This window comes from Gymnoscopelus braueri, assembly GCF_963280865.1.
Source record: "Gymnoscopelus braueri genome assembly, chromosome: 8".
Classification (NCBI taxonomy): domain Eukaryota; kingdom Metazoa; phylum Chordata; class Actinopteri; order Myctophiformes; family Myctophidae; genus Gymnoscopelus; species Gymnoscopelus braueri.
Window position 1 is genome coordinate 5,730,656 of NC_137609.1, and position 72,089 is coordinate 5,802,744.

The 72,089-nt window shown below is 40.8% G+C and overlaps 2 protein-coding genes across 4 annotated transcripts in view; one reads left to right on the plus strand and one right to left on the minus strand.

The window, feature by feature from the left end:
- Positions 1-39,728: 39,728 nt before the first annotated feature.
- On the minus strand, positions 39,729-59,548 carry LOC308090442 (uncharacterized protein). 3 transcript variants are annotated; one of them, XM_080435631.1, is made up of 7 exons: positions 59,416-59,548; positions 56,021-56,180; positions 55,399-55,497; positions 54,034-54,132; positions 44,978-45,079; positions 44,355-44,633; positions 39,729-40,826 (listed from the first exon to the last, which is right to left on the minus strand). In XM_080435631.1, the coding sequence occupies exons 2-7, from the start codon at positions 56,082-56,084 to the stop codon at positions 40,384-40,386; spliced, it is 1,086 nt and encodes a 361-aa protein (XP_080291757.1). In that variant the 5' UTR covers positions 56,085-56,180; positions 59,416-59,548; the 3' UTR covers positions 39,729-40,383. The 3 variants fall into 3 exon arrangements, with proteins under 3 accessions (XP_080291757.1, XP_080291755.1, XP_080291756.1); XM_080435629.1 differs by lacking the exons at positions 39,729-40,826; positions 44,355-44,633; positions 44,978-45,079 and adding exons at positions 49,610-51,949; positions 52,628-52,909; positions 53,493-53,585; XM_080435630.1 differs by lacking the exons at positions 39,729-40,826; positions 44,355-44,633; positions 44,978-45,079; positions 54,034-54,132 and adding exons at positions 49,610-51,949; positions 52,628-52,909.
- A 10,523-nt stretch (positions 59,549-70,071) lies between these two features.
- Positions 70,072-72,089, plus strand: part of LOC308090123 (uncharacterized protein) — a gene marked incomplete at its 5' end in the record, with an annotated part of 20,234 nt that continues 18,216 nt past the window's right edge. The window contains 2 exons of the mRNA XM_080435158.1: positions 70,072-70,241; positions 70,442-70,651. Coding sequence (XP_080291284.1) covers positions 70,072-70,241; positions 70,442-70,651 — 380 coding nt within the window. The remainder of the gene's footprint in view (positions 70,242-70,441; positions 70,652-72,089) is intronic.

The following is a 72,089-nucleotide window of genomic DNA, read 5'->3' on the forward strand; positions in this document are numbered from 1 at the left end:
AACAACATGCTACAAAACAATGTCAGGCATGCAAACAGCCCCGAGGTGAAAAAGTCGACAACATGTTGTTTTCTTTCGGGTCAGGTGTCACACAATTGCCCTATTTGGGTTCAAAAAGGTGACTGTAGCTGAAAAGTGACACTTTTACATGTCTGCAATGTATATCAATGTATTGCTGCTGCTGCTGTGGAGCTATAGCCTTATATAAAGACTCTCGTAGATGTATTTTATCGATTGACATTTTTTATCTCTAGAGATAAAAAATCTCGAGTCTTACCCCCCCCCCCAGATTAACCTGGAATTTAAGCTCCCAAGCCTGTATTTCTCCAAACATGTACAAATGCCAATTATAAAAGGTGTTTACCCGGTTTACCCAAATGTTAACTCGGTGTTCGGCCTGTTTGTGCAATGTATTAGTCCATATTCTTTAACAAATAAGTGTTTTAATCACATATGTGGCCGAACGCCAATTTTTCCCCTCGTTTACTTCCTGTTTACATTGAGCGTAATCCGGCTTTCACCGGATGCGCCCCCTCACTAACGCCCATTGATAACTTCCGACAGAATCGACAACAAACGGGATTAAAACACTTATTTGCTAAAGAATATGGACTAATACATTGCAAAAACACACCGGACACCGAGTTAACATTAGGGGCAAGCGGGTAATCACCTTATATTTTGCATTTGTACATGTTTGGAGAAGTACGGGCTTCACTGGTGACATTTCAGGGCAATCTGGGGGGAGGGGGGTCGGTAAGGCATATACTGATGACTCTGTTTGTGTTTATGATCACTTCTTAACAACCTAACAGCTAAGACTAATTACATTTATATTCCAACTTAAATGAGTTAATAAAGACAAAGATTAAACAAGACACGATCCGTTCATCTTAAATGTTATAAATAGATGAAACCCAACATGAATGAGTTGATCTTTACCTGCTGTTTCAGTGGTTGAGCTGCTAACAAACGTCCTCCTGCTGCTTAACGACGACACTGTTTAGAAACGACACGTTTTACTTTTCTTTGTATTTTACTTTTATATAAATCTATGGTATTTTAAAGCGTCAACAACAGTCAGTCAACACACCATGTTGTTTTCACTACTGCATTGTGGGTATGTTCTTCTTCTGACGACCACTTTGTCTAGACGCCAGTTGGCGTATTGCTGCCCCCTACTGTTGGTCTCGGGTACTGTCCATTGTTTATATACAGTAACGGTACTATGTGACCTTCCAGACCTGTAGACAAGAGAACATCCATCTAGGAGTAAAGCAGTTCATCCAACTAATACATTTAATTTAATTATCAATAATGTAATCCCTGTTTATCTCTATTATAGTCATGTCATTGTACACATTAGGGGCGGCCATAGCTGAATGGTTAGAGAGCCTGGCTAGGAAGCCCAGAGGTCTGATTTCAGGCTTCAGCAATGTGTTCCTTTAAGGTTATATATATATATATATATATATATATATATATATATATATATATATATATATATATATATATATATATATATCATAGCCATAACATTAATTGTAAAAAAAAAAGAAATACTGGCATAATTCATAAAAATATTTTCTCCCCTAAGTTAACCAATATTTAATAAGTAAAATAACTGAAATTGTGACTCCCATTGGGTGTAATGAAACACAGCAAGAAAAAAACTGTTGTACCATATACTGTATATAGTTTATAGCCATTTATAGTATAAGTGAATAACAACAATTATGTGCAATTCATAGGACTGCCAGTCTGACATGAAGGTTTTTTTTTCCTACAAGAACTTCTTTAATCTACTAATCTTTAATCTTAATCTCCAAATTCCTCCTGGCCCTGTCTAGGGGGTACCGTTGCCAGTGGTACAGCACATACATTTCTCTCACAATATATTTCTCAAATCCATTGCCTGTTGGTCATGTGTAAAACACTACAGAACATATTATCTTTATTATATCTCATTTATTATATCTAATTAATTAATTATATTTAATCGTAGATTAAAATAAGGTTCCAGGTTTCAACAATTTTAAACAGTCATTTGAAGCATGAACAGGTAAATGCAAGTCACTCTGACTCATAACCATAAACAAACCTACATACAGTATAGGCAGGGCCACGACCATGTCACTATGACTCAGCGATAACCATAAACAAACCCAAAAAGCCCATAGGCATGTCACTATAACTCAGACTTAACCATAAATAAACCCGATACGCCCATAGGCATATATGAGGATCCGGTTGTCCAGATGCTATGCCCATATATGGTGATACGCTTACATGGGACAATGTAGCGGCAAATAGGTAATAGCAAAATATACGGCAAACACGGACGACTTTCTGTACGGGGCGAGGGGGGCTGGAATGAGTGCAGGACTGATATAAACTTCCTTTAGGACGCACAAATGTTTGGGACACACAGGCAGATGGAGTGACTCATTACCCCGCACCAATCACAAGCACCTGTCAATTGTGTTCCCCATTCGTTTGTGCTTCCCTGTGTCAATTTGTTATGACGTTTGTGATGACAAGAGGATTTGGGTAAATTCGGTCCATCACTCAAGTCGCGTCCCCCCTAGCCCGTACAGAAAGTCGTCCGTGTGCAGCTCGTGAAAAAGTGGAGATATTTGACTAAACACACGTTTTCTGGCAGAACTTTCAAATGGATATGAAACTAGAGGACAAAATATGACTCCAAGTCTTAGGAATTAATTATTGGGTGAGTACAGACGGAGTTTAGAGCACTTTTATGGCCGCGCAGATCGTCACTACACAGTGCGTCGACGAGGGTGCTCTATGACTGTGTATTTGAAATACATGAAATGTATGTAAGATCACAGACATTCTAGGGCTACTCATGTACAAGCGACGTTTGCACCTCATTGTTTATATGGAGATTAACCATTACATTGATAATAGTTAAATCAACAACATATGTAGCAAAACATGTATGTATACCTGCTTAAAGGAGAATTCCGGACATTTTAAGTGTTATCTTTGATGTGTCGTTACTCACCTACCGACGTAAACAGTGGCATTGTTTATTTCCAGATATTCCCCTGTCGTCATATTTTCAACCTCCTCCGTTGTCATAATGGGAGCGCGTGTCATAGGGAAATTCGTCTATTATAACCGATGCAAAGTTATTTTTTTCTCTACTACTACTCATTGTGGAGTCTGATGATAGTCAAACATGCAGTGAAAGTTCCTGAGAGGCTACCGCTAATGACGAACGAGCTAACGCTAGTTGCTTGTTTCTCTCCCAGAACCTGGCAACTTGGTGTTGCCATGTTGAGAAACAAGCAACTAGCGTTAGCTCGTTCGTCATTAGCGGTAGCCTCTCAGGAACTTTCACTGCATGTTTGACTATCATCAGACTCCACAATGAGTAGTAGTAGAGAAAAAAATAACTTTGCATCGGTTATAATAGACGAATTTCCCTATGACACGCGCTCCCATTATGACAACGGAGGAGGTTGAAAATATGACGACAGGGGAATATCTGGAAATAAACAATGCCACTGTTTACGTCGGTAGGTGAGTAACGACACATCAAAGATAACACTTAAAATGTCCGGAATTCTCCTTTAAAGCTTTGAGAACTTGTTATGTGTTTATGATCACATGAATTATAATCTGGCAAGTAACAGCAATTACATTTATTCCATATTGAGTCAATAAATACAAATGAAACCCAACATGAATGAGTTGATCTTTACCTGCTGTGTTTGGGCACCAGAGACTTCGACCCAGGACGATTCGACCCGGACCATTCAACCCGCTCTCGACCCGCTTGGACCTGACATTTCGACCCGGACCGCGAGAGAGAGAGAGAGAGAGAGAGAGAGAGAGAGAGAGAGAGAGAGAGAGAGAGAGAGAGAGAGAGAGAGAGAGAGACATAATAATAATAATAATATGTACATTGATTTACCAAACAATTATTGTGTTGGTGTTTTTGTTGCACTTGTTACAAAGCTAATGGAGGCTAATGGAAGCTACAATATTATTTTTTCCGCCGATAAGGTATAGTTTTGGACCATGACGTAATGGAAGCTACAATATTATTTTTTCCGCCGATAAGGTATAGTTTTGGACCATGACGGAGGCGCTCCGAATCAGCAGACCTTGAGGCCAAGGAGTCGCGCCCGAGCGCCTCCAGGCGCGAGTGCCCGCGACGACCGGCCGATGGTCTGCTATTCGACTAAGCGCCGTCCGAGTTATGTACCGATAGGCACAGAATCGTAAATAATATTGGTGGGGACTGCGTTACACAAACGCAGCACACTCCCAAAGCTGGCAATATTTACTCTTAAATATACTCAGGACCTCACCCTCACCTTGTACCTTCAGGACCTCACCACCGTCACCTTGTACTCTACTACCCTCTAGGGGTTACACAGATAATTCGACCCGGTAGATTTGGGTCGAGCTGACTCAAATTCGCGGCTGGGCGAATTGTCCTGGGTCGAAATCTCTGGTTTGATTGATTGATTGAAATTTTTATTAGGCAAAAGAATGTAAAACAACACAGTTACATTTATAATGCTTTTGTCTAAAAGGTCCGGCCAAAAAAGTCCTTGCGAACTTGTTTCCGTTGGGGTCCTTGAATTAATTTCATAGACATATATAGTAGCAACCAAACAGTTCAAAAATCAATATGAAAATACAGATAATACAGAAAAAATACAACTATGTACCAAAAAAAGGAGCATGAAAAAAATTAAAATAAATGTACAAAAAAAGGGGGGGGGGGGTGAAGCATGGAAAAATAACGATTATATACAAAAAATGCATGAGGAAATACAAAATATGTACAAAAAAGAGGAGGGGGGGGGGGGTCGTCTGTCTACAGGGAAACTGGTACTATCTCCTCTTTCGGCCTCCAGAAAGATGAGTTTTTAGGGCTGTTTTGAATGAGCCCAGCGAACTGCATTTTTTGAGGGATGGGGTTAGACTATTCCATTCCTTGGTGGCTGTGCTATAGAAGGAGAATTTGCCCATGTTTGTTTTATGGGTGGGTGGTACCAGATTGTTGTTTACGCTCCCTCTAGTTTCGTGGCTGTGGGTGTCACTAACTTTTTCGAGGTATTTATACAGATATGCGGGTATAGGGGGCATTTCGGGCAAATCTGCATTTACAATTTTGAAGACCAGACCCATTTTTAGTTGTTTAACCCTGTCTTCCACCCTGAGCCAGCCTAGGCTGGCAAAGTGAGTGGGAGAGAGGTGGGTCATGGGCCCCAGTCCGAGAAGTAGTGGAGTTTGTTTTGGGAGGTTTGAAGCTTAGTCTGCAGTGACACTGAGGTGTTAGAGTACCAAGAGGAGCTAGCATAGTCAAAAAGGGGCTGAATCAGGGCCCCCGAGAGGGTCCTGAGGGCCTGAGGGTTGACAAAAGAGGAAACTCTGCCCATAAATCTGGTTCTCTGGTTTACTCCTTTGACCACCTTTGTTGCCATGCTTTCACATGACAGGTATTTGTCAAGAATACATCCCAAATAGGTAATCTCTTCTTTGCTAGTGATGATTGTGTCATCGACTATGACCTTGAAGTCATCTACCTTCATTTTACTGAGGGAATGTTTGGTCCCAAATAGGATGGATTCAGTTTTCCCAAGGTGTAGTGACAGTTTGTTATCGGTAAGCCAGGTACGGATTTTTGAGAGTTCAGAGCTGAGAGCTTCCTCAACTTGCAACTTGTCCTCACCCGAGATCAGGAGTGCCGAGTCATCAGCGAACAGGAACAGTTTGCAGTTACAGGCAGCATTCATGTCGTTAATGTATAGAAGGAACAGTAACGGCCCTAGAATGCTGCCTTGAGGAACCCCGCAGCTCACCGGGAGGGATGAGGACATGGTTCCGTTGATGTCAACCACTTGTTCTCTACCCTCCAAGTAAGATCTCATCCAATTTAGTGATGTGCAATCAAAACCAATCGCCCTCAGCTTATCAAGTAGAATTGCGTGGTTTACAGTGTCAAACGCCTTTTGGAGGTCCAGCATGACCATGCCACAGTATTTGCCCGAGTCTACCTCACGTTTGATGTAGTCGGTCAAATATAGTAGGCATGTGTCAGTGGAGTGGGATGTTCTGAAGCCCGATTGGAATTCAAACAACAGTTTGCGCTCACTGAGGTAGCTGTTGATTTGTTCTTGGATTGATCGCTCTATAACCTTTGAGATGGAACAAAGGATGGAAACAGGCCTATAGTTGCCAGGATCTAGTTTGCTTCCTTTTTTAAATAGAGGGATTACTCTTGCCAACTTGAATTCTTGTGGGACGTGACACTGACTGATGGATAAGTTTGTAATGTGGGCTACTATGGGAGCAATGGAGACCGCTGCGCCTCTGAGGAATCTGGTGGGGATGTTGTCAAGGCCGGTGGCCTTGTTTGGCTTTAGGGCGAGGAGTTTGTTTTGCACATCAACAGTCAATACAGGTTTGAAAGAGAAGGAATCTTTTTTAGCCCCTAGTTTCTCATAGTGAGCTTGAATTGGTGAATTGGTGACCCTGTGTTTCAGTGGTTGAGCTGCTAACAAACGTCCTCCTGCTGCTTAACGACGACACTGTTTAGAAACGACACGTTTGACTTTTCTTTGTATTTCACTTTTATATAAAGCTATGGTATTTTAAAGTGTCAACAACAGTCAGTCAACACACCATGTTGTTTTCACTACTGCATTGTGGGTATATGTTCTTCTTCTGACGAACACTTTGTCTAGACGCCAGTCTGTGTATTGCTGCCCCCTACTGTTGGTCTCAGGTACTGTCCATTGTTTATATACAGTAACAGTGCTATGTGACCTTCCTGACCTGGCTGTAGACAAGAGAACATCCACCTAGGAGTAAAACAGTTCATCCAACTAATCAAATTAAATGATTATTGAAAAATTATTGTAAATCATTAATTTGATAAATTAACCGATTAATAATCAATCCCTATTTTGGATATGCCATTATAGGCTAAATCTTCCCACAAATTTAAAATCCAAAAATATTGAAAATAGGAGATCTACAAGCTCACAAAACGTCACAGTGCGATGCCTTTTGAGCTTGTAGATCAGCTATTTTCACATGTCTTACAGACACTGTTGTGCAACATAGTATAACATAGGGCTGATGTTGTCAATCAATGTGTTGAGAAGTAAAAACATATTAAGAAAAAAACAGCTTCTCAATTATTTGATTAATCAGAAAAGTAATCTATAGATGAGTTGCTTAGAAAGTAATGGATAGTAGTTGCAGCCCTCACAGCTTTCATCAGTGCACATTGATGCTGCACAGGTCTGATCACGTCTCATAGAAATGCAGGATACAACATAAACATATACCATGTTACAGGATGCAACATACTTGTATTAAACATATCCATATAATTTTCAAACTATGTAACTATATCAATATGTCTATGATAAATCCAGACTGTATGGTATATTCAGACTGTGACACAGTAAGATTATCACAAGTTATTTCAAAGCAATGTATGTTCCAAATAGTTATGAGTTTCCCATTATGGTTATTGTACCATAATGTTCTGGGAAGATAGATTGATTGTAATGGATGAATTGGACTGTGTCAGGCTGACCTAAAATGGTGTAACTAATCATGAGATTTCATATTATTGTGTGCCAAGATCTAGGGCCACACAAAGGTATAAAAACACACCCACAATCCTATTTCATCAGTCCTGTCTGCAGGTATGGCTCTGTTATATTAACAAATGTTATATAGGTTCACAAAACATCTACTGATGCACAAACTTGGACACATCATCAGTGTCGTTTCCTGAGTCACTGGGTGTTTCGGGTCCTGAAACAAGCACCCTCCTCCAGATGTCCCAACCAAGGCTGATCAGACACCGGCCTTGTCCAAGTGGCATGCTACTGCCCCCACTGTCTCTTGGGGGCTTAGGGTAGCAGGTGAGCTGTTGGCAGCAGGTGTTGGCGACACTAGGAGGCTCTGGGCACTGTGGGTTGCCTCCGGGCCTGGCTCCTCCTGCGTCTGACCAGAAGTGACTTCCATGCGTTGTGTCGTCGTTACCGCTTTCAAACATCTCATTCTGCCTTGATGGATTTTTAAACCCTCTTGAATGTTGCAGGTTTTACCTCAATATGTAGCTTGCTTTGGGTTCTTCCCCTCAGAACAAGTGGTTAGGGCTGCCAACCATCTCCACCCAAGGTTGCCGTCTCTCCGACCGACCTCTGTCTGTCTCTCCAGAGTATTTCAGTTTACAAAACATCTACTGATGATGCGCAAACTTGGACATATCATCAGTGTTGTTTCCTGTAGTCACTGGTCAACAGTATACTTCTAGAGACGCATACAGTTGTTCCTTCCTGTTTAGTCTTTTTTTTTGTTTTACTTGTTTCTTTCTTCTATATTTTTTCTCTATTTTAACTCCTCCTGTAACTGTAGATGTTGAGAGCTTGTACAAAAATAATCTCACACACTCTTTTCCATCTGTAATCATGTGATGTGACACTAAAGTTGATTCTGAATTGTGCCTGCAGACTAAATTCTTCCACACATCCCAAATAGTAATGTTAAGGAGATCATAGCTTATATTTCACTTTCCTGATAATAATCCATAATAGGCTTATAGCGTAGTAATAAAATATCTTACACATGTGTGTGTGTGTGTGTGTGTGTGTGTGTGCGCGCACGCTATAGGGCTTTACACAGGCTTTAATTTGCTATCACATCACACTCTTAATCATGTAATATGACTTAATAGTGATCATTCCAGTAGGTGTAATTATTAGTCATAAATCATAAAAAATACATCCCTCAGTTAACCAGCATATAATTAAAATAATTGAAATGGTTTGTTTGATTGATTGATTGACATACTTGACAGACCTTAATGTCCACTCCATAGTATATCATGTACAGTATACATCTGGTGCTGCTCACACACCTTTATATCTTACCCCAGGTACTATGTGTAAATATGTAGATCATTTGTTTGTCTTTGATTGATCTCTGCCCCCCCCCCCCCTGCCTCCCTTCTTCTTCTTCCCTTTCATATTTTCTATGGAAATAAAAACCACTTTTTTATTTCTGTAGTGTAAACCTGTTATGTGACAATAAAGCTGATTCGGATTCAGATTCACATCACAATTTAATAATGTAATACAACATAATAATGATCATAGCTATTTCATTAATTGTAACAATTACTGTCATAATTAATAAACTGCATAATTGCAGCCTCCTGAAGGTGTTCCTTTAAGGTACCCCACAAATGCTCCTGGTGAATAATGACCATAAAATATTTGTTTCTGTGTCAATTATTTTTTTAAAACCATAAAAAGGGGGTATTTATTCAATATAGTATGTAATATAATTAGATATGTTTTTCACCAATAGTGTATTAATTACTGGCAAAATTAATCAAAAATGCATGCAAAGTAGTTTTCCCTCAGCTAACTGATTTAATACCTAAAATGATTCAAATAATACCCCATTAATTGGGCATGTAATAGAATACAGCAAAATTACATTAAATCGATTGATTAAAACTAAGATTCTAGAAAAACAGTTCTACCTTCTACAATTGATATGGTTAACATAGTAATGTATATAGCTTTATATAGCTTGAGGAACCATTCAATGGAGTTCAATGGACAGGTGGTGCCATCTTGGGGAGGTTTTCAGCAATTTTTCTAAGAAGAAAATAAAGAGCTCGTAAATGTCTCCAAAAGGCAATTCAGGCATTTAGCAGATGCTCTTAATCCAGAGCGATTTACAGTAAGAAAGACGAGTACTAATGGAGGCCTCTGTTGACAAGAGCAGTATAAATCACTATATGTTTGTTTGTCTATCCACCTCCCTTATGCTTGTTTGTCTATCCAACTCCCTGCCAACATACAGCTGTTTAATTTGATCATTGAGCTAATTTATAGAGGGCCGTAAAAAAAATCATCCTTGGTGTGAATGCACTCATTTCAGAGCACTTAACTGACTGAAACTCCTTTCACATTGTGAAAGGAGTTTATCCAGTGTGGATACTCTGGTGTCTCTTCAGGTCTCCTGACTGACTGTAACTCTGTTCACAATGTTTTCAGTAATAATAATAATAATAAACTTTTCATGACATGAAATGCAGCTCAAAGTGGTTTCCAGAGCAAGAATTTAGCGTGGCTAAGCTGGTGCTTCTTCAGGTGACCTGACTGACTGAAACTCTTGTCACACTGTTTACAGTGGAAAGGTTTTTCTCCAGTGTGGACACGCTGGTGCTTCTTAAGGTAATCTGACCGACAGAAACTCTTTTTACAATGTTTACAGTGGAAAGGTTTTTCTCCATCTGGTTGATCTCTGTCGTTCAGGAAGTCTATGTAAGCCTTTAGTTCTTCTGGTTGAGTTAAAGCCTTGGTAAATTGTTGATGACTATAGGATCTTGGTTGATCAGCATCTCCTTGTTTCTGGCTGGTTGTAGAGCTGTTGATTTGAGTCTGCGAAGACTGGGACCTCACTTCTGAGAGAGTGAGAGAGAGAGAGAGAGAGAGAGAGAGAGGTTAGAAATGGTGAGTACAAATACATATAGCTTCCATCATCAAACAAGTCAACTGTTTAGGAGCACTACGGCTTCCTCGTTAATATTTCTGATTTAATCGTTTTTTAATCTTTTATTCCCCAATTTAGTCGTCATACCAACTCCCAGTTTTCCCACACATGTAGTTCCTGTCCCTGTGTTTAACACTGACTGACCTCCACTGGTCTCCTCCCAATCATCACTGTCTTCAGTGACTTCAGTGTCAGAATCAAGCTCAACTTCAACATCAGAGCAGTGTGAAGAGATGTCTATATCAACTTCACTTTTCACTGCTAGTAATGTCAACATTGACCCATCAGGCTCCTCTGGTCTTTGAAGTATCTCCTCCTGTTCCTCTTTAATCTGTGGAGGCTCTGGTTCCTCCTGGAGCAGACTGGGGCTTCTCTCTTGTTCAGGAGAATCCTCCTCTTTACACACAACCATGTGCAGGGTGTCTAGGAGCAGAACATAACATGATAGTATAGCGATATTAAAACATAATACTTCACATGTGAGCTCTGATTTGGGAGTAAATTAGGCTGTAGGCCAAGCCGTCTGTCCAGTAGTCTGTCCAATCACAGCTCATGCCGCTTAGTGCATGACGTTATGAAACAGATCCACCTCCAGACAAGCTTGATATTTCTGGTGAAAAGTTTGTGCATAGTTCAAAAATCTATGTAAACAGATTTTTATGATGTGGCTCTGTATGTCTGGACATTTTTGCTACAGTTACCATTGTTATTGTACAGTGTAAACTTGATATTGTGACAGCCATACAAAACCGAACATATTAAAGAAAGAAAGAGCACATGAAACTTACTGAGTTGTGGGTGTTCTTCAGGTTCCTCCTGTTTAATATAAATGTCCCTGGCTGAGTCTGGAGAGTTCATCTTCACCTGCAGTCTGGACTCCACACACTGGTCTGAAATTAAGTAATCGAAAAGGGACTTTAATAACTGGAGACATAGTGGTCTCAAGAATAACAATAATATTTGCAGAGGGTAAAGGAAATTGGCCTAAACCCAACTGGGTGCACAGATTATGGGATGTATATGTTAGGGAAGATTACATAAGGACAAATGTGTCGATGGACTCTTTTGATGCAAATAATGGTCTCAAGTGAAATAAGGTGAAAGTAGCCCTTCTGTTTTGAAAGTTTCTGCAACCAAGCATTAATATATGCTGGTTACTTTATGGTGCATACTGCACTGGAGCATGATGCATGACACATGAGTTTCTAGTTATAGCAACATTAGTGAGACTCCATGGAGTTTCTAAAGGATGTAAAGGATCATCAAATTTACCCATTGTGGATTAAATTCTTTACTTTGACCTGGATGTTAATGGGATGAGCAAGTAAAACATGGTTCTTGCAGTATTATCCTTCAGAACTTCTGAAGGAGTCCGGTTTAAGAAAACAGACAAAATATACAGTATATAGTTAATGCCACAGTTTTCTTGTGCAAGATATCATCTTTTTTTTTTTTTAACCCATTCCTTCTGTTGTAAACGTATGATGTGACAATGAACTTGGAAGTATACACACTATATCATTTGAGAAGATAAGGATACACTTTGTTAATAATAATACTAATACATAATGATAACAGAATAAATGTGTTAAGAGGCCAAACTGACCATTTGCAGCCCATGAACAAGACAGGGAAACAATTTTCAATGCCATGCATTACCTGATGGGTTATTATATCTCTAAAACTCAAATTAATTATTTGTCTATAAGCAGAGCCGAGCAACTGGCAGAGCGTTAGAGAGAACTCACTAATGCTCTGGACTAGGGCTACATTAATAGTGACATAATCAATAGGCTGCTGCTGCTAGTTGTAATGAGTTTATGACAGTGGTGTAAAGTAACTAAGTACATTTACTCAACTACTGTACTTTTACATTTTGAGGTATTTTTTTTTACTTTACTGGAGTATCTTCAATACTTTAATTCTACTCCATTACATCTCAGAGGCAAATATTGTACTTTTACTCTAAAATTATGTGAAAACTTGAGTTACTAGTTACTTTGCAGATATAAATTATTATATTATAAAACATACATTAACCACTTTAGCCCTATTTTATACCTAGGCTATTTGAAAATAGCCGATCTACAAGCTCACAAGGCGTCGCATCGCCTATTTTCAAAAAATGTTGTACTTCTACTTTTGGTACTTTAAGTATTATTATATATTTTGATGCCAATACCATTGTACTTTTGCTCATAACATTTTGAACACAGGCCTTTTACTTGTACAGAGTATTTACACTGTATTTACACTGTGATATAGTTAATCTGAGTACTTCATTCTTCCACCACTGGTTTATGACCACATTTTATAGCGAGTAAGAGCAATTCGATTCATGTTACATCTAATGATGATTCATAAAGATGAGGTTCAGGTTACCCTCTTGCTATGGTTGTGTAACGTGTTTATGATCACATTATCTAGCCAGTTAGAGCAATTAGATTCATGATCCATCTCAAATGGGTCAATAAGATATAACAAATGGGTGATACACAATATTGATTTTTTTCATTTAAAAATGATAAATAGATGAAACACAACATGAATGAGTTGATCTTTACCTGCTGTGTTTCAGTGGTTGAGCTGCTAACAAACGTCCTCCTGCTGCTTAACGACGACACTGTTTAGAAACGACACGTTTTACTTTTCTTTGTATTTTACTTTTATATAAATCTATGGTATTTTAAAGTGTCAACAACAGTCAGTCAACACACCATGTTGTTTTCACTACTGCATTGTGGGTATGTTCTTCAGTTCTTCTTCTTCGTCTTCTCTTATTTAATGGCGTTTTCGCAACCAAAATAAAAGGTGCATATCGCCACCTACTGTACAAAAATGTTTCAGTGTCTCTATGCAAACTATATAATGAAAAAATAATATCCCACCCAAAAAGTCCCCATCATCCAATTAACCGTTCTATGACTCAGACACTATTTGTCTGAGTTGAGGGAAAAACCCTCTTTCAGAGTGTTATCCAGGTCCTCTCCACTAATATCCACGACATCCAAAAACCTTGTGGCTGCAAGTATCATCTTTATTCTTTCGGTCTTGCTCTGTATTTCCGCTGCACAATTTATAACCATGGCTATGAAAGCCAGGAATCGCCTTTTATCAATGCAGATACTTTGGACAGTATTGTTCACTTTTTCCTCTGTTTTATTTTGCACTGTCATGTTTTCCTTGCCCTCCAATCTCTTCACAGCTTCCGCATACGAGATTCTCTCGTCTTTCCTGATCTTTTTCACATTGTCCTCCATGCATTTTTTAGGACATTGTGCTGCTCCTGCATAGTGATTTCCTGCACAGTTACTACATTTGACCGGCACTTGCTGTTCTTCACACTGCCTTCTCCTACACTCTTTCTTTCCACATCTTCCACATCTTCCACACTTGCGATCTCCTCTGCACACTGCAGCAACATGGCCGTACTCCTGGCAGCAGTAGCACCTGAGTGGTGCTTCCTCATATGGCCTGACTCTGTAGCTCACATAATCAATGAACACTCGTTCTGGTAGATCCTCTTCAAATGTTAAACACACTGACTTGCTAGGTTCCTTCTTCCCTTCTCTGAACCGCGTCATTCTTCTGGCGTCATATACTTTACCTACATTATCCATAATCATGTCCATGTCAATCGACAGTGGCACTCCACTGATCACTCCCTTCCTCCTGGGCTTTCCTTTAAGTGGGTACCAAATGATTTCGCTCCCGTCCTCATACTCTTCAATCTTCACCATCTCACTCCTCTGCCGCCTTGATCTACATTCTACTATTACAGTCCCACTCCTTGTTATTCTTATTGCTCTTATTTCCCCCACTTGTCCTGAAATAAATCTTCCTACCGCATGTGCATCGCTGAATATCCCATTCTTTTTGGTCACTGCTCTCATTCCAGCCATATATCCTTCCCTTTCTGAGGTAACCGGGGAATCATATTTCCTTTTTCTTTTGTTTTCATAGCCTCTCTTATCCTCCTCTTTTTGAACTTCGCGTCCTGACTCCTCCGACTCCGATTCCATCGCTCTCCTGATCAATCTCCTGTTCTTCAGTTCTTCTTCTGACGACCACTTTGTCTAGACGCCAGCCTGTGTATTGCTGCCCCCTGCTTGTAACTGCCAGAGTGATCATTTTATTTCCTTATATTTGCTCCTTATTTAATATAATAATTTATGCCCATGCTCATTGGTTTAAGCCACTTAAAAGTATTTCTTTGTACCGGAAACTGAGTTAAATGCCCGGAACTCCTTATAAGGGAGCTGGGACACGGACACGTTAGTGGTTGCACTTCCTCCCTTGAGGTGAGACAGGTATGTTTGTGTCCTGGATCTTTAATGCCTAAAGAATCGCATATTGAACATTATATGGGTTTGAACGTTTGGTTAATGAAATGATTTGTATTGCAGTTGTGTTGCTGTTGTGAGTCTGTCGTGGGCACAAGGACTCATTCCCTTTACCAGTCTATATGCAGCCAGCAAGGTGTGTTTGTTTGTATTTGCTTTAGTTTGTTATGTGCTTGTTTATTTGTACCATGTTTACGTTATGTTTCTGTTATTAATGCAAGTGTTTGTTTGTTTATGCTTTATTTATGTAGTTCGATGTTGGTGTATTAGAGCCGCAAGAGTGCTTTAATAAACTGTCAGTATGCAGAACCACTGTGTCGTTTATGACTACTGGAGGGAGTGACAGTCGAACTTGATGCAAATCTACGACACGGGAGTCGAACTTGATGCAACTCCGCGGCACGGCAGTCGGAACATCAAATAAATCAACGGATCTGCGTGGCGTCTACCCGACCGCAGCCAGAGCACGGACCTGCGTTGAAGCCGAGTCCGTTTTCCAACACAGGATTCGGCTCGCAGTTGACGGAGCTGCGTGGTGGACGTTCGTTTCGTTAACCCCTTCGTGCCCGACGACAGCTCACCAAGACTGCAACACACACAGCCACTCACACGTGCAAGGACACACAGGTTCATCAAGCAAAGGCTTCATTCTGAAGACAATTTAAAGGTCAGTCACTAAAAGTGAATATTTGAAAGGTGACAAGGAGTGAAGGCTATAAGGAACTATTGTGTCAACAAGAAGAGAACACTTGATTATGCTACCACAAGGGTGCATTTTATTAAGTTATTTATTTCATGCATGCAAAGTTAAAAATGCTTGTTGTCGAGTATAGGACATTTTTTCTCATTGTGTGGTTCAATATTTGTGTTTAGAGGGTTGCTTTAAGGTCCAATTAAAAGTAAGCCTAATCTGACATCCTATTCTGAGTGTTGGGAAAATGGTTTTAAATGTTTTAATTGGACTGGTTGTGTAAACTAAGTTGTGTGGGTTGATCAACTTATTCAAAATGTTGCAACCACCTAAAGAGTCCAATATGCAACTAAATCAAGACCCAGCACCACCAAGTAAACTTAAAGATGCTGGAACCGCCATAGATGAACAAGTGTTTGAGCCTCAAAGAGAGTACACAGTAACTGAGAAGTTGTTGTATCGTTTTGATTGTGTTTATGTACACTGGAAAGTACAAGAAAAGAAAACAAAATCAGGTGTCATTAACAAGGCTCCACCAAGTGATTTACAAGAATACATTAATGCTGTGGAAAAGGATCTGGATGAATTAAAAGGCATTTATATTGCATATGAAAAATTCAAAATTCCAACCAGTCACCTGCGTCGCAGATTAAACAAGTGTATTCAAATCTCTCAAAATGTTGTCCAGGATGCTTATGTCCAGATTCAAGAAACAGAGGAAGCAATCTGCAACAGAACAGTTGTATGTGTAGAAGAAGCCCTGCCCTGTAGCATCACTAGTTATGGTGGGAGCACAGGCAAGCAGCACAAGGAAAGAAGTAGGAAAGATGTTAAGAAAAGGCAACAAGAAGCTCAGGTGAGCAAGCAAGTCAAAGACTCTGGTTTTCAGGGTACTGGTTGCTCAGTTACTTTCAGCCTCAACAAGGAGGTGGCAAGGAAAGTAACTGGACCCAGACTGCAAGCTGTCAGGCAAGCTGCTGTTAAAAAGAGCCCCAAGAATACAGCAGCTTGTAGTAAGGACAAGCCTGCGACTGCTAGGAAAGCGGCAACCAAAGGTGCCACAAGGGTACACAGGAAAGTTCACTTTCCAAGAGGTGAGAAAGAGAAGAAGCAATATGATCTAGCCAAGAAGGTGTACAAGGAGAGTGGTGGAGGAGCCGCCACACCTTCCAAAAGGGACACAAAGATAAAAGCAGGCAAGAAAGGGAACATCAAGAGAAAGAGGAGACGGTCATGTTCCTCAAATGAAGATGAAAGGAGAAAGAAAAGGGCTAAGTTCAAAAGGCAAAGAAAAAGCTTACCCCTAGGACATGTCAAGGTGGGAGAGGGCAAAACTGGTAGACCGCCTGACAGAGGTCTTGGACTGAGGTCTTAGATGTTGTGCTCAACAAGGTTCTCAAACCTACAGTAAAGTGTCAAAAGTGTTGAGACGCAAAAGTGAAGCCACATGGTTGGCAAGGTTCATTTTGTTTTTGCATTTAAGGTTAACTGTTTTTGTTTGTTTGCACTTAAAGTTCTATTGGTAAAAAGAAACCCGTTTGTCTGCTTAAGGCAGAAGAAGTAGGCTATCCAAGGTCAAGGTTCTTTTTATGAAATGTATTGTTTATTTATATACACATGATTTTGAAGGTTGTACAAATTAGGTTTGTTTGTTGTACAGATTAATTGGAAAGGAAAGGTTACTGTTTGAAGCAGAGTGTTATTGATTTTCAAAAGGAAATGTTAAATATTTGCTTCAAAGAGTTTAAGGTAAAGAAATCTAAAAATTTTAGATTTTGGTGGGAGTGTAACTGCCAGAGTGATCATTTTATTTCCTTATATTTGCTCCTTATTTAATATAATAATTTATGCCCATGCTCATTGGTTTAAGCCACTTAAAAGTATTTATTTGTACCGGAAACTGAGTTAAATGCCCGGAACTCCTTATAAGGGAGCTGGGACACGGACACGTTAGTGGTTGCACTTCCTCCCTTGAGGTGAGACAGGGACAGGGAGAGTGTGAGACAGGTATGTTTGTGTCCTGGATCTTTAATGCCTAAAGAATCGCATATTGAACATTATATGGGTTTGAACGTTTGGTTAATGAAATGATTTGTATTGCAGTTGTGTTGCTGTTGTGAGTCTGTCGTGGGCACAAGGACTCATTCCCTTTACCAGTCTATATGCAGCCAGCAAGGTGTGTTTGTTTGTATTTGCTTTAGTTTGTTATGTGCTTGTTTATTTGTACCATGTTTACGTTATGTTTCTGTTATTAATGCAAGTGTTTGTTTGTTTATGCTTTATTTATGTAGTTCGACGTTGGTGTATTAGAGCCGCAAGAGTGCTTTAATAAACTGTCAGTATGCAGAACCACTGTGTCGTTTATGACTACTGGAGGGAGTGACACTGCTGTTGGTCTCGGGTACTGTCCATTGTTTATGTACAGCAACAGTACTATGTGACCTTCCAGACCTGTAGACAAGACAATAGAACATCCATCTAGGAGTAAAGCAGTTCATCCAACTAATCAATTTAATTGATCATAAAAATACAATTAACTAATTAATGATCAATCCCTATTTTGGTTATGTCATTATTTGCATAAGAGCAAAACTTCCAAAGTTTAAATAATGGTGAAAATGGCCTATCTACAAGCTCACGTGTCAAGATGTGATGCATTTTGAGCTTGTAGATCAGCTACTTTCACTAGTCTTGCATGACACGTTTGTGCGTCAAAGTATAAATAGGGCTAAAGTCATTGATTAGTTGATATATAGCCTATTTAAAACAATATATATATATAAAATATATTTTTGAGTTTTGGATTCATCAGGAAAGTAATCTGAAGAATAATCGTGAATAAAATCATGGATAGTTAAAGCCCTATATCTATCACAGCTTTCATCAGTGCACATTGATGCTGCACAGGTCTGATCACGTCTCATAGAAATGCAGGATACAACATATACAAACATACCATGTTACATGATAAATATTTGTAAAAAATAGCATGTAAATATATCACTATTTATGATGATGCTGCATTCAAACTGTATGGTATATTCAGACTGTGACACAGTAAGAACATCACAAGTAATTTTTTTGCAGAAGTATTGTTTATATGAATCATTGCATGGAGAAGAGAATGATGGAACGCATGTTCCAGACAGTTCAGAGTTTGGTTATTATACCAGAATGTTCTGGGAAACAGGAAAGCAGTTCTGTAAGATTTATTGAATGAAATGGATGAATTGCATTGGGTCAGGCTGACCTAAAATGGTATATTAATACATGTATATACTTCTGAAGATGCATATCTTCTGAAGATGCTCCTTCCTGTTTAGTTACGGGGCCAGAGCTCAGCTCTGGATCTGAAGATTCCCTTTATTTTAGTTCTTCTGCCACTTTTGGCAGTTCTGGCTGAACCGTGCTGTCGCTTTTTACGAAACTCGGCCATATGGTAGATGGTCATGAAAAACTATCAAAAAATAAATCTCACAATCTTTCGTTCAAAGGTGGCGCTATAGCACTCAATTGAAAATGGCAACTTTGAACAGGTACAACTCATGCCCTGTTTGACCTAGCGCCATGAAACTTGGATACACATGCGTCTCCTCATGCTGAACAACTTTCACCCTCTGACTTTTGACCTCTGACCTTTAGATCTCCCACCATTTTGAATTATATGTCATTGGCTCCTAACTTCTGCATTTTTTCACTTAGAAAAAATCCACTCCCATCGTTATGTCGGCAGAGGTCCAAAGTTCATGTGTAAAGAGTTTCGTGCAGATTACTCAAAAATCCCAGGAGGAGTATAGATTTGAACTATTGCAGTTTTATGAAAATTATTCATCTGCCCCTAACACACACATGCAGACTAACATTTCTTTGAAACTTTGCAGAAAGGTTGAGGGTCATTCCAAATATCACTGAAACCAATCTTACTCCAATTGGCCAAAGGGGGGCGCTATAGCAATTTTTTGAAAATGCAAACTTTAAATAGGCATAAGTCATGCCTCGTTTGGCCGAAAGTCGTAAAACTTGCTTACACTTGTGCCTTGACTCATGAGGAACACATGTATCACTTTGACCAGTAAGCTCCGCCCTTAGATTTTCCGCAATTTTGAGCAGTTTGAAAAACACTTAAACCCAGGATTTCAGCCATTCGTGTGAAACTGTATCATCTGTTTGATCTCTTTTTTCACAGGTCTTGTCTGTTGGTCCAATGGCTTCTCCCTTCAGCGAGTGCCTCACGTCCGCAAGGTTGCCGGTTCAAGCCTCACTTGATGCAGACTCATTTAAGTTGAATTGCAAAAAACATGATTGTATCAATGAATACATGTGCAAATGTTAAAGATAATCTGAAATGCTTATTTGAGAGTACGTTTTTTCAATGTATGACGTACTTCATTGTAAAAGTAGCTGATCTACAATCTCACAACTTTTCAGATACCAACGTTTTGTGAGTTTGTAGATCGGCCACTTTCACTGGTTTCGGTTTCGAAGAGACATACAATTTCTCTATTGGTAAATGGTTTGTGAACGAGTGATCTTAGTGTTAGTGAAACAGGGGCTTGGTTCATGACAGAAGGCAAGAGTTTATCATCTTCAACAGACAACATCAGCCTGCACAAAGCTATAGCACTATAGATAGCGTTGCAGCCTGTCAGTCCGAAGGTTGAGAGTTCGAGTCCTATTAAGGGCAATAGGATGAGATGTCTCTCTCTCTTCAATCTAGTCCGTTTCCATCTCTCTCTCTCTCCATTCTTAGACTTACACGTCTCCTCGGAGCAGAAACCAGTGAAAATAGCCGATCTACAATCTCACAACCTTTCAGATTGTAGATCGGCTATTTTCAATGGTTTCTGTTCCGAGGAGACATACAATTTCTCTATGGGTAGATGGTTAGTGAACCAATGATCTAGAGTAGTTAGCGAAACAAAGGCCTGGTCCGTCAGGGACGGAAAGACTTATATATATCAACAGACACTACCAGGACTATCATATCTCTAGCTCAATTACAAGAAAGGCAGCCTATGAGTCCGAAGGTCACCGGTTCGATCCCTGTCCCCGACGATGTGTTGAGGCGATCATGATGATCTGTCTCTCTCTCTCTCTCTCTCTTCAGTTTCCATGTCTCTCTCTCTCTCTCTCTCTCTCTCTCTCTCTCTCCAGTTTCCATGTCTGTCTCTCTCTCTCTCTCTTCAATCTATTCAGTTTCCATCTCTCTCTCTCTAGTTTTTAGATTTTTGATTATGGTGATGTGCTATACATGCATGCCTCAATCTCTACACTTAAGCCTCTTGAAGCAGTCTACCACAGTGCCCTACGTTTTATCACTGGTGATGACTATCACACCCATCACTGTATTTTATATGATAAAGTGGGTTGGTCATCTCTCGCAGTACGCAGAGAGCAACATTGTATTCTTTTTATTTATAAGGCCTTGTGTGGCAAGCTTCCTCTATACCTATCTTCGCTCTTAGAACCAAAGGTTTCTGGACACTCAACCGTTCACAAAAACACATTAGATATACCAGTCCACGTAAGAAAAGTGAACAAGGAAAGACTGCCTTCATGTATTATGCTCCAAACAAATGGAACAAACTTCAGGACTCTCTGAAACTGGAGCGATTGGTCTCAATAGAGACATTTAGGGTACTTCTCGAGGACACATTTCATAGTAACTGCACCTGTTTCATGTAACACTGTTTATTTGCTTCTGTGATGATTGTAATATGATTCAAATGTTTGTTATTGTTTTTCATTATGTATGTATTTTATATGTGTTATATGCTGTTATCAGGGCGTCCCTGAAAAAGAGAGCTTGCTCTCAGTGGGCTCCCCTGAATAAATAAAGGAAAGAAAGAAAGAAAGAAAGTTTCCATGTCTCTCTCTCTCTCTCTCTCTCTCTCCATCTCCAGTTTCCTTGTCTCTCTCTCTCTTCAATCTATTCAGTCTCCATCTCTCTCTCTCTCTCTCTCTCTCTCTCTCTCTCTCTCTCTCTCTCTCTCTCTCTCTCTCTTTCACTGGCCCTGTGTTATCGCTGCTTGCAGCTATATTTTAGTTTGTACTTGCTCTGTGTTCCTTTCTTCTATATTCTTTCTCTATTTGAAATCTTCCTGTAACTCCAGATGTTGTATAATTGTAATTGTCCTTAACGTCTGTAATCATGTGATGTGAACACGTGACACTAAAGTTGATTCTGAATTGTGCCTGCAGAATACATTCTTCCAAACATCCTAAATATAGTAATGTTAAGACATCATAGATGATGTTTCACCTTCCTGATAACCATATTTTATATTATAGGATAATTAACAAAAATCTTGCACGCGTGTGTGTGTGTGTGTGTGTGTGTGTGTGTGTGTGTGTGTGTGTGTGTGTGTGTGTTAGTGCTTTAATTTAATATCACATAACACTCTAATAATGTAATACAACTTAAGAGTGATCATAGCCATTCCATTCATTGTAAAAAATACTGTCATAATTCATTGGGTGGCAGTGACTCAGGGGTAAAGTGGCCGGGTAGAGGGAACTGGAAACCGCAAGGTTCCCAGTTCCATCCCGGGCTGGGCTCCCCCAGAGAAGTTGAAGCGTCCTTGAGCAAGACGCTGAACCCCTAATTGCTCCCGATGAGCAGGTTGGTGCCTTGCATGGTTTCCTCCACCATCGGTGTACGAATGGGTGAATGAGTGAATGTAATGCACAATCTATGTAAAGCGCTTTGGATAAAAGCTACACAAATGCACCATTTTATTTACCATTAAAATACGTGAATTTTCTCCCCTCAGTTAACCAATATTTAATAAGTAAAATAACTGAAATTGTGCCTCCCATTGGGTGTTAAGAAACACAGCAAGATTACATTCAATCATATCAAAACAGTGGAATTCTAGAAAAAAACTGTTGTACCATATACTGTATATAGTTTATAGCCATTTATAGAATAAGTGAATAACACAACAATAAGTTGCAATACATAGGACTGTGAGTCTGACATTAAGGTTTTTCTTTTCCCTACAAGTACTTCTTTAATCTACTTGTCCCATCCAAATTCCTCCTGGCCCTGTCTAGGGGGTACCGTTGCCAGTGGTGCAGCGCATACATTTCTCTCACAATATACTTCTCAAATCCATTGCCTGTTGGTCATGTGTAAAACACTACAGAACATATATATTATCTATATTGCATCAAGAATTCATTCATTATATTTAATTGTAGATTAAAATAAGGTTCCAGGTTTCAACAATTTTAAACAGTCATTTGAAGCATGGACAGGTAAATATGGCAGAAACTGAACCAATCAAATCAATCCATAGTAATTTCAGATCAGACAGGACTCCATACTAACTTTTTCCACTGGTAGCACTGGTGCAGTACTGTCCCTTTAAGACAGAGGGTCCTAACTTGCACAGCACCATGTACCTTATGACAATCTCATTAGGCATTTGTAAAATGTATTTTCAAAAACATTTAAAAATAGTGAAAAGTAATCCTGGTCTCTCTACTGCCTCCCCCTGGTCAGCCAGGGCGCCTGATGGAGGGGAAAGGAACTGGTTGGAATAACGTGTTCCTTCCACGCGCTACGTCTAACCAGGGAAACTCCCCCCTGTCAGGTGAAAAGAAGCGGCTTGCTAGCTCTCATGCATTGAAGGAGGCATGAGCTTGGCTCTAGGCTCTCCCTAGGCTGGCAGAGGGAGTGTAGCGCCCAGGATTACTTACACAATTGGCACTGGGTGAAAAGATGGGTTACAAAAATCGTGGGATAAAAATTAGTTTAAAAAAAATAGGAAAAAAAAGTGAAAATAACCGATCTACAAGGTCTCTTGTAGATCTATTTTTAAATGTTTTTGAAAATCTTATGTTATAAGTGTCTAAAGGAGGGTGGGTGGGCGTGATGACGCTCTGACTCAACCATAAACAAACCTGATACGCGCATACAGTAGGCAGGACCACGACCATGTCACTATAACTCAGAGAACCACAAACAAACCCGAAAAAAATATACATTTATACAGGCATACATACAGGCATGTCACTATGACTCAGACTTAACCATAAATAAACCCGATACGCCCATAGGCATATAGGATCCGGTTGTCCAGATGCTATGCCCATATATGGTGAAATGCATAAATGGAACCCACGACTCTAGTAATAAAAAATGCCTATTAAGATTAGGCAAAATAGGGCCCTTAGAGTCTGCAGTGCATGCAAATGAGATCATCTACATCATAATATAAAAACTATAACATTCTAGTAAAACTGTTCTACCTTATACAATTGATATGGTTTACATGGTCATTTATAGTAGTAACACCAAAATAATTTACAATACCTCTAGGTAAAAGTTACTGTTATAATACACTGATGACTCCAAAAGCTGAGTCCTAATGAAAACTTCTGTTGACAGGAGCAGTATAAATATTCATATTTTTGCCCCTCTATCCAACTCCCTGACAATATACAGCTGTTAAATTTGATCCTCCCAGTGAGGTAATTTATATTTTTTTCTTTTTTTCCCCTTTTGGTGTGAATGCACTGATGTATTTTCAGAGCACTTAACTGACTGAAACTCTTCTCAAACTGTTAACAATGTGTCAAGAGTTTTCTTCTGTGTGGATAAGCTGCTGGTGTGTTTTCAGGCCAGATGACTTAATGAAACTCTTGTCACAATCTTTACAGTGGAAAGGTTTTTCTCCAGTGTGGAGACGCTGGTGCCTCTTCAGCACATCTGACCGACTGAAACTCTTGTCACAATCTTTACAGTGGAAAGGTTTTTCTCCAGTGTGGATAAGCTGGTGTGTCTTCAGGTGAAGTGACCAACTGAAACTCTTGTCACAATGTTTACAGTGGAAAGGTTTTTCTCCAGTGTGGACTCGCTGGTGTCTATTCAGGAAAAATGACCGATGGTAACTCTTGTCACAATGTTCACAGTGGAAAGGTTTTTCTCCAGTGTGCATACACTGGTGCGTCTTTAGGTCAGATGATTGAATGAAACTCTTGTTGCAAAGTTCACATTGGAAAGGTTTTTCTCCAGTGTGGACATGCTGGTGTATCTTGAGATGATATAAACGGCTGAAACTCTTGATACACAGTTTACACTGGAAAGGTTTTTCACCAGTGTGGACACTGGCTCCACTTGCCTCCTCCCAATCATCACTGTCTTCAGTGACTTCAGCGTCAGATTCAAGTTCAACTTCAACTTCAGAACAGTGTGAAGAGTTGTCTTCATCATCAACTTCACTTTTCACTGCTACTAATGTCAACATTGACCCATCAGGCTCCTCTGGCCTTTGAAGTAGCTCCTCCTGTTCCTCTTTAATGTGAGGAGGCTCTGGTTCTTCCTGGAGCAGACTGGGGCTGCTCTCCTGTTCAGGAGAAACCTCCTCTTTACACACAACCATGTGCAGGATGTCTAGGAGCAGAAAAATAACATGATAGTTATGATATGATAGATAGATATTTTTCTATCGTCCATGTTCCCTGTACAAAGTGAGCTATCAGCTACTTTGATTGACCAAACATTTACTAACTACAGGTTACTGAAAACGGAAATTCAGAAAAATCATGTTTTAGCAAGGTTTAGCTAAATAAATAATTTGAAATGTAATTTCAATTTAAATATTAGTTATTTTACCAAACAAGTGAATGTTCACTTGAATCATTACATTATAAAACGATATTAAACCATGAAACTTCACACATCAGCTCTGATTTGGAACAGGGTTCACCTGTACGTACAGTATGTATTTCCCCTCAAAGGTAGACCAATCACAGCTCATGTCTTTACCTGCATGACATCATGAAACAGAAACTTCTCCACCCATGAAGTTGGGTCATAGTTTAAAATCTAGAAATGGTTCTGTGAGTCTTTGAATGTGTTTGTCTGTGTGTTCGGGGCGAACTTGACAAACCGCTGTACCGATCAGCGCCAAATGTCTGTACAATGACAGTAGGCCAAAGAAGTATTTTTCACATGTGATAGAATGACTTAAACCCTCTATACTTAGTGAGCTAACCCTCTATTGTTCCACCCAGAAAAGAGATGCTAGAGTTCAAATGGTTGAACCTTAAATCAAGAAGCAGAGAAAAAGCCTGTCAAAGCTCTAAAGTTATATGATGCCTTTTTTCTCTCTTTTCTTTTTTACATTGATTCACACATAAGAGGATGTGCTTTTGGATGTTGAAGATATTATAACAAATTTTAGAGGTATCGTAATGATGGCTATACATATTGGGAAATTATCATTGTCATTGTCAACAGAACAGAAATAAAAGAAGAAGAAAAAAGAACACGAAAGAAAGAGAGAGCACATGAAACTTACTGAGGTGTGGATGGTCTTCAGGTGCCTCCTGTTTAATAGAAATGTCCCTGGCTGAGTCTGGAGAGTTCATCTTCACCTGCAGTCTGGACTCCACACACTGGTCTGAAATGAAGTAGTCTCCAGTTATTGAAGTCAAACAACATATGAACGTTGGGTGCAAGGATAATGGTTTATACAGTTTATATACAGTATTGTAGAAGACATCACACTTAACTTAATATTACACAAGGGAAATGTATCAAAAGAGTGATTCCTTAACTTTGTTACAAGTACAAGGGGAATTGTATTTGATCACATAAGCAGCCTTTATTTGACCTCGATGAAGGCAGTGATCAAAGTTGGGCTGCTCAATTATTCACATTCTATTGTCAATTACAATGTTGGCTTCCAACAATTATGAAAACAAGGTAAAACAATGATCGTGCTGCATTCCATTTCGCACAATCGTTTTGTCTTGTTTTTTCATAAATCTTAATCATAAATCCAGTGCAACCCTTTAATTTACATCGGTGCACTTTGGCCCCTCCCTAAAAGCTCAAACTCAATTCAATTCAATTCAATTCAATTCAAACAACTTTATTTTCCTTTTTGGAATTTCGTTTGTGCAGTGGTTAAAAAAGACAAACATACATATAGTCAATACGTGGGTGGGTGACGTGACATGCTGTCCCTGGCTGTCCTCAGTGTCAAACATGTATAAATAAAAAATATATTTGTCAAAAACCTTCTGAATATTGTGCAGGACATTATGCTTCATGTGAACATACTCGAGATTAAAACATTTACTTCCTCATTTCTTCAGAATTTTCAACCAAACATAGTAAAACTCATATGGTGTGACCGTCCCGGCCTTGTTTCTCAAAGTAGGAACTTGAATGAAACTAAGAAAAAAAATTGCTAAAATTATTTTAAAAATTCCATAAATATAATATAGATGTCTATTTGTGAGCCTAGTCTTTTCAGAATCCAAGCATAATGTTTTCAGTAAGTTCTGATCAAAAAGATTTTGTCCCTCAAACCAAAATCATATTGTGTGACACCATTTTGGGGCATTTCAACAAGAAATTGTTTGGACACCCTTTGGGATAGAGAGGTCCTTCTTCTGTAAGGCTGTACAGCACTTCCAACACAACAGCATGACAGGTGTCTGAGGTGAGTTATCATTTTAACTTTTTCATGAAATACCATGTTGTTGGAACTCTGACAAATGCGACTCTTCCGTGTGTCTGTTGGTGTGACACCTTTTTCATTAAAAAAGCTGAAGTTATTTGATTTTTGGGTCATAATTTCATGTAAATCTAGGTTGCATTGTTATAGCTAGCATGTTGTTAGCATGCTAATGTGTAGCTAGTAGCTTCAAGGTTAGCCTAAATGCAGAAAATGTAATATGGTGTGACACTTCATCATAATGGTGTGACATATCTGCCTGTCACGCCATATGACTTGATTGTCACACCATATGATATGAACTGTATTTTCGTACAGATATAACGATAAATAACAAAGTCCCATGTTTATTTTGTCCATTTAAACATTTGTTTTAAACATGTTTACATAAAATCTATATCCACAATAAATTGTGTTTAATTTAGTTTTATTCTGGGATATTTCAAATTCATCAGACAGACCGGGAACCCCTTCACAAAAACTTTCAAATACTGTTTCAATCTAAACATTTTATTCTCTTTGTCTTAAACTATACATTCCATGTTCTTCTGTCAGCTTGAAGATAATCTCTCAAGAACAGATTCTGCTCTGCGTTGGAATCTGTCGTAAAGGTTCGTCATAACGTGTACGCACTGTGTGGGCGTGGGCGTGCCTTCAGATCAGGAAGCAGGCCGCGCTTTACCCAATCAAATGTAGTGGGCGGGATTTACGTGTCCGCTGATCCTTCCCTACTCAAAACAAGCCGAAACTAATTTAACAATGGCGTCCGCGGAGCAGACAAAACCACGGAAAGATATTCACATTTTAACTTTCTCTTTCATCATAGAAACAAGTGGGCTTATAACCAAAACGATCCATGTTCTCTGGGAGAAGTGGTGTTAGTGTTCCGTGTAGAAATATTGTTAGTGGGAATGAAAACATAGTCGCACCACCCGGAAGTGGAGCGTGAAGGCAGACTAAAACCCCGGTTTCCTTTGCGCACGTGTGCTGCGTCGTCATTGTCCCAGAGCCAACATGAGATTGTACAAACAGCAGAGGGCGCTGTTTTTCATTCTCATTTGGCTTTGGGTTCCCAGATTGGCTTGAAGATGGCAAACAGAGAGAACAAGGAGATACAGGGAGAAACTGAACTCAGACCCAGCAAAGAGAGAGGAGTTGCTGAGGCGCAGAAAGGAAAAGTAAACAAGAACTATCTGTTGCCATTTGCTGACCATTAGGAAGGAAGGAATACATTATAGCTAAAATGTCAGTGGACTAGAACTCTGTAAGCAGTGCTACTATGAGGAACGTAGTTATGAAATTAAGAGATTAGACTATGGGTGGGTAATAATGATGTATTGATTAATAAATAAACATTGATTGAAATGAAATGTTCAGGCCAGCAATGAACACTTGCTGGCATGATTGGCTCACCACTGTTAAAATATTCACACTATTCTCTTTGCCTTTGAACAGATACCAAGACAAGAAATATAAGGGAGAAATCCCACAATTCAAAATAAAGAGTCTTCCGACGCACCACCTGAAGCTCAACCTGGACAAGACCGAGCTGATGTTCCTCCCGGGGAAGGGCTGTCCGCACCGAGACATGGCCATCACCATTGATAATGCTGTGGTGACATCAACTCGGACTGCGAAGAATCTGGGTGTGACCCTGGACGATCAACTGTCGTTCTTGCCAAACATCGCATCAGTGACACGGTCCTGCAGATTCCTCCTCTACAACATAATGAGGATTCGCCCCTTCCTCACGGAGAAGGCAGCCCAGGTGCTCATCCAGGCTCTTGTCATCTCCCTCCTGGACTACTGCAACTCCCTCCTCGCTGGTGCTCCGGCATCTGCCATCAGACCTCTGGAGCTTGTTCAGAAAGCTGCGGCTCGTCTGGTGTTCAACCGCCCCAAGTTCTCCCACACAACTATCCTTCTCTGTTCTCTACACTGGCTCCCCGTAGCGGCTCGCATCCAGTTTAAAACCCTGGTGCTAGCCTATAGGGCAGTGAAAGGAACAGCTCCTTCTTACCTCCGGGCTATGGTCGATGCCTACACCCCTGCCCGACCACTTCGGTCTGCCACCTCGGGCGACTGACTGCCTCGTCACTCAAGGGTCCTTCTGGCCGATCCACACGGCCACGACTTTTTTCTGTTCTGGCCCCACAGTGGTGGAATGGACTTCCCACTGATGTCAGGACAGCAGAGTCACTCACTGCCCATCTTTCGCCGCAGGCTGAAAACCCACCTCTTCAGGAAACACTACCCTTCCTCTTTGCCTGGCCTACTTGTTGTTAACTAGTTGTACGAACGCTTGTTTTATTGTTTTATTGGATCTTGTTTAGTCGATACAATTATTTGTTTTAGCTCCTGCTCATTTGATTTAGCTTTTTTGTCTCATCTGTTTAAGGAAATAATTAGCTGATATATTGCACTTTTATCTTAGCGCTAGGTATACTCTTGGTTGCTTGTTTTTGCAGAAAATGCACTTAAGACTTCTGGTGATTAGTAGTTTTCGTTCCCTACCTATGTTGAATGCACTTATTGTAAGTCGCTTTGGATAAAAGCGTCTGCTAAATGACTGTAATGTAATGTAATGTAATCATAGAGAGAGAAGCTGAGGGAGTCATGGAGAAATGCCCAACTAAAGTACAGAACAAAAAGGAGGAATTTAGAACAATTACTGAACTTGACTCCATCCCCAGATAACTCAATATATGATGGAGAGATTGACCCAAATCCAGCCCCAGATCGAAGTCCAACCCCAGATCGAAGTCCAGCCCCAGATCAAAGTTCAGCCCCAGGTCCAAGTCCAGCCCCAGATCAAAGCCAAGTCCAGCCCCAGATCAAAGTCCAGCCCCAGGTCCAAGTCCAGCCTCGGATACAAGTCCAGTCTCAGATACAAGTCCAGTCTCAGAATCTGAGACTGGACTTGTATCTGATACAAGTCCAGTCTCAGATACAAGTCATGTCCAGGTCCAAGTCCAGCCCCGGTCCAAGTCCAGTCTCAGGTCCAAGTCATCATTTGTCCAAGTAATCAATCATCCTTCTAGCTATTACCGGCTCATTAGAAACAGAAAGGCATTATTGTTGACTCACTCGCTAGCTTGTTCGCCTTTGTACATCTGCGTATGGTTGCTTATTATTTTGCAACATCAGGTTGTCAGGCTGCTATGGTCTATAAATCTAGTTTAAAGTTGTCTCTGTGTACAGTATACATTATAGGCTGTGTTACGACACCCCATATATGGGCATGTTACGTTTGTGATGCCCACCGTCCACATATTTTGTGCCGTACAATACTGTAACTATAAAATAAAGCACAACTAACCTTGAACGGTTAGTCTAACTGATTATTTGTTTCCACAATCGTATCCTGTTCGGGGATATTGAATTCCTTGTTATCCCATGTTAAAGCCCTACAATAATATCCTGTTCAGAGATATTAAGGCCATGTTATTCAATGTAAAAGCAATTTTCCTGTTGCTGTTTTTCCCAAGTAATTGTTTAATCAATCAGTAAAGTTCAGTACTCACTAATAGGTAGGTTAAAACACAGTTTCCTTTGAAACATGAAGATATCATCATACGGTGTGACACTAAATCATTTGGTGTGACGTTCCAAATAGTGAAAAAATCATACCTTTATTAATGATGAAAACAAAAAATACACAAATATTATTATTATGAAATATTATTATAAAAATTACACAAATATTTGTGTAATTTTAGAGAAAGTTTTGTCACAATAAATACAAAATATGTTGAAAGGCCGACAACATTGAGTGTTGATTGAGTGTTGATTACGAAAATAATATACAGATTTAATACATTTTCACAAAACTATAGTGGATTACAGGTTAGTTATGATAAAGGACTTTGATAAAGGGAGTAACTTGAAGGTGTACTCCATTTTCATTTTATAAACACTTATTGTCATGTCACACCATATGACGATTTTAGGCACAAGTACAACAACATGCTGAATAAACTCTCATTTCAATAAAATATCTAAAAACAAAATATGTTTCCATAAAGATGAGAGTGAGTAGAACAAAAATAAATCATTTTTATTCCTGTTATTTAAAGGTTTTTAAAAAACACTTTTTTTGGTGTGTCACGTCACTGACCCACAAAAGACACAAAGTACCTTTAAAACTACTACTTAAAAGCATGATAAAACTTAAAAGCATGATAAAAATCACACCCTGTGTGAAGTGGGCGGTGTCTTGCTAGCTAATCACAATACTGAATGGAGTCAACCAATCATGTACAAAAGATAAATACATTTATTGAAACACTCTTTATGATGGACGAAACCATAACTTTAAAAAAACAAATTTATTGTTTTTTTTTAAGTTATGGTTTCTTATATAGGGCTATGCACATGTGTCATGTGACACTGGCCAATCACAGTCCTGAATAGATTGTGATTGGCCAATCACAGCACAGGATAATTGTACAAATTTCAGAACAGTCGTTGTTGGCACTTAGAGTAAATATTCTCTGTGTTGGTCTTAAAAGCGAGCTTGTGGTCGATGGTGGTGCCAAGATATTTATACTCCTCAACTCGCTCTATTGTCTGTCCATTTATCTCCAGGGCCGGGGGAGTGGGCGGGTCACGCCTGAAGTCCACCAGCAGTTCCTTTGTTTTGCTGGGGTTCATCACCAGAGATGTTAAAGCTACGGGCGGTAGTCATTATTGCAGGTGGGGTTACTTTTCTTAGGGACTGGGCAAATGATGGAGGACTTCCATATGGTTGGTATGGAGTGTTCAGACAAGGAGCGGTTAAAGAGTCTACAGAAGACATCAGCCAACTGCTCATGACAAACCTTCAGCAAGTGCCCACTGATTTTGTCAGGACCTGGGGCCTTATAAGGGTTTGTTCTCTTGAGCACCCTTTCCACCTCCCTTGGGTGAAACTCTAGGTTGGTGTTAGTCGCTGCATTACACAGGAGATTGGTGGTCAGCTCCTCCCTCTCCTGAGTGAAGTTGTGTGTGTCAAACCTGCAGTAGGCTAGAAGCTGTTCAGGTTCTCTGCAAACTCCACACATTCCTCTGCTCTTAGGTGCGACGGGGGTCTGTTGTTTTGCATGCCAGCAAGTGTCTTGACACCTTTCCAGGCATCTCTGGCTTTGCCCTCCTGGAAGAGCCTTTGCTCCTTCTCCTTGTACTCCCTTTTGGCCTCTTTAATTTCCTTACTTAACCTGGCCTGAATCAACTTAGCCTCAATCCTACTGCCGGAGGTAAATGCTTTTTTTTCTGATTAAGTGTATGTTTTAGATTTTTTGTGATCCAGGGTTTATTGTTTGAAAAAACTTTAACTGTCTTTTTTGGAATAATCATGTCTTCACAAAAAAGAATGTATGACCTCAGTAGCCTCCTCTAGACTAGTCCCCTCTGTGAACGTTTCCCAGTCAGTAGTCATAGCAAGCCTGCAATGTCTCACTGGCCTCCTCATTCCACTGCTGCACCTGCCTTTTGACAGCTCCCTCTCTTTGTAATGTAGTGCGGTAGGCGGGGACTAAATGAATGACGTTATGATCAGCTGTACTTAATGGGGGTTTCTTATATGCCCTATATGCATTCTTCACGTTACCATAACAGAGGTCAATTGTTTTGTTTCCTCTGGTGGCGAATTTTACATATTGCTAATATGTGGGGAGAGGCTTTTTGAGTCGACAGCTGTTATAATCACTAATATTAGCACAGGGGCGTCTGGGGCATCGTTCTTTATGCGATGGACGCACGCAGAGATAGCCTCCTCTGCCCGAGCGTCATTGCCAGAGGCAAAACTCAGTCTCATTAGACTGTGAGATGTTTAGATCTCACAGATCTAGTCAAGATGATAATGATGGAGAGCCTTTTTCAAGGAATCTGATGAGGGAAAAAAATAGCAATAAAGCAGCCCATGAACAAGACAGGGAAACTACTTTCAATGCCATGCATTACCTGGATGGGTCATTCTAGGCCTGACTGCACTACAGCATCAGTGTTGCCATGTCTGCTAATATTATAAGCGACTTTGGGCTTTTTTTTCTGAAATGTTGCTTGTAAATATTGGTAGTTGTTTTTTGCTTCCCTAATGTTGTTTAAAAGCAGTGGTTCTCAAACATTGTCATGTCAATTAAGCAAGGACCCCCAAAATTAATATTTCCATGGACCCCCCCCCCCCATCTAAGAAGTATTTTGTGCCAGGGGCCCCCTTACCAGATGTGTGTTGATAAATGTTTCAAGATTCTTTTGAAAAGAGCAGATCTACAAGCTCAAAACGCGACGCGTTGTGAGCTTGTAGATCTTTTCATAGACCTAGTTGCTTATTTCTCTCGCAAAATCTGGCAACACTGTACAGCATGACTGATTGATTGATTGATGTACTTTATTTAGTAAGACATGAGAACATCAGTACATGGAAGTACAAATTCACAATACAAGGTCTACTAAACTGGGAGACTCATTAAGCACTGAGCTTGTTTAAGATGAGATCCCCATGCACACAAATCATGATGGATGACAAATGTTTAACTTCACTTGACAATCACATTAACATTACTGTGGACAGAGTAACGATCCTACTTATGTACTAGCCTTGATAGAAGACTGTCATATATTATCTGACAGTCTTGGAGTAGGTTCAAAATAGTCTTTGCACTTTCACACTTGGGGTCTGTACATCTACATAAACGTTCAGATTTCAAATATGAAGTGCTTACCTCATGGCCACGGATGTTAAAATTATGTACGGGCCCTCAAAGTTACCCGTATCTTCCGTATTGTTCAATAAGAAAAAATGTTCTCATAGTTTTTCCTCATAGTTATAAAGTATCAGAGTGCAATACACCTCTCAACCGATAGGGTCACGCAGTTGAAAGCAACGGAGATCTGACAAAGATCGGATTAAAATGATTACAATTGAACAATACGGAAGATAAAGGTACTTCTGAGAGCCCGAACATAATTGTAACATCCGTGGCCATGAGGTAAGCACTTTATATTTGAAACCTGAACGTTTAAGTAGAGATACAGACCTAAAGTGTGAAAGTGCAAAGACTATTTTGAAATAACTCCAAGACATTCATTATGACCGATGACCGTCTTGATCCAAGGCTACTCATCAGTGTCGTTTCCTGAGTCACTGGGTGTTTCGGGTCTTGAAACAAGCACCCTCCTCCAGAAGTCCCAACCAAGGCTGATCAAACCCCGGCCTGTGTCCAAGTGGCAAGCTACTGCCCCGTCTCTTGGGGGCTTAGGGTAGCAGGTGAGCTGTTGGCAACAGGTGTTCGCGACACTAGGAGGCTCTGGGCACTGTGGGTTGCCTCCAGGCCTGACCAGAAGTGCGTCTGAGCAGAAGTGACTTCTGTGCGATGTGTCGTCGTTACCGCTTTCAAACATCTCATTCTGCCTTGATGAATTTTTAAACCCTCTTGAATGTTGCAGGTTTTACCTCAGTATGTAGCTTGCTTTGGGAAGAAGAGGTTAGGGCTGCCAACCCTCTCCATCCCAGGTTGCCGTCTCTCCAGCCGTCCTCTGTCTCTCCAGAGTATTTCAGTGAACAAAACATCTACTGATGATGCGCAAACTTGGACACATCATCAGTGTTGTTTCCTGTACTCACTGGTCAACAGTATACTTCTAGAGACGCATACAGTTGTTCCTTCCCGTTTAGTCTTTTTTTTGTTTTACTTGTTTCTTTCTTCTATATTTCTTCTCTATTTTAAACTCCTCCTGTAACTGTAGCTGTTGAGAGCTTGTACAAAAATAATCTCACACACTCTTTTCCATCTGTAATCATGTGATGTGACACTAATTGATTGATTGATTGATTGAATATTTTATTAGGCAAAAAATGTAAAACAGCACAGTTACATTTAAAATACTTTGTCTAACAGGTCCGTTCATAAAAGTCCTTGCGGACTTGTTTCCAATGAGGGCCTTGGTATTCAATTCATAGGCATATATAGTGGCACCACAGTTCAAATATCATTACAAAATAAACAGCAAAAAAATAACACTATTGTGCTGGACTCTGTACTTTATTTTCATACATTTCATTGTTGAGCCACTAGGTGGTGCTTGTATGTTGTGTAACTCTTTAGCCTCTGTCACTGTGGGCAAATTGGGCCTAATTAAGGGGAATTAGGAACACCTGTTTACCTCAGTATGCCCAGAAAACTCAGTATGCAAGTTGTGACTGCAGATAGCAGACGTTTTTGACATCCACTCAGTTTGTGGTCACCATAGGATCATTGCTTGTAAGTTTGTGCATTCCTTTGTTGTGAAAATGATTATGTGTTGATATAAGCTGACTTAGGCTACAGTTCTGAGCTTTATTAGACATTGTAGTTTACACCTGATTGTAATTTGACAGCTCTGTTTGATGTATGCAGTACAGAATACATCACCAATCCATGTTTATTTCTCTTTGTAGTTTTACTGTGTGTTTCCTGCTACACTGTTACCAAGTGGAGGAATAAATCCATCGCTCTGCGAGAAACAGTAAAAGGACTCCCAGTTGTCTGTCTGTCTAGTTGGAAAAAAGGGAACTTTTTGACGAGGGCGGAATAGTAAAAAAGCAGACACAACGGTGATTGCAACTTCGGTAGGTCAGATAGCCTACTAAGCCTGCTCAACCACAGCCAACATGTCGGAAAAGCAGCTCGTGGTGAGATCAGAGTGCGGCTGCTCATCGCAAGCATCAAAACACTCCAGTAGATCATCAACTAGTCTGGCTGCAGTAGAAGCACGTGCCAAGGCTGAAGCGGCTCGCGCCAGAGCGGCCTTCGCACAAAGGGAGATTGATGTAAAAGTGAACCAGGCTCAACTGCAAGCTCAACTGCAAGTAGAAGCGACGCGTCTTGAGGCTACACTGGAGGCCATGCAGCAGGAGAAAGAGGCGGCAGCCGCCGAAGCCGAAGCCACTGTCTTTGAAGCAGCTGCGGCCATGGAAAACATCGACGGGCTGTCTGGGGTGCCTGACGTCGATCAAAGCTCACCTCATAAACCATCCGAGATAACTGAAAAGTATGTTCAGGAGCAGTATGCCTATGTGAATACCGAAGAGCCATCAGCATACACTGACGGTGCAGAGCCCGATGCTCAGGCTAAATTGGCTTCCTCAGCAACTGACAACCACAAGCTACCATTGGACCTTTCCCCAGGCCAGAAACCTATTCATAGCCAAGGTGAGAGGCAGTTCTCCTCTCCACATAGCCCAACCCTTAACAAACCGTCTCCTACCTTGAGACAGCCACTGGTCCATTTCAGCCCCAAAAAAGAAGGTGAGAGGAACACACCACAGTCAACTGAGTTAAAGAGCTCACTTAGAGACAATACAGAGCATAATGACCAGTCACGTAGAGATGGACATCATGTGTCTGGTGAATCCCGTTCCGTCTCAGACTTGGCCAAGTTCCTAGCTCGCCGTGAACTAGTCACAGCTGGGCTCACAAAATTCAATGACAGTCCGGAGGATTACTGGGCTTGGAAATCTACATTCTCCAACGTCATTGAAGACCTTGATTTGAAACCCAGTGAGGAAATTGACCTGCTAATTAGGTGGCTTGGACCAGAATCCACTGCACATGCAAGGAGAATGAGGTCAGTCAACATCAGAGACCCTGCGGAGGCCCTCAATATGGTCTGGGAAAGGTTAGAGGAGTGCTACGGCTCTGCAGAGGCCATGGAGTCTGCTCTCTTTAACAAGCTGCAATGTTTCCCCCAGATCTCAAGCAGAGACCCTCAACGCCTGCGGGAGTTAGGTGACCTTCTCCTTGAAATTCACCAAGCCAAACAGGAAGGTCACTTAGGTGGCCTGAACTACCTGGATACTGCCCATGGCATTAGCCCTATTCTGGAGAAACTGCCCTTCAATCTCCAGGAGAAATGGATGGTGCATGGCACAAGATTTAAACAACAATATCACCTCAGCTTCCCACCTTTCTCAGTGTTCACCGGATTCATTCGTGATGAAGCGAGGATGAGGAATGACCCGAGTTTCATGGCTACAACCTTTCGCACCATCCCACCTCAGAGAGACAAATTCTCACCGAAATCGTCAAGAACGGCCGTAACAGTGCACAGAACAGAGGTGGACAGCACTCAACAGAAGGATGATGCCAAAGATTCGGACAACCCTAAGAAGCAGTGTCCTATTCATAAACAACCGCACCCTCTGCACAAGTGTAGAGGTTTCAGATTAAAGCCCCTGGAGGAACGAAAGGCGTTCCTTAAAGAGAACGGTATTTGTTTCCGTTGCTGTGCCTCAACTTCACACCAAGCAAAGAACTGCAAGGCTGTCATTCAATGTTCTGAGTGTGACAGTGACAGGCACATTGCAGCCCTTCATGCTGGCCCAGCACCCTGGACAGTGAAGCCAACCTCTGAAGAGGATGGCGGGGAGGAAGAGGACTCTCCCTCCTCATCTTACTAGTGTATGTGATATCTTCACAGATACCAGGCGGGGAGTGTGCTGGACTCTGTACTTTATTTTCATACATTTCATTGTTGAGCCACTAGGTGGTGCTTGTATGTTGTGTAACTCTTTAGCCTCTGTCACTGTGGGCAAATTGGGCCTAATTAAGGGGAATTAGGAACACCTGTTTACCTCAGTATGCCCAGAAAACTCAGTATGCAAGTTGTGACTGCAGATAGCAGACGTTTTTGACATCCACTCAGTTTGTGGTCACCATAGGATCATTGCTTGTAAGTTTGTGCATTCCTTTGTTGTGAAAATGATTATGTGTTGATATAAGCTGACTTAGGCTACAGTTCTGAGCTTTATTAGACATTGTAGTTTACACCTGATTGTAATTTGACAGCTCTGTTTGATGTATGCAGTACAGAATACATCACCAATCCATGTTTATTTCTCTTTGTAGTTTTACTGTGTGTTTCCTGCTACACTGTTACCAAGTGGAGGAATAAATCCATCGCTCTGCGAGAAACAGTAAAAGGACTCCCAGTTGTCTGTCTGTCTAGTTGGAAAAAAGGGAACTTTTTGACGAGGGCGGAATAACTATGTACAACAAAAAAAATAAAAGAGGGGAGAAAAAAAAAATGTACAAGAACAGGGGGGGAGGCTAAAGTTGATTCTGAATTGTGCCTGCAGACTAAATTCTTCCACACATCCCAAATAGTAATGTTAAGAGATCATAGCTTATTATTTAACTTTCCTGATAATAATCCATTAGACTTATAGCGTAGTAATAAAACATCTTGCACGTGTGTGTGTGTGTGTGTGTGTGTGTGTGTGTTTGTGTGTGTGTGCGCGCGCGCGCGCACACGATATAGGGCTTTGCACAGGCTTTAATTTGCCCTCACATTACACGACTTAATAGTGATCATAGTCATTACATTAGGTGTAATTATTAGTCATAAATCATAAAAAAATACATCCCTCAGTTAACCAGCATATAATTAAAATAATTGAAATGGTTTGATTGATTGGTTGACATACTTGACAGACCTTAATGTCCACTCCATAGTATATCATGTACAGTATACATCTGCTGCTCTGCTCACACACCTTTATCTTACCCCAGGTACTATGTGTAAATATGTAGATCATTTGTTTGTCTTTGATTGATCTCTCTCCCCCCTTCTTCTTCTTCCCTTTCATATTTTCTATGGAAATAAAAACAACAGAACTTGCACACAATCTAATTTCACTCACTTTTTTATTTCTGTAGTGTAAACCTGTTATGTGACAATAAAGCTGATTCTTATTCAGATTCACATCACAATTTAATAATGTAATACAACATAATAATGATCATAGCTATTTCATTAATTGTACCAATTACTGTCATAATTAATAAACTGCATAATTGCAGCCTCCTGAAGGTGTTTCTTTAGGGTACCCCACAAATGCTGGTTTACATAATAAACAGGACACACTGTTTTCAACAGAACAGTTTCCAGACAGTTCTGAGTTTGGTTATAGGGCATAGCAGTACTAGTGACGGCCATTTGGTGGTGCCACAAATCAAAAGCCCATTAATTTTTCACGTAGATATTTCCGAAAATATTTATATTCATTATTTTAAGCCTGGAACCAAGCCATCCACGCTCCTGGTGAATAAAGACCATAACATATTTGTTTCTGTGTCAATTATTTTTTGAAAACCACAAAAAGGGGGTATTTATTCAATATAGTATGTAATATAATTATATATGTTTTGACACTGAATCAAATATGTTATGGTCATGATTCACCAATAGTGTAATAATTACTGGCAAAACTAATCAAAAATGCATGCAAAGTAGTTTATGGTCATGATTCACCAATAGTGTAATAATTACTGGCAAAATTAATCAAAAATGCATGCAAAGTAGTTTTCCCTCAGTTAACTGATTTAATACCTAAAATAATTCAAACAATACCCCATTAATTGGGCATGTAATAGAATACAGCAAAATTACATTAAAGGGGTAGTTCACCCCCAAAATAACTTTTTTTCTATTGATTACTCACCCCATGGAGCCTTGAATTCATGGATATTTTTTTGTTTTTGTCGCATTCCTTCCTTTATTATTTGATTATAATAAATTTAGCCCCATCGATTCCGGTAGGAGACACAAATGCATTTGTGTCTCCTACCGGAATCAAATTTTTTATTATTATTTATTATTAATTATTATAATCAAATTATTGGCTTAGGAATGTGACAAAAACAAAAAAATATCTATGAATTCAAGGCTCCATGGGGTGAGTAATCAATAGAAAAATAGTTATTTTGGGGGTGAACTACCCCTTTAAATCAAATGATTAAAACTAAGATTCTAGAAAAACAGTTCTACCTTCTACAATTGATATGGTTTAAAATAGTAATTTATATAGCTTTATATAGCTTGAGGAACCATTCAATGGAGTTCAATGGCCAGGTGGTGCCATCTTGGGAGGTTTTCAGCAATTTTTCTAAGAAGAAAAGAAGCTCGGAAATGTCTCCAAAAGGCAATTCAGGCATTTAGCAGACTCTCTTAATCCAGCTTTACGAGTACTAATGGAGGCCTCTGTTGACAAGAGCAGTATAAATCATTATATGTTTGTTTGTCTATCCAACTCCCTGCCAACATACAGCTGTTTAATTTGATCATTGAGCTAATTTATAGAGGACCGTAAAAAAATTCATCCTTGGTGTGAATGCACTCTTTTCAGAGCACTTAACTGACTGAAACTCCTTTCCAGTGTGGATACTCTGGTGTCTCTTCAGGTCTCCTGACTGACTGTAACTCTGTTCACAATGTTTTCAGTAATAATAATAATAATAATAAACTTTATTTGTATAGCACCTTTCATGACATGAAATGCAGCTCAAAGTGGTTTCCAGAGCAAGAATTTAGCGTGGGTAAGCTGGTGCTTCTTCAGGTGACCTGAGTGACTGAAACTCTTGTCACACTGTTTACAGTGGAAAGGTTTTTCTCCAGTGTGGACACGCAGGTGTGACTTAAGGTTATCTGACCGACAGAAACTCTTGTCACAAAAGTTACAGTGGAAAGGTTTTTCTCCAGTGTGGATAACCTGGTGTGTCTTAAGTTTACCTAACTGACTGAAACTCTTTTTACAATGTTTACAGTGGAAAGGTTTTTCTCCATCTGGTTGATTCAGGAAGTCTATGTAAGCCTTTAGTTCTTCTGGTTGAGTTAAAGCCTCGGTAAATTGTTGATGACTATAGGATCTTGGTTGATCAGCATCTCCTTGTTTCTGGCTGGTTGTAGAGCTGGTGATTTGAGTCTGCGAAGACTGGGACCTCACTTCTGAGTGAGTGAGTGAGTGAGTGAGTGAGTGAGTGAGTGAGTGAGTGAGTGAGTGAGTGAGTGAGTGAGTGAGTGAGTGAGTGAGTGAGAGAGAGAGAGAGAGAGAGAGAGAGAGAGAAACTGGTGAGTACAAATATAACTTCCATCATCAAACATTGTTTAGGAGCACTACGGCTTCCTTGTTAATATTTCTGATTTAATAGTTTTTTAATATTTTATTCCCCAATTTAGTCGTCAGAGAGAGAGAGAGAGAGAGAGAAAGAGAAAGAGAAAGAGAGAGAGAGGGGGGTTAGAAATGGTGAGTACAAATACATATAGCTTCCATTATCAAACAAGTCAATTGTTTAGGAGCACTACGGCTTCCTTGTTAATATTTCTGATTTAATAGTTTTTAAATCTTTTATTCCCCAATTTAGTCGTCATACCAACTCCCAGTTTTCCCACACATGTAGTTCCTGTAGGGCTGTCAGAACGAATTTCACTATTCGAAAAAAAATCGAATGTTATTTTTTTATTTTACTATTCGAATGTTAAAATTGGTATTCGAATATAGCTTTTATCATTTATAAATTTTTTTTTTAATACATTTTGTTTCTATAACATTTTATATAAAATGTATTTTATAAAAGAATCTAACGATGCGAAACAAGCCCGCTCCTTGCCTGCAGGCATGTAAAAAAGGTGCTCGTCAGGTCACGTGATATCAACAATACTGTTTGAGAGCCGGCACCTCGCGAGAGTGCAGTAGTTGTAAACATGGCGGAAGGCGGCGACGTCGTGGATGCACCAGAGATCACCACTCCTGATCATTTAAGGAGTGATGTGTGGAAAGTTTTTGGATTTCCATCCAAAAACGGAAAAATAACAAGAAAAGACATAGCAATCTGTAGAGTATGCAAGATCGAAATGAAGTATCACACCACTACAAGCAACCTGAGGAATCATGTCGCAATGTTGCACCCTGCTACATTTCTCCAGATGGCAGATGTGGATGAACCACATTTAAAACAGGCTAGGATCACCTCGTTTCTGCCCCCCTCCTCAACGCGAGGTTTACCTGCTGCTCGCCAGAAGGCGATTACAAAGAAATTGACCCAATTTATCTGCAAAGATATGAGGCCGATTAACCTCTCGCAGGGGGCTGGGTTCCAAGAGTTCATACGGGAGCTTGAGCCAAGGTACACAATTCCCTGCAACACTACAATCACTGACAGAGTTGTGAAGCTATACGATGTCACTAAAGACAAAGTCAGACAAATGGTTAATGGCGAAAAGATTGCCCTGACCACAGATGGGTGGACGTCACTAGCCACGGAAAGCTATGTGACACTCACTGCACATTTTATAAATGAGAAATGGGAGCTGAAAGATGTCATTCTCAAAACGGCGGAAGCCCAGACAAGCCACACAGCTGAGAATGTCGCAGGCTACATAGAAGGCATACTCGATGAGTACAACGTTAGTCGTGAGTCCGTTCTCTCCATCACCACGGACAACGCAACTAATTATATTAATGCGGTGGAGCAGCACCTCCATGCCACCAGCGTCCCGTGTATGGCTCACACAATTAACCTGGCTGTGAGGAAAGGTCTAGCAGTTCGAGCCATTCATACTCCGGTCAGCAGACTAAAGGCCACAGCACTGCATTTCAACAAGTCTCCAGCAGACACGTACCTCCTGGAGGCCAAGCAGACGGCACTTTCTGTCACACAAAATAAGCTAATCAACGACTGCGCTACTCGGTGGAATAGCACCTACGATATGGTGTGTCGGGCAGCTGAGCAACAAGCTCCCGTAGCAGCGGTAATCATGGAAAAGAAACTCGGTCATCTGGAGTTGAGCACCAATGAGTGGACGATTATGGAGAGGGTCAGAGAAGTGCTTAAGCCTTTCAAAGTGGCCACTGAGGCTTTATCAACCGACCGATTCCCAACAGCATCAGCCGTTCTTCCCCTTAAGTTTGTGCTTTTGTCGCAACTCCAGGCTTCCACCGACGACCCAGCAGCAGTCAATGAAATGAAAACAAAGATCTCAACTGACCTCAAGAAGAGATACAGTGAGGACAAAGCAGCTGCCTTCATGCTACTTAACGCCGCTAGCTACCTCGACCCGCGGTTCCACCGGCTGGTTCATTTGGATGACGGACAAAAACATAAAGTACGTGAGAAAATTAAAAGTGAACTGCAGTTGCTGTGGGTTGAAGAGGAGCGAGATGTGGTTGTGATTGCTGAGGACCCGGGGCAAGACGAGGAAGGAGCAGCCATGGCTACAGCAGGGACATCGCACCAGGGCAAGAAGACAGCCAAGAAAACAGCTCTTAGCGCCATGGGAGATCTGTTTGGGAATGTTTACAGTCAAGCCACAGATCCATCAGGTTTGTTTTTATTTTATTTTTGTAAATTATTTTGGTAAAATAAATAAAAGTAAGCACAGTATAACTTAAACCCAGGATATACACATTAAATCATAAAGTGTAACGAAACACTTCTTTTCAATGTGGTCCTACTATAGGTGCCACCGTAGACATACTACAACAAGAGATGGTGTCGTACGAGGGAGAGATTCCGCTACCGAGAGACGGCAAACCACTTGAGTGGTGGGGGGTGTCATGTTCCAAGTACCCCCACCTTGCCCAGCTGGCACGGCGCTATTTGTGCATCCCGGGTACTTCGGTTAGAGCAGAGAGGGTTTTCTCCACCGCCGGGATAATCGTAAATAAAAAACGCTCTGCATTAGATCCAGAAAATGTGGATCGCCTTGTGTTTTTGGCTAACAACCTTTAAGTCTCACCAATGTTGTTGTTTTGTTTTGTTTTTATTTGATGCTGCTGAACGCTGAGCACTTTATTATTTTCATATTATTTTATTCGTTTGGAACAGTGGTTTTGTTTGGTCAAAGTTGACAAGATAACTTAACAGATTTACACTACAGTTGCAATGTAGCTATGTTGGCTTATTTCACTTTCATTGCTGGACTTATTGGGACTGTTCAGTGTACATGAACACAATGTGTTCATGTCATGATAGGAGCCTATTCATTGTTTAAAAAAAAAAGAAGAGAGAGAAACTGGACTTGTCCTGCTGTTAAAGACTGTTCCTTCCTCGTTTCATATTGAGTCTACTGAGTGCACAAGTGAAGTGCATTAGATAGCAATCTGTGCTGTACTCAATAAAATACAACGTATCCAACGTTATACATTTTGTGTCTGCCTATCATTATTACATGCAAGCGACATCAGTGTTGTTGTGTTGAAAAAATAGCTTTGGCGTTTGGATGGGGCGCCGTCTAGTGGACATAACGTGCATGATTAACCACCTCGATGTTCGTTGTACTGTATAACCCTAACCCTAGAACCGAAATACATTTTTAGACGGGAATAAAGTACCCGAATCCGCCCGAAAAAAATTGCGCGCGCGCACGGGAACATGCATGCGAAATTAAAAATAATAAGGCTTTGAAATTCGAATGGCATTTTACAGTACAACTGACAGCCCTAAGTTCCTGTCCCTGTGTTTAACACGGACTGACCTCCACTGGTCTCCTCCCAATCATCACTGTCTTCAGTGACTTCAGTGTCAGAATCAAGCTCAACTTCAACTTCAGAGCAGTGTGAAGAGATGTCTTCATCAACTTCACTTTTCACTGCTAGTAATGTCAACATTGACCCATCAGGCTCCTCTGGTCTTTGAAGTATCTCCTCCTGTTCCTCTTTAATCTGTGGAGGCTCTGGTTCCTCCTGGAGCAGACTGGGGCTCCTCTCTTGTTCAGGAGAATCCTCCTCTTTACACACAACCATGTGCAGGGTGTCTAGGAGCAGAAAAATAACATGATAGTATAGCGATATTAAAACATAATACTTCACATGTGAGCTCTGATTTGGGAGTAAATTAGGCTGTAGGCCAAGCCGTATACAACAGGTCTGTCTGTCTGTCCAGTAGTCTGTCCAATCACAGCTCATGCCGCTTAGTGCATGACATTATGAAACAGATCCACCTCCAGAAGTGAAATGTAAACAGATTTTTATGATGTGGCTCTGAATGTCTGGACATTTTTGCTACAGTTACCATTGTTATTGTACACTGTAAATTTGATATTGTGACAGCCATACAAAACCGAACATATTAAAGAAAGAAAGAGCACATGAAACTTACTGAGGTGTGGATGGTCTTCAGGTTCCTCCTGTTTAATAGAAATGTCCCTGGCTGAGTCTGGAGAGTTCATCTTCACCTGCAGTCTGGACTCCACACACTGGTCTGAAATGAAGGAATTGAAAAGGGACTTTAATAATGGTAAACATGGTCACCTATTTTCAAACATTTTAGTACTTCTACTTTTGGTACTTTAAGTATATTTTGATGCCAATACCATTGTACTTTTGCTCATAACATTTTTGAACACAGGTCTTTTACTTGTACAGAGTATTTACACTGTATTTACACTGTGGTATAGTTAAGTAAAATATCTGAGTACTTCATTCTTCCACCACTGGTTTATGACCACATTTTATAGCGAGTAAGAGCAATTCGATTCATGTTACATCTAATGATGATTCATAAAGATGAGGTTCAGGTTACCCTCTTGCTACTGGTTGTGTAACGTGTTTATGATCACATTATCTAGCCAGTTAGAGCAATTAGATTCATGATCCATCTTAAATGGGTCAATAATAAGATATAACAAATGGGTGATACACAATATTGATTTGTTCATTTTAAAATGATAAATAGTAGCTCCAATCGGAACCTCTCCCTCCGCTGTATAGCTCCGAGATGAGGTTCCTCGTTTGTCGGTGCCGTTTTAGCAGGACATTTTCCATTTTCCATAAATATTTTCCACTTACATGTTTCTTACCCCTTTCTGCACATCGTATCCAAAAAGTAAGGGTTTTCTGAAATGCTCTCTGAAGTTCTAGCTGACAATACAATCTATCCAACGAGATGAAAAAAAGCGTTTAAATAGCTTCTCTCCTAAATGTTTTTATGACATACCCCGAAGTTGCTCCCGCAGAGTTAACATTAGATTCCCCTACTGGTCAAATGTTGAATTGCATCTTCTAATGCATAATATTATGGAACCGGCTGAGGAGAGAAGCGATTTAAACACTTTTTTCAACTCGTTGGATAGATTTTATTGCCAGCTAGAACTTAAAACACCTGAGAGCATTTCAGAAAACCTTTACTTTTTGGATACGATGTGCAGAAAGGGGTAAGAAACATGTGGAAAATGTGCGACAATGTCCTGCTAAAACGGCACCGGGCTACGTAGGACCTCATCTCGGAGCTACATAGCGGAGGGAGAGGTTCTAAATGGGGCTAGATAAATAGATGAAAGCCAACATGAATGAGTTGATCTTTACCTGCTGTGTTTCAGTGGTTGAGCTGCTAACAAACGTCCTCCTGCTGCTTAACGACGACACTGTTTAGAAACGACACGTTTTACTTTTCTTTGTATTTTACTTTTATATACATCCATGGTATTTTAAAGCGTCAACAACAGTCAGTCAACACACCATGTTGTTTTCACTACTGCATTGTGGGTATGTTCTTCTTCTGACGATCACTTTGTCGAGACGCCAAATCTATTGCTGCCCCCTACTGTTGGTCTCGGGTACTGTCCATTGTTTATATACAGTAACAGTACTATGTGACCTTCCAGACCTGTAGACAAGAGAACATCCATCTAGGAGTAAAGCAGTTCATCCAACCAATCAATTTAATTTATCATAAAAATACAATTAACTAATTAATGATCAATCCCTATTTTGGGCATGTCATTATTTGCATAAGAGCAAAACTTCCAAAGCTTAAATAATGGTGATAGCCAATCTACAAGCTCACGTGTCAAGATGTGACGCATTTTGAGCTTGTAGATCAGCTACTTTCAGTAGTCTTGCATGACACGTTTGTGCGTCAAAGTATAAAATAGGGCTAAAGTCATTGATTAGTTGATATATAGCCTATTTAAAACAATACATATAAAATATATTCTTGAGTTTTGGATTAATCAGGAAAGTAATCTATAGAATAATCGTGAAGAAGATCATGGATAGTTAAAGCCCTATATCTATCACAGCTTTCATCAGTGCACATTGATGCTGCACAGGTCTGATCACGTCTCATAGAAATGCAGGATACAACATATACAAACATACCATATTACATGATAAATATTTGTAAAAAAAATAGCATGTAAATATATCACTATTTATGATGATGATGCATTCAAACTGTATGGTATATTCAGACTGTGACACAGTAAGAACATCACAAGTTATTTTTTTTTGCAGAAATATTGTTTATATGAATCATTGCATGGAGAAGAGAATGATGGAATGCATGTTTCAGGCAGTTCAGAGTTTGGTTATTATTATACCAGAATGTTCTGGGAAACAGGAAAGCAGTTATGTAAGATTTAGAGTGAAATGGATGAATTGCATTGGGTCAGGCTGACCTAAAACGATCTTAACTAATCATGAGATTTCATATTATTGTGTGCCAAGATGTAGGGCCACAACAAGTTATAAAAGCAGACCCACAATCTTATTTTATCAGTCCTGTCTGCAGACATGGATCCATTGGTATATTAATACATGTATATACTTCTGAAGATGCATATACTTGCTCCTTCCTGTTTAGTTTAGTTTGTACTTGCTCTGTGTACCTTTCTTCGATATTCTTTCTCTATTTGAACTCTTCCTGTAACTCCAGATGTTGTATAATTGTAATTGTCCTTAACATCTGTAATCATGTGATGTAAACATGTGACACTAAAGTTGATTCTGAATTGTGCCTGGAGAATAAATTCTCCCAAACATCCTAAATATATTAATGTTAAGACATCATAGCTGATGTTTCACCTTTGTGTGTGTGTGTGTGTGTGTGTGTGTGTGTGTGTGTGTGTGTGTGTGTGTGTGTGTGTGTGTGTGTGTGTGTGTGTGTGTGTGTGTGTGCGCGCGCGCGTGTGCGTGTGTATGTGTATGTGTGCTACAATGCTTTGCATAGGCTTCAATGTAATACCACATAACACTCTAATATTAATGTAATACAACTTAATAGTGATCAGATCATAGCCATTCCATTAATTGTAAAACTGACTGTCATAATACATAAAAATACATACATTTTCTCCCCTCAGTTAACCAATATTTAATATTTATATAATAGTAAAATAACTGAAATCGTGCCTCCCATTGGGTGTAATGAAACACTGGCAGATTTATAGTTTATATTTATAGTTATTTATAGTGTAAGTGAATAACAACAATAATTTGCAATACAAGTCGAGTTATTATGAACGCGAGTCTGACATTAAGGTTTTTTCCCCCTACAAGTAGTTCTCTAATCTACTTGTCCCATCCAAATTCCTCCTGGCCCTGTCTAGGGGGTGCATTGTACATGAAGATTAAGGTGTGACAAGTTCAACCATATAGTCCTCAAAGGTTGCTTTACTAATCCACAGGTAGTTCCATGACGAAGGCAAAAGTCCAAGGCCAACCTGATGACAGGCGGTGGTCATGCCTTGTTCAACAGGCTGATGGTAGCCAAGTATAGGGTTAATAGTTAATATAAAGTTATAGTGGTTAAATACTACCTATTGACGTCTGATGTTTCTTATTGAAACATGTTGTATAAGCCAATTCACTGTTTTTGTTTGTTTGATTATTATTATTATTATGACGTGTTGCACCTGGGACTGGGTGGACAGATGTTTTTTACCAGCGCGACCCAAGAACAATGCCATGAGAAATTGTTTGTATGCACATGTGTGGATAAGTAAATATGCAAAATGAAATTCAAGCTGTGGACAATGGATTCTTTAGCCTGCGTACAAGACGTGTCTCAAGGTGCATAAGTGGGATTTATTGACTTGAGAAGGTTTGGATCAAACCAACAAAAAGCCACTACACATGTCTTGATTTGTGCAGATACAGTACATGTTTCTTATCATCAACCCACCTTTTAACTTCATTTAAATAATATGTCCCTGTAGTTGATAAGAGTATATACTAAATCTACTGTATAATACTGTACTGTACATGTAGCATACAGTACATACTGCACTTAGTGTACTCCATAGTATATACGTACTGTACAGACAGAGACACAGACGACTGCAATTCTATTTAGCATGTCACCACTTACAGTGAGTATATCAGTGGAGTGGCAAAAACGTGATGCAAAGCTGGCCTAATCCATGAAGCTAAAGGGTCAGTTTGGCCAGTCAAGAAAGCCGATGCCTACAACTCCCCGAAACACACAGAGAGTCGGTGCGTCCTCCACAAACCCACGGACAGACACAGACATCGGCCATTCGTCTGGCTAGAGTCCCACTCGGTACTCAGTACTACACGCTATGTTTGAAGTCAAACAGTCGGACGGTGCCTGAGTTATGCACCGGACAGATACACAACACACAGACACCCAGGTTTTGTGTAATTATATATACTAGACCCAGTGCCTGCTGGGATCGGCCTACTCAGGAACGGTGCAAGTAGGGAACGATACAAGTCGGGAATGCACGCCCCACCCGGTCATGTGTCCTGTATCCGTCTGTCCTTGTCCCTTTTATGAAGTCTGGGGAAACACTTTTAAAACATTAAGTTGTGTGGACATACATACTTTTTTTTTAAAGCAATAAGAATTGTTAACAAAGTTGTTTACTAGTATGAGCCAACCAACACATTATTAATACATTCTGGGAGGTCCCACAGGCTACATTTGGTTACCAAAATGCATGACCAGAGTGAATTACATGGTCCAGAAACAACAGAGTAAATAGTGGGTTCCAATACATTTTCCATTTTTAAATTCCACACTTTCCTGACTCAAATTTCCAGAATTCTGGAAAGCTACATGTAAATGCTCATTACGTAATGGTTTAAAAATACAACTGTATGTTACATTCTAACTAGCCCTGAAACATGACTGTCATATCATGACATCATATCGTTTATCATATCATGATAGTCCATAATGTATTCATCTATTGCAGTGGTTCTCAAACTATGGGTCGCCAACACCAACCGAGAACAAGCAGTAGCACACGAAAACACACACAAGCCCTTGCAGAAGCTGAGGCACACAAACTGATTTAGCTCACTGTTCATAATCAATTTACTTAGGAATGATGTTCAATATGAGCGGATGGCTTAAAAGAGCCATTGTGGATGTTTTTGTTACTCCGAGAGGGTACACATACATGGACCACGGGTCCACTTGGTTCTAACTGTACCCTCACGGAGTTAAATTTAGATCGCAATGTAATGTTACCGTGCGGGGAGATCATGCTCACGGACAGACAATCAGACCAGTTACCGACAGCTGCCGCGATGGAGAAAAACGCCACGGTCGGTGGCCAAAGATAAAATCGAGAGGTGGATCGAGAAAGTCTGGTGGTTCTAGCAACATTTTTGGGTAAATGCTTTAGTTTACAAATGTGTGTACAGAACCACCTCCATAGCTTTAATTGATATCGTAGCATGTTAGTGGGGGGGGGGGGGGGGCGTTCTCTGGTGTGGACACGCTGGTGTGTGCAAGCACTAATGCTGCTTGCAATCCTTGTAAACTTTAACCTCCCCACCGCATCTGTATGACACATCTGGTCATCCCGGCACCCTAGACAAGATCACCAACCGGTGCAGTTTTTTTTTGTTACTGACGTCTGTACATTAAACCGCTCCTCACACAGACTATGCAGCGCGGCACTTCATTGTTTGATGTTACACATTTTGCGTAGAGTGAGACATTTTATGAACAGAATCAATAGCCAAAAACGATACATAGTGAAGCATTTTCCAAATTCCAAACCTTTCCCACATCCTCTTTCTAGAGAAACTGACTCACTGACACTCTTGTCACAATGTTTTCAGTGGAAAGGCTTTTCTTCAGCGTGGACACGCTGGTGTCTCTTCAGGTCACATGCATAGCCGTAACTCTTGTCGCAACGTTTACATTCGTAAGGTTTTTTTTTGGTCTGGACAGGTTTTTCTCTGGTGTGGACACACAGGTGTCTACTCAGATTACTTGAATGCGAGAAACCTTTCCCGCAATAATCACAATGGAAAGGTCTTTCTCCAGTGTGGACACGCAGGTGTCCCTTCAAATTAGTTGAACACAAGAAATCTTTGTTACAGTATTCACAGCGGAAAGGTCTTTCTCCAGTGTGGACACGCAGGTGTGTTGTCAGGTCACATGAACGAGAGAAACTTTTGTCACAGTGTTTACAGTTGAAAGGTTTTTCTCCAGTGTGGATACGCTGATGTTTCCTCAAGTTACTGGAGCTACTGAAACTCTTGTCACAATATTTACAATGAAAACGTTTTCCTTCAGTGTGGGTAAGCTGATGTCTCTTAAGGCTACCTGACGCAACAAAACTCTTGTCACAATGTTTACAGTGGAACGTTTTTTTTGCAGTGTGGATAGGCTGATGTCTCTTTAGGCTACCTGAGGTACTGAAACTCTTATCACAATGTTTACAATGGAAAGGTTTTTCTGCAGTGTGGATACGCTGGTGTCTATCTAGGGTACCTGAGTTATTGAAACTCTTGTTACAATATTTACAGTGGAAAGGTTTTTCTCCAGTGTGGACATTCAGGTGCGTCTTCAGGTGACATAAATGAGAGAAACTTTTGTCACAGTGTTTACAGTGGAAAGGTTTTTCTCTGGTGTGGACACGCTGGTGTGTCTTCAGGTAACATGAATGAGAGAAACTTTTGTCACAGTGTTTACAGTGGAAAGGTTTTTCTCCAGTGTGGACAGTACGCTGGTGTTTGCTCAGGTTACTGGAGTAACTGAAACTCTTGTCACAAGTTTTACAATGAAAACGTTTTTCTTCAGTGTGAGTAAGCTGGTGAGACTTCAGGTGACCTGACTCATTGAAACTCATTTTACAATGTTTACAGTGGAACTTTTTTCCTCCAGTGTGGATACGCTGGTGTCTCTTGAGGTTACCCGAGAAATTGAAACTCTTGTTACAGAGTTTACAATGGAACGTTTTTTCTCTTCGTTGCAAGAGGTCATTGTGGCTCCTCTTGATGTGTTTATGGAGGAGGACCTGAGACGTGAAGGTGGATGGACACTCAGAACAAGAGAAGGCCTGAGTCTGGGAAGAGTGGGACATCACCCCTGAGAGAGAGAGAGAGAGACAGAGACAGAGACAGAGACAGAGACAGACACAGACAGATTCCAAATGGTTAGTAAAAATACAACATGAAGATTTCCGCCTCCGTCCACTTCCTGTTTTACCTTTTCATTAAGACGGCTCTATCTTGAGTTGACTTTTTTTCTCCCTGCATTTCGCGAGACATCCTATTTTCAACATGCTGCTGCAAGAGAAGGGGCTGTCCCGGGTTGGAACATTTTTCTCTGGGCGACGCACACACATTCCGTGTGTGTTTACAAACAGTCGGACAAGCGATCATAAGGGATAAACATTTTCTGTGGCCAGTTGAAAAGGTAAGAAAAGCGTGCATCTTTGGCGAGAAATGGTATATTCACATGCTGCTAAAAGAGAAGGTTGGAGAAAAAAAAATTGCTCTGGGCGACGCTCACGGATACCGTGTGTTTACAAACGATCGGACAAGCAAACATAATGAATATACATTTTCTGTGACCAGTGAAAGGTAAAAAAAAGACAAAAATTGCTGGCAGTGGTCAAACGCAGCCAGAAATAACCCTGGCAGTGAATGAGTTAATATTTATGTTTTTATTTCATTTCCTCTTTTTTCTCCCCATTTAGTCATCATGCAAACTGCCAGTTTTCCCCACACATTATCCCTGTCCTTGTGTTTAAAGCTGACTAACCTCCACTGGTCTCCTCCCAATCATCACTGTCTTCAGTGACTTCAGTGTCAGAGTCAGGTTCAACTTCAGAGCAGTTTGAAGAGACGTCTTTATCATCATCTTCCTCTTCATGTTTCACTGCTAGTAATGTCAACATTGACCCATCAGGCTGCTCTGGTCTTTGAAGTATCTCCTCTTGTTCCTCTTTAATCCGTGGAGGCTCTGGTTCCTCCTGGAGCAGACTGGGGCTCCTCTCCTGTTTAGTGGGAACCTCTTCTTTACACACAACCATGTGCAGGATGTCTAGGAGCAGAAAGAAAACATGATATTGAATACTGGATTCCGAAAATGTTAATACATTTGTGTAAAAAAATCTAAAAATCAACCAACTTAGATTGACCAGAGTTACTAAATACGGGTTATTACAGGTGTTTCTGGAAACTGAAGTGCTGAAAGTAATCAGGTTTTAATGTTTTAGTTTATCTAAATACATATTTTGAAAAGTAACCTGAATTGATATATTTAGTTACCTTACTCAAGAGAATAATGGTGTTAGAGAAGAGCAAATAAAACACAATACTTCACACATGAGCTCTGATTTGGGAGTAAATAAGGCTGTAGGCCAAGCCGTAGGCCAAGCCGTACAGAACAGGATTTGTCTGTATGTATGAACAGTGTGTCACCTTCAAAGTAGTTCTAGTAGGTCTTGGTCTTGTTTAAAATCTATGTCAACAGATTTTTATGATGTGGCTCTGTATGTCTAGACATGTGTTTTTTGTTTTTACCATTGTTATTGTATAGTGTAAATTAGATATTGTGACAGCCCTACAGGACAGAAAATATGAAAAGAAATATATGAAAGAAAGAATGACCACATGAAACTTACTGAGTGGATGGTCTTCAGGTTCATCCTGCTTAATAGACATGGCCCTGGCTGGAGAGTTCAACTTCACCTGCAGTCTGGACTCCACACACTGGTCTGAAATGAAGGAATTGAAAAAGGACTTTAATAACTGGAGACCTAGTGGACTCAAGAATAACAATATTTAAAGAAGTTAAAGGAAATTGACCTAAACCCAACTGGGTTTTTATTGTGGGCGCAAGACGCAAATGTTCTCGCCAAATCTGGCCATGGCGGGACGTTTGGTCCAATGCATTTCAATGGAAATGCACGCGGCCAACCCTTCTTTTCCACGTGCGTGACAGGAGCAAACAGGATTTGTCTGTATGTATGAACAGTGTGTCACCTCCAAAGTAGTTGGTCGTAGTTTAAAATCTATGTCAACAGATTTGTATGATGTGGCTCTGTATGTCTAGACATTTCTGCTGGTATTTTTTACCATTGTTATTGTATATTGTGAATTTGATATTGTGACAGTCCTACAGGAGAGAAAATATGAAAGAAAGAATGAGCACATAAAACTTACTAAGTGGATGGTCTTCAGGTTCCTCCTGTTTAATAGAGATAGCCCTGGCTGAGTCTGGAGAGTTCATCTTCACCTGCAGTCTGGACTCCACACACTGGTCTGAAATGAAGGAATTGAAAAGGGACATTAATAACTGGAGACCTAGTGGTCTCAAAAATAACAACAGTATTTGAAGAAGGTAAAGGAAATTGACCTAAGCCCAACTGGGTGCAAAGATTATGGGATGTATTAGGGAAAAAAAACACGCTTAATCCAAGATTACACATGGAAAATGTGTCCAAAGATGGACTCTTTTGATACAAATAATGGTCTAAAGCATGGGTTTTCAACTGCTTATGAACCAGGGACCACCACCCTGACTGAGAATCAACCTGGTTACCACTGTTGTGTTGGGAGGGGGGATATGGCCGTGGTGTGAGGGAAAAAGCTTGAAATTAAATAATGAGTGTTAAGGCCTTAATTTAATTTGTTAATTCGAGGTGAATTAAATCAAGCCCTTAACAGTCATTATTTAACTGAGATATGCTAGTGGTCCAGAGCTCAGAAAAGATTGAGAACCACTGATCCATTCCTTTCCCATGGTTACCCCTATTCTGTTCTCTTAACCTTCCATATTAAACTCATGTTAACTGATTCATTGCAACATATGTATGAGCAAGCACATGCAATTGATATGGGCACATTTCCTACTGATGATGACTCAGCCAGGTAAACCGGTATGGGTACAGTTTCCCTTGAAATTCGAACTCACATTTCTGTGGAAGTTCTTGACATCCGACTTCCAAGTAACTGACAACATTGATGCGTCATCATACATCATATGTTTCTCAACTAGTGGTCGATAACATAACATATAATACAAATATTCACTTTCCTACATTACTAAATGCATGGTCAGGGACCACATGCATCTCTCTCTCTCTCTCTCTCTCTCTCTCTCTCTCTCTCTCTCTCTCTCTCTCTCTCTCTCTCTCTCTCTCTCTCTCTCTCTCTCTCTCTCTCTCTCTCTCTCTCTCTCTCTCTCTCTCTCTCTCTCTCTCTCTCTCTCTCTCTCTCTCTCTCTCTCTCTCTCTCTCTCTCTCTCTCATACTTCACACGTGAGCTCTGATTCGGGAGTACATTAGGCTGTAGGCCAAGCCGTACAGAACAGGATTTGTCTGTATGTATGAACAGTGTGTCACCTCCAAAGTAGTTGGTCGTAGTTTAAAATCTATGTAAAGAGATGTGTATGCAGTGGCTCTGTATGTCTAGACATTTGTGCTGGTATATTTTTTTTACCATTGTTATTGTATAGTGTAAATTTGATATTGTGACAGCCCTACAGGAGAGAAAATATGAAAGAAAAAATGAGCACATGAAACTTACTGAGTGGATGGTCTTCAGGTTCCTCCTGTTTAATAGACATGGCCCTGGCTGAGTCTGGAGAGTTCATCTTCACCTGCAGTCTGGACTCCACACACTGGTCTGAAATGAAGCAATTGAATAATGACTTATCATAACTTCTGACTGTACTACATGTACTATAGTAACAATCGTGTTAATAAAGTAATCAATCAATCAATCAATACAACTCTTCATTATTTAATTAGCTGTAACTTCACTTTCTTCGTTCTAAAATAATAACAGAGGAAAAGAGATTATATCTTTGTTATAAGAAAGTTACTGTAGGTTTAACTACCTGTAAATAAAACAGTACATACCTATCCTGTACAACTTTACTACAGGTTGTAAATGAAACAGTACATACCTATCCTGTACAACTTTACTACAGGTTGTAAATGAAACAGTACATACCTATCCTGTACAACTTTACTAGAGGTTGTTAATAAAATACTACATACCTATCCTGTACAACTTTACTACAGGTTGTAAATGAAACAGTACATAACTATCCTGTACAACTTTACTAGAGGTTGTTAATAAAATACTACATACCTATCCTGACCTGTACAACTTTACTACAGGTTGTAAATGAAACAGTACATACCTATCCTGTACAACTTTACTACAGGTTGCAGCTTTGCATCAAACAGTCCATGTTTCTGGTCCATCTCTCGCTGTTCCTCTGACCATGTTAATGATCTTTTGGGGAGGCCATCTCTCTTGAAAACGTAGATCTCTGCCTGTGGTGCTCTGAGGAAACTGGTCTGAAATGAACGAATTGAAAAGGGACTTTAACAACTGGAGACCTGGTCTATGCAGGACCACTAGGTCTCCAGTGGTTCAAGGTTCATGGTTCAAGGTTGTACTTTATTGTTACATCTTGTGTATAGCTCCAATCGGAACCTCTCCCTCCGCAGAGTAAAACGTATTTTGGTTTGGCTTCCTTCAGACAATGCAGCAGCATAGGTAATAACAACAATAGAATAATGATAGAAAAACGTTAAAAGATTTAAAGAAAAGAGAGTGCAAAAAGAGTCTTCACACCTAATGACAAAAGAAGCCAACAGTTGTCCAAGTGCCCACATGTCCGTGGTGCCCAGATGTCTCCACCCTAAGTGCCCACTCGTTTAGGTGCCCATATGTCCCTAGTGCCCAGATGGTTTTGCTGCCCAGTTATCCCTATAGTGCCCAGATGGTGTTGGTGCCCAGTTATCCCTAATGCCCAGGTGGTTTTGGTGCCCACCTGTCTGGTTACCAACACAACAATGATTTGTTCATTTTAAAATGATAATTGGATGAAACGCAACATGAATGAGTTGATCTTTACCTGCTGTGTTTCAGTGGTTGAGCTGCTAACAATCGTCCTCCTCCTGCTGCTTAACGACGTTTTTAAACTACAGATTTGTGTTTCTTAGCTTTTGTCAACAGTCACGTAAAACGCCACGTTGTTTAATGATAAGACCATAGAGGTATAATATAACGGATAAGACTCCTCAGGTTTACTTCCTGCATTGTGCGTGAAAGCTGTGTTCCGTGAGCAACGATAACGGAGCAAAGATAAGACTTCCGGTGGACGATCTCTTCAGAATAAGAGTACCCTCTAGAGCAAAAAGGAGCCATTGAAAAACGGTTAATTTGCACATTCAAACTATAAATTAAGCATTTAAACGACACATTATGTTTCTATACAACACATATTATGTTTCTGTGTAACAAAAAGGGATTTAAAACATTAATAATTTATCTAAATGGATAAATGCTGTTCAAAGGAGTGCATAGCCTATACAAATTGAACAATGGACAGGAGACGGCTCCGCGAGGCAACACTTTGGACATACGCACGCGTTCAGGGAGACCTCCTCTACAACACCACACTCTCCGCTAAGCCGGACGGGGCTCAAACAAAAAGTGGCGGGCCGTCCAGTGAGGTCAGAGGTCAGAAAAGTGCCACTTTCAGACAATAGTGGACGCTGGACAGGAGACGGCTCAGCGAGGCAACACTTTGGACATACGCATGCATTCAGGGAGACCTCCTCTACAACACCACACTCTCCGCTAAGCCGGACAGGTGTGAAATAAAAAGTGGCCGTCCAGTGAGGTCAGAGGTCAGAAAAGTGCCACTTTGAGACAATAGTGGACGCTGGACAGGAGACGGCTCAGCGAGGCAACACTTTGGACATACGCATGCATTCAGGGAGACCTCCTCTACAACCATCTACAACCGGAAGCAGCAACACAGCTTCTAAAGAATTATTTTTATTATTCTTATTCTTATTAGTCTATTATTTCAATATTAGAGTGAATGTGAACACAGCTTCTGAACCAGTCTTTAGCTCCATGGTCACTGAACTAAATACTGGACCTGATCGTCACAAGCCACACAATATTCCCAAGATTTTCATACAATTATTTTGTATTCAGAGACAAATCAAGAGAAAATCTACTTTATTATTGACCTTTCTCTGTCCCAGCAACACACTCTCGCGGGATCTAGCACCAGTAAACATAGGACGTGCGCGAGATTTGCCGTCGCTCGAGTCTGATGTTGAGAGAGAGAGAGAGAGAGAGAGAGAGAGAGAGAGAAGAGAGAGAGAGAGTTAATAATTTTGTTAGATGTGTTTTTTAAATAATTAAAAAAGCATTTCACCCACTCTTCATACATGGTGTAAACGTGTAATTAGATAGTAATTACTATTAGATAGTACACAGAAATAGATTTAACTGGAGAAAACCTTTTGTCAATGCTAAGAGCATAAAAGTTGGTTTGGGGGTAAAACTGACATTTTGCAGACCCTGAACGAGACATGGCAATTATTTTCAATGCCATTCATTACCTGGATGGTCATTCTAGGCCTGGCACACTACTACAACATAACGAATGTTTAGATGGTAAGGATTCAATGTCTGGTGCATGAAGACATGAAGCTCTAAGTCTAAATTCACTTGACAATCAAATTAACATGACAGTGGACAGAGTACAAATCCTGCTCATGTACAAGCTGCACTTGCACCTCATTGCTTATTATGGAGATTAGCCACCGTTATAAAACTGATTTAACTAGATGATACTGTTGGCTGCTGCAAGGAAATGGTTGTTTACTGTATATAACATAGTGACCACCAGACGACTAGGTTTGGCACTAGATTTCAAGCTGTGTGTCCCGAGTCCCGAAAAATATCCCTAAAACACTAATAGACCGGGAACCCACTAGAGGGGGCTGTTTACCTTACCATTGAAGGCCCGGCTAGCTCAGTCGGTAGAGCATGAGACTCTTAATCTCAGGATCGTGGGTTCGAGCCCCACGTTGGGCGCAACATTTATGTTTAAAAGGCCTGGATGAATAAATAAGCGAAAATAAATAGATGAACGTGCTGTGTACGTATTTCTAAAGAACTGTCTACTCTTAATTGGAATACAATATCATTGTTATTGGGGTAATTGTGGTCTTGTAAGCCAGTTTCTAAGATGCGATACATTACTGTATTCTCTTCAAGTGTACTGTACATACAATTCTAAAGTCTTTAATTATATATATTTTTTATTTTGACACTTTCTTTGGAAATGTAAACGTATGTTTTCCCATACCAATAAAGTGCCGCTGCAATATAAATCATTTGCTCCTCTGTATTTATTGACCCATCATTATCTGCACAGTACGAAACTATTTAACAGCCCACAAAAGGTCTATGTGTTGGCCGGGAATCGAACCCGGGTCAACTGCTTGGAAGGCAGCTATGCTCACCACTTTACCACCAACGCTCACATGCACTACACTTTTACACTGAGAAAAAGCCCAAACAATAATCTGAAATGAAATGCGCTCCATGACAAAGGAAAGGTAAAGACAGTTGTTCTTGATTCATCAATAATATCCACTAATGTGGTTCTTCTGTTGCGGTAAAGCACAATTAGTAAGTTAAGAGCTAGGAGCAATTGTGTTCCATTTGAAATTAAGGGTCAAAGATAAATGAAACGTTTATTTGTTCATCTTAACTTACCTGCTGTGTTTCAGTGGTTGATATCAAACGTCCTCCTAATACTTAAAGACGACACTGTTTTGAAACATCATGTTTGTTTTACCAGCAGCAGTCAGTCAAATACACAGTTTAGGGACTATTTATTTTTAAAACACAACAGCTGTGTGTTTCAGTTTTTCTCTCCTACATTAAGTTCAGAACAACAAACACAACACTGCATTGTGGGTATGTTCCTCTTCTTCTGAGTTTTCTGGCAGACTAGACGCAAGGCTGACGTATTGCTGTCCCCCACTGTTGATCTTGGGTAGTGCCCATTGTGTATCTACAAGGTAACCAGAGGAGTGGGCACATTCACTCACTTCTTTCTTTCTTTCTTCCTTTGCAGACTGGGCACCTTTTTGGGGAGAAGACCTGAGGTGGATTTTGGGGAGGAAGACTGGGCACCTCTCTATTAACAAGCTGTACGACGGACCAAGCCAAAAGCCCATTGGTGTAGTTGGACCCATGGACAGTCACAGTCCTGAATTGTAAAAAAAAAAAAAAGTCAGCCCAAATCATGTAGCATAACCAAGGACACACTGGTGTACAACTCTCATTATGGCATCCATATATATATATATATTTTTTTTTTATAATCTCGTATTGACTTAAAAGTAACGTCAGTTTTCCTATAAAGCAGTTTTCCTATAAAGTTATTTTAACAAAATCATGTGAGACATACCAAGATGTACCAAGAGTGGTAAACTTAACCACTTGAACCCTATACTTGGTTGAGCGGAGTCCCGCAGGGCTCCATACTAGTGTAATTTCTGTTTTCACTTTACACTAAATATCTTAGCTGAAAACAGCCGATCTGCAAGCTCACAATGTTGTGAGCTTGTAGATCGGCTATTTTCAGCGAAGGTTTTCCGCAGAACACGGATGCTGGAGCTTTCAGTGCCAATGAAATAAAAAAATTATTGCGAACTTTGCCAGAATTTTCTTTTTGTTTTTTCAAAGAAAATAAAAAGTGCTTAGGAAGCGAGATACAGCCTTTTTCAGTTTTAGGTTAAACAAAGAGTGGATGGAGCTGCAAATCTTCAGATAATGATATCTTGGGTTCTGAACACTTTTTTCAAGAAATTTTTCAATTTTTTTTTTTTTTTTTTTAAACTCGGGATTTCTCGTTCTGGCACTGAGGGTATAACCCAAAAACTCGGGATAACTCGGGGTCTGGCACTGAGAGAGTTAAGTGGTTTAAGGGATATTTCTTCTGGGGTCATTTTCCCATCTACTCAGCCTTTTGTGTTGTGTGCACCCCAGACGTTTTTTCCAAATGCTCCTTACGTTCCTATTTATCAATTTTATTGCAATGCATTCATTGTTCATTTCAGTTTACAATATTTACATATCCTTGCAATTGTTTAGACTTTCTTTTTCCTTTTTATGTACAGATAGAAATAAGCTAAGTAACAAAAAAAAAATCAAATTAACATGACAGTGGACAGAGAACTAATCCTGCTAATTTACAAGCTGAACTAGCCATGGTTCACATGACGCTTGTATACAAGCGTCATGTGAACCATGTCATGGTTCACATGACGCTTGTATACAAGCGTCATGTGAACCATGTCATGGTATGACAGTCATGTTTCAGGGCTAGCGACTAACCGACGTAAACATGTCCGTCGCTCGGACTAAAATGCTTTTTATTGAACAATACGGGAGATACGGGTACTCATCGCGGTCCGCATCGCCTTGTAACATCCGTGGCTCGGTGGTAAGCACTTTATATTTGAAATCTGAACGTTTATGTTTATGTGAGCGATGGCAATGTGAAAAAATCGAACACAACTTTAGACCAGGGGGACTCGGCACCATGACTGTCATGGTATGACAGTCATGTTTCAGGGCTACAGGAGGACGTTTGTTATTAGCAGCTCAACCACTGCAACACAGCAGGTAAAGATCAACTCATTCATGTTGTGTTTCATTTGTACTTCTTACATTTTATCCCACGATTTTGTAACCCTATTTTTTACACCCAGTGCCAATTGTCTATGTAATCCTGGGCACTACCTTCCCTCTGCCAACCTAGGGAGGCCAGGGCCGAGCTCATGCCTCCTTCAATGCATGAGAGCCAACTGACCTTCTTGTCACCTGACAGGGGAGAGTTTCCCTGGTTGGACGTAGCGCGTGGAAGGAACACGTTATTCCAACCAGTTCCCTTCCCCTCCATCAGGCACCCCGGCTGGCCAGGGGGAGGCAGTATAGTGACCAGGATTACTGCATGTTTTTGTGAGGGTACCTACCCTAGGAGACACGGGGAGAACATGCAAACTCCACACAGAAAGGCCCTTTCGCCAACCCCACCTAGGGTATGGGCACTGATGACGTGGAGGAGAGAACACACCCCCAGCGCCCACAGCGTCCCCTGCGGGAATCGAACCCAGGACCTTCTAGCTGTGAGGCGACAGCACTACCGACTGCGCCACTGCAGTAACTTCTTCGTCTCTTCTGGGCAGCCAATCACGGTCCTGCAGTCACTGCTTGTGGTCCTTAACTCCCTGCTGGATTTACTGTTTCACTACCAGTTAAATCTTTCCCTCAACTCCCGGACCCGCCCCCGTCAGCAGCGGCAAATCTCTGTCCTGTATTTATTGTTTCACTCAAATTCACTGACCTGTTAAATCTTTCCCTCAACTCCCAGACTCCATTCCTAGACAAGGAAGAAGGAGGAGCATGGTAAAACAGCACAGATAGCATTAAATAAAAATAAAGATTGATTTGATTGATTTGTACACTTTGTCAGCTTGTTCTTTTGTCATTCCATGGTACATCATGATCTAGTAATTGTATTCGTTTTTTTTTACATAACCTGCAGTCCATTTGGAAATTAGTTGGCTGTTCATTGCAAGAGGAAGTTACAATCTTTTCTATTTTGATTATCTTACTGCCTTCAAAGTACCCAGGCTGTGCTCCAGTATTTTATTTATTGTGGGTAATGTATTTGAGAACAGCAAAACCGATCATGTATGAGTTTATAGCCCTGAAACATGACTGTCATATCGTGACCGACCGTCATGGATGAGCTCAACTTGGTATTTAAACTTTCTCCCTTTTTGGTCCGTACATCTACATGAACGTTCATATTCCAAATATAAAGTGCTTACCCCATGGCTACGGATTTTACAATTATGTACGTTTCCTCAGAAGTACCCGAATATTCTGAATTGTTAAATAAAAAGCATTTTAATCCGATTGGTGGCCATTTTCGCCTTATTTTCTTCATATGCTTTCAACTACGTGACCCTATCGGCTGGGGGGTGTATTGCACTATGGTACATTATAACTCTATGAGAAAATGGCCACCGATCGGATATTTTAATCCGATCGGTGGCTTTTTATTGAATAATACGGAAAATACGGGTACTTATTGAGGTCCCGTACATAATATGTGTGGCCATGAGCTAAGCACTTTATTTTTGAAATCTGAACGTGTATATAGATGTATGGAGCAAAAAGGGAGAAAGTGCAAACACCAGGTTGAAGTTCATCCATGACCGATCTGCTGTTTGTGGTAGCCGGCTACAGTGCCTCCCCGAATCCACAGCAGACGTTACCTGTCCACAGACCACAGATCCGTGTCCCAAGAGAACCCACGCTGCTGATAGAGTAAACAACAACAGAGCCCATCCCCCAATACCTGAGTGTACTCCATAGAGTAATAATATATCAGTCTAGGCCTACTGTACAGCCACATCACCTCCCCCCACATAACAGCAACTCCGCAAGATCTTTTTTTCATCAACGTATTTCCTTCATCAAGCCAGAAGATCGTGAGTGGAATCTATATTCTTATTGTTGATTGATTGATTAGCACTTTATTAGAAGTTTGCAGAACAAAATCACATGAAAGTACAGTTCAATACAAGGTCAGCTAAGAGGATTTAAAACTCAAGAAAGCAATGGATTGTTTCCATTGGGGGCCTCTGTACTCAATTGATTCATAGATCTGTTGTATTATGTTTTGAATTTACTTCTCCGATGTGCTTACGTTTTAGGGCCATTATCAACTCGAAGTTTTAATATGGTAAATAAATGTTCGGTTGTAATGTTACTCAAGAACTAATGGTGTTTGATCCGATGTGATTAGCTCTGGTCCATTGCTTTAGAAGGAGTTCTCCTTAACGCTATGTTACTTTCGATATGTTGCCTGCACACCCACAGTTGCGCCGGCTGTGCATCCTCTCGTCTGTAGTAAAAATAAAGAATACTCTTTCACTATTCACCAAAACAAAGATGGATTTAATTTGTTAAAAGCCTACTTTCCTTAGTGGGAACACTCGGAGCCCCCACCTCACGTCTAAAATACACGTTTTAGCCAGGAAAGAAAAAGTTTCACCGGAAGGAAAAATATGTTTCAATTACTCCACTGCGCCCCCTACAGATATGATTAATGGAACTTTTCTATTGACCAGATTTTCCTTCCGGTTACATATTTTCTTTTCTGGACAAAAAGTGTATTTTAGATATGAGGTGGGGAGGTCCGAGTGTTCCCACTAAGGAAAGTAGGCTTTCCACATCTTAAACCCGTATTTGTTTTGGTGAGTAGCGAAAGTGTATTCTTTATTTTTTACTAAAGTGGAGAGGCTGTGCTACCGTCGGTATGTGGTCAATGCCCGAAAAGTTGCATAGCGTTAAGGAGAACGCTATGAGGACCATGTCGTTGCCTACATGAATTCACTGTGTTGTAGCTATATCATAAAGTTTAATGGCCACGATAACCATTAACATAAAACTAACGTTGTATGATATCGTGACTGTTTAAGCTTTGTTCTACGAGGAGTCCTGTGTGTTAATAAATATATGAAGCCCACGTTAATTGATCTCCGCTGATCTTTTATAACGTAATGTTGTACATAATTATTAGTAATTATTTATTAGTATTACAGCCATGTAATACAACTGGATACAGGATAGGTGAGCACTAGGACATCTGGGCACCTTGATGTAAAATTGTCTATTTTGTCCAAAATGTTCAAAACAAATTGTTTATGGCCCAAAATGAATGGATAAACAGGTTTTGTAGCAATTGTAGAAATATTAGACATTTAGACCTTTGCCGAATGCTTAAGCATGTTCTAATCATGTATATTTTACTTTACTTAAAACATTTTCCAAATATATATATATATATATATATATATATGTTTTTAACATTTTGGACAAAATAGCCCAATTTACATCAAGGTGCCCAGATGTCCCTAGTGCCCACCTATCCTGTTGCCATAAAGGGTAATCTGTCAACCGCCATAAAGGGTAATCTGTCAAGCTCCTCACAAGCGGCAACTCAAGCGGCCATCTCCTCATCCTCACGACAAGCCTCAGTGCCCGCAGCTTCACTGCGTTTATTGCTGACAGGGAGCAGATCAATTCAAAGCATTGACAAGTCTGTCAAGAAGCTGTGTTCGCAGCCAAAGTTTAAGCCTTGTAAGTTCACAACTAAACATTGCTTTTATTTAACATTGAGTACTTTTTCTCATGGTCTCCCCACACTCATTCCATGTGTATCCTTCCTGTGTAGTCCTTGCTAGTGAATTATATACCGTTTTGTCATCCTTTTTAAGCTGTTCCTACCAAGTCCACTGTAAGATCCGCCACAGTCCTAGGGGATGACATTTCTGACAGCGAGATGCTATCGGTCGATGAGGCAGGCATGATAGCACATATGTAACACTCTTTCTGTCTCTCTATGGAGGAGTTGTAGATGTTTTCATATTGTTAATGTATTTTGATATTCTTTTTCAGCTGTTCCTGCTACATCCTCAACCACTGTTCCAGCCCCTCAGCAGACGGGGTCAAACTCAGCAAGTATGACTGACACACACACACACACACACACACACATACACACACACACACACACACACACACACACACACACACACACACACACACACACACACACACACACACACACAGTCTGTTAGTCTGTTTAGACTATACTGTTAGCTTGCTAGAAAGCATGTAAGTTTATTGTTTAGTATTTTGTGAATTACATTTTTTTTAAACAAATTTTGAACATTATTTTGGGAAGCATTTATTGAAAATAAATCTGGATAATTGAAACATTTGGTTTGTCCATTCTGTCCACCTAGCCCTCATCAGAATGAACTCTTTTACAGAGTTGTAGATGTTTTCATATTGTTAATGTATTTTATTTTGATATTATTCTTCAGCTGTTCCTGCTGCATCCTCAACCAGTGTTCCAGCCCCTCAGCAGACGGGGTCAATCACAGCAAGTATGTATTTATATAAATACCCATCTATCCCCCTCTCTCTTTCTCTCGCAGACTCTCATTTATGTTATGTTATTTCTTATGATTTTATTAAAGCTACATGTATCCTCATAATCATGAATGTGATTTGAATTTAACAAACATACATGTGAACAAGTTTGTAATAGCAGTCACTCAAGATATTAGATATTAGTCAAAATGATATGTTTACCCACTACACACCAACACGTTGTTTCCTGATGAACAATAACCTGACAATAACAATGTTGTGGATGTCTATTCTCTTTGAAATATAGACTGTTTATGTATGTCTTCATTCATTCCGTCATTCTCTATTCCTCTTATCTGTTTCGTAGAGAGCAGAATTTGCCTTTATGCTGGTTGGAAACCCGCCCTGCCTGAGTGTGATCAGCATTGGATCTCCAAGGCCCTGTTCCGTTGGTCCAAAAAAAACCAAGCAACTATTGACGATGACAAGTTGGACAGGCTGTGCTATTTCCCACCTCTGGCTCAGGGCAGAAAATCCAGTACGATCCCTGTATTAGAGGGGTACTTTGGACACCGCCTGTTGCTCTGGATGCCCAAGAAGCTGTGGGGAGTGACGCTGCTCTGTCCACATTCAGGCTGTGGGTCAGAGCTTCAAGGTGCTGGCATGCATCAGAGGATCAGGCAGGTGGTAGGTGTGAGTGAATGCTACTACATGGGATCTGAATATCTGATCTGTAGGGCCTGCAATAGAAAGGTCATCGCCTGGAGCCACACAATAGTCTCCCAGCTCGACATTGGCCACAGAGTCCTGTTCCCATGCCTCCTGACATACATTCTGGGGTGCGACATCCAGGTTGTGCGCATGATGCGTCAGCGAGGCCTGGGAAACAGCAGCAGCCAGCTTCAGAGGCAGTTGGAGGAGCAGCATGCTGAGTCCTGGCTTGGCAAACAGATTCAATTCCTCACGGACTACAAAGGAGTTAGCCGTGCAGTTAGCCAACAGCTCATTCAGGTCCCATGTCCAGAGTTGCCAGCTATGCCTGTAGTGCCAAAACATCGCTGGCTGATGCAGGTCTATGCACAGGATGTCCTCGGCAGGCTGGATGAAGTGAAGGCCTCCATCACCTCACTCTTCGGCCGGGTCCTCAAAATGGACTCCACGAAGAAGATTGTCAAAAAGCTGGCAGGCCAGGCTGCAGGTACAGCTTCTTGGGCCACTAACGTCGGCAATGAGCATGGGCAGGTCATTATGTCTGTGCTCACATCAAAAGAGGGCTGGGGTCTGATGAAGATGGCAGAGGGTCTTGTGGGGCGGTATACGGATGCTGGGATGCCACCCCCAGAGATCCTATATGTGGACCGTGACTGCTGTGGCAACTCTCACCTCCTCAAGCTCTTTAGGAACTGGCCAGGCATGAAGATCCGGTTGGATGTATGGCACTTCATGAGGAGGATTGCCACTGCATGCTTCACAGAGTCCCATCCTCTCTACAGGAGCTTCATGGCCCGGCTCAGCCACTGCATCTTTGAGTGGGATGCGACTGACTTGGACCGACTCAAGAAAGCCAAACGTGCAGAGCTTGAAGCAGCCCACCAGCGTCCCACAGAAGCTGACGTGACACGCCACATCACCAGATCAGAGATGCAACTTCACTGCAGAAGGGCTGTCCGGAAACCCACGGAGATGGAGACCATGCTGAAGCAGTGCATCGATGCATATGATGGAGAGAGGGGTCACAACACCCTCGGTCAACCTCTCATCAACACCCAGAGGATGAAGCTTGCCTTTGAGACCCAGCGTAAGCACCTCCCCTGCCTACAGGACCCATTAGATTTCCAACTGTACACACAGACTGGAACACTGAAGAAAGGTGGGCATGTTCTTCCCAAATACCGGTGTGCCAGAGGCTCAACTTCCCTGGAGAGTTTTCATCTGCACATGAACCGATTCATCCCAGGTGAAAGAGGCACACATTAACAGTTCTCGTTCACACTTCACACAACAGTGAAGACAACAAAAATACATTAATGAATTAATTAAAACAATATTTTAAATATAAGTAAATGTGTTCACACTGTAATTTTATAACATAATTGTAATACTTGCTATATTAAGATAATTACCAGCAAGGAATCACATTGCAAATACTATTTTTCAGGAACCCTGGCAAGTGACACCTTTTTCCAGGCCTATCTGCTTGATGGTCTCGCCCGGTGGAATGAGGACCGGTCCATGGCTGCAGAGAGGATGGAAGGGCCACACTCCTATAGTGGCCTCCTTCGGTATGCTGCCAACCAGCTATCAGTGGAGGTGCTAGGAAAAAAACTGGTGGAGTACACAGCCCCACGGATTTACACCGGTATGCAATGTAGTTAATTATGATTTTGATATGTTTTTAGGCAGGTACATAATTATTCCTGTCAGTGACATGCTTTTTTGGTCATTTCAGGAGAGCTTATAGGGATTGAATATCTGTTTGACCAAACTGGTGACGTGATGGAGGACTACAAGTTGTTCCTCACAACGCTTGAGACACAGGACGTTTCAGAGAGCCTTACAGTTGCCTGGGGTGATCCCGGGTCATTGGACATGGATGATGTTGCCTCCCTGGACACAATATACACTCCACAGTCACTCCACCTACAGTCACAGCACTGCCTGAGGAAGCTACTACTGTTGCCACTCTGCAGAGTGGTATGTTTATATTTCATTGTTAAAAGTGCCAGTAATTGAGAGTTGTATTTTGATTAAAACATAAATAATCTATATTACCCCCCCCCCCCCCCCTCTAATTTGTTCTTAGCTCCCCAGCAAGACACTGCCAGCTTGACTGTTACAGAACCTGATGCCCGCCTGATTCTGCAGCAACCCTCCGCTCCGAGCCAGAGAATTCAGACCTCCAGAGATGCAACACTGCTCTCCACTCAAGGTCAGGGGTCAAAACATGAACAAAGAACTCCCACTCACACTACACTTGTGTTCGTGTAAAATGTGTCTTGTGTGGAGCCCATAGCAGTATAACGTTAACATGATATTTTCATGAATGTCCTCACTCCTCTCTCTCAGCTGCCCAGCAAGACACAGCCAACAAACAGCAATCAACAGAATCAGCCTCCGCCAGTCATGATGTAGGTTTATTTTATTTTTAATGGCTAAACTTCATTTAAATTGTAACTGTAGTAACTTATTAAATAGATGCATACAATTTTCACAACTCTATTTTGTTTAATGTAGGACTCTGTTGGACCTGACAATGTTGAGGGCTTCCAAGCAGTCCAGAACTTTGCAGGGTTCTTACTCCAGTTAAAAGACAACGATGCCCTGTCCAGAGAGGAGGTGGACAAAGTCTGTAGCCTATGGGAGTGTTTGTCAGAATATGACAAAAAAGGTGCAAAGTTTGACCCACGTTTCCCAGATACACTCAGAGGGACTTTCAGGGCCACAAAAGGAGTGGTTACGCCTGGTGTGGAGTATACAAAACGGTACGTGCTATGTTTTGTTGAGCATGACAATATTGTATGCTATTATATAACTTCTCGTACTAACACTAATGCTGCCCAATACCTTTGCAGGTCTTTTGCAGGACCGGGCACACCAGCGGCGTCACCTACATGCACTCGGTACTGTGAGGCACTTTGGGTCAAAATCAGTGAGGAGTTCAGTGTAGACAGGCGTGAGGGTGGAAAAAGAATGTCACATTGGCAGTTGGCACACAAAGCATACAATCGCATCCGGGAGCTCATTACAGACAATCACGAGGTGAAGCAGAGAACCTCTGTCCAGCTCCCGTCGATGAATGCTAAAACCGTTGCTACTTGGTGAGTTGATGAACACTTAACCTAGTGAGGCAACACATTACTTTCTGTGCTATTTTCTGTGTACATGTATAAATCACTGTGTTTATTCACATATCAGACAGTGTGGGGGAAGGACATGATAAAAGACGGGTGACTTACATATTACACTTGCGTTACACAAATGATGATACTTGCAATATTTTCAGGTACAACCAGCGACAAGATAGACTGGATAGGAGTGTGCTGGAGCAAGGCATCCCTAGGACAACAAACCCAGTTGTGAGCCCAGAGAGCCTGCCTCCTGCAGTTCAGAGGAAAGACAGACCCTGTATGCCGACCAGTGCTGTGGAAAAAACACATGTGTTTGCTCTCCCCCCTGACACCGCAGGGACGGCCCTGGGAAAAAAGAGAAAGATGGCAGTGGCTCCATGCGCGAGTGTTGGGCCACCTTTCCTTGCAGCCCTTGAGGACACTCTCCCAGCATCCACACCAGCACATCAACCAAATGTGCTAAGACCTCTGCTTCCGGCACTACAAACTCTATTGCCCACTCCCCAACCTGCACTACGACCTCTCTTGCCCCCAGCATCCACACAAGCTGTCCAACCTCATGTGCTGCAACCGCGTCTACTACTCCCGGCACTACGACCTCTCTTGCCCCCAGCATCCACACAAGCTGTCCAACCTCATGTGCTGCGACTGCGTCGACTCCTCCCGGCACTACGACCTCTCTTGCCTGCTCCCCAACTTCTCCTCTATGCCCCCCAGTTTCTGGCTCCGGTAGCTGTTCCAAGACCTGCAGCTTCCACAACATATGTGCCACATACCATCTTAGATGCTCCACAAGCTCTCCTCTCTGCCACCCAACCTCCGGTTCCGCTCCTCCCTGCCACCCGATCTACGGTTTCTCTCCTCTCTGCATCACAACCTGCCTTCCAACCTCTGCTTGCTGTGGCTTCCACAAAAGATGTGCCTCACAGCACCCTGCGCTACCGTAAGAGGAAGTTAGAGGAGGAAGCGAGTGGCAGAAAGAGGAGGCAGTATACCAAGAAGACTGACACCATCACCTGCAAGCAGTGTCAGAAGGAGAGGGACCCTGCAACCCACAATAAATACTTTGGCAATTGGTACTGCCAGGCCACAGCCACCATAACTCTGGCTGAGTGGAAGGCTGAACAATCAGCCAAAGGGTATGGGAAAAAAAGGGACTATGATCGGATCCCACCGGCCAAATAGAGGGGTTACTTTATATTACTTTGTATTTTATGTTATATAATATAATGCATATGTTATATTGTTGTCAGGCAGACAACAATATCTAAATTAAAGCCCTACTTGATCATACTACAGTGTTACACAAAAGCAAGATCCAAAAGCTCTAAAGCTTGTAGATCTGCTACTTTTTCTATTTTAGAATTTAGACAAGAGATAATATTTTTTATACATGCTAAATTGCTGCTATACGAAAACGTATTGTTACTGTTTATTTTATTTTTTAATAATGTCACTGACATCGGAAGGTGTACAGTATATAATTTGTACTTTTACTATTTACAAGCTAAAAAGCATAATATTTGTACAAGCTAAAAAGCACATGCTAAAATGTAAAAGAAGAGTATTATAAGTAAAAATATATCTGCAAGCAGCGATAAGCGGGGCCAGGGGAGAGAGAGAGAGAAAAAGAGAGAGAGACTAATGAGGAGTGAGTGAGGGAAGGTGTGATTATGGATTGAGAGGGAATGACAGCAGGTGAGGTGGGTAGATCCAATCCATGGGAATAGGCCAGGTGGACTGTTGCTGTTGCTCTCTTTCTAAAAGAACATAATTATGAGAGAGAGAGAGAGAGAGAGAGAGAGAGAGAGAGAGAGAGAGAGAGAGAGAGAGAGAGAGAGAGATAGAGAGAGAGACGGAATAGATTGAAGAGAGAGAGAGAGAGAGACGGAATAGATTGAAGAGAGAGAGAGATAAACGGAATAGATTGAAGAGAAAGAGAGAGAGAGAGAGAAACGGAATAGATTGAAGAGAAAGAGAGAGAGAGAAACGGAATAGATTGAAGAGAAAGAGAGAGAGAGAGAAACGGAATAGATTGAAGAGAAAGAGAGAGAGAGAGAGAGAGAGAGAGAGAATCGGAATAGATTGAAGAGAGAGAGAGAGAGAGAGAGAGAGAGAGAGAGAGAGAGAGAGAGAGAAAAGGAATAGATTGAAGAGAAAGAGAGAGAGAGAGAGAAACTGAATAGATTGAAGAGAAAGAGAGAGAGAGACTTGGAAAAGGAATAGATTGAAGAGAGAGAGAGACATGGAAACGGAATAGATTGAAGAGAGAGAGAGCGAGAGAGACATGGAAACGGAATAGATTGAAGAGAGAGAGAGAGACATGGAAACATAATAGACTGAAGAGAGAGAGAGATGGAAGCAGAACGGATTGAATGGACATCTCAACCTATTGCCATTAACAGGAATCGAACCCTCAACCTTCGGATTGACAGGCTGCAACACTACCTATAGTGCTATAGCTTTGTACAGATTGAGGTTGTCTGTTGAAGATAAAAGTGAACCAGTGAAAGCAGCCGACCTACAAGCTCAGAAATACGTTGCTATCTGAAAAGTTGTGAGATTGTAGATCGGAGA

Bases quoted from the DNA above. Each gene is read 5' to 3' on its own strand.
- LOC308090442 (XM_080435629.1), bottom strand. From the start codon at position 56,084: ATGGACCAGAAACATGGACTGTTTGATGCAAAGCTGCAACCTGTAGTA. The intron at 53,586-54,033 runs GTAAGTTTTATG...CCTTCATTTCAG, and splicing joins ACCTGAAGACCATCCACTTA to ACCAGTGTGTGGAGTCCAGA. The intron at 52,910-53,492 runs GTAAGTTTCATG...TTCTGCTCCTAG, and splicing joins ACCTGAAGACCATCCACTCA to ACATCCTGCACATGGTTGTG.